At 47.1% G+C, this 63,687-nt stretch overlaps 1 protein-coding gene across 3 annotated transcripts; it reads left to right on the top strand.

The window, feature by feature from the left end:
• Nucleotides 1–37,894: 37,894 nt before the first annotated feature.
• On the top strand, nt 37,895–49,573 carry LOC119954034 (prostaglandin E2 receptor EP2 subtype-like). 3 transcript variants are annotated; one of them, XM_038778817.1, is made up of 3 exons: nt 37,895–37,979; nt 38,855–39,680; nt 47,758–49,573. In XM_038778817.1, exons 1-3 carry the CDS (start codon nt 37,960–37,962, stop codon nt 47,986–47,988), a joined length of 1,077 nt encoding a protein of 358 aa, XP_038634745.1. In that variant the 5' UTR covers nt 37,895–37,959; the 3' UTR covers nt 47,989–49,573. The 3 variants fall into 3 exon arrangements, with proteins under 3 accessions (XP_038634745.1, XP_038634737.1, XP_038634753.1); XM_038778825.1 differs by lacking the exon at nt 37,895–37,979 and adding an exon at nt 38,653–38,762; XM_038778809.1 differs by lacking the exon at nt 37,895–37,979 and having other exon boundaries at nt 38,651–39,680.
• Nucleotides 49,574–63,687: the final 14,114 nt, after the last annotated feature.

Below are 63,687 nucleotides of genomic sequence, written 5' to 3' on the forward strand. Positions count from 1 at the left end.
GAGTAGCAATGGAAGGGTGCTTTTCTGATTGGAAGGCTGTGACTAGTGGTGGTCCGCAGGGATCAGTGCTGCGACCTTTGCTGTTCATAATATATATAAATGATTTGGAGGAAAATGTAACTGGTCTGATTAGTAAGTTTGCAGACAACACAAAGGTTGGTGGAATTGCGGATAGCGATGAGGACTGTCAGAGGGTACAGCAGGATTTTGATTGTTTGGAGACTTGGGCGGAGAGATGGCAGATGGAGTTAATCTGGACAAATGTGATGTAATGCATTTGAGAAGGTCTAATACAGGTAGGGAATATACAGAGAATGGTAGAACCCACAAGAGTTTTGACAGTCAGAGAGATCTAGGTGTACAGGTCCACAGGTCACTGAAAGGGCCAACACAGGTGGAGAAGGTAGTCAAGAAGGCACACGGCATGCTTGCCTTCATTGGCCGGTGCATTGAGTATAAGAATTGGCAAGTCATGTTGCAGCTGTATAGAACCTTAGTTAGGCCACACTTGGAGTATAGTGTTCAATTCCAGAAGGATGTGGAGGCTTTGAAGAGGGTGCTGAAGAGATTTACCAGGATGTTGCCTGGTATGGAGGGCATTAAGTATGAGGACAGTTGAATAAACTTGGTTTACTCTCACTGGAACGAAGGAGGTTGAAGGGCAACGTGATCGAGGTCTACAAAATTATGAGGGGCATAGATAGAGTGGATAGTCAGAGACTTTTTCCCAGGGAAGAGGGGTCAATTACTAGGGGGCATAGGTTTAAGGTGCGAGGGGCAAGGTTTAGAGGAGATGTACAAGGCAAGTTTTTTACACAGAGGGTAGTGGGTGCCTGGAACTCGCTGCCGGAGGAGGTGGTGGAAGCAGGGGCGATAGTGACTTTTAAGGGCCACCTTGACAAATAGGATGGGAATAGAGGGACACGGACCCCGGAAGTGTAGAAGATTTTAGTTTAGACGGGCAACATGGTTGCCACAGGCTTGTAGTGCCAAAGGGTCTGTTCCTGTGCTGTACTTTTCTTTGTTCTTTGTTCTTCATGAATTACCTCCATTCAAATCTGACAAAGGCCTTCTCTGCATCTAGGGAGATGATTACTCCTGTTGTCGCCACCCCGGGTGGGGTCATAATCACTGTTTGTTGTCTGCCTTTGACAAAGCTGGTCTGATTTTACGTGACTACCTCTGGCATGAAACTCTCCAGTCGTCTCACTAGGGCCTTCGACAGGACTTTGGCATCAGTGTTCAGGAGTGAGATGGGTCTGTATGACCCGCACTTGGTCGGGTCTTTGTCTGTTTAGAGATCAGCGATATCGAGGCCTGTGCCAGCGTGGGCAGCAGGGTCCCTGTCGATAGCGAGTCATTGAATATCTCCCGCAGGTGCGGGGCCAGTGCTGCCATGAATTTTTTGTAGAAGTCCACCAGGAATCCGTCGGGACCAGGTGCCTTCCCCAGCTGCGTGGAGTTGATGCTCTCCATAACTTCCCCCAGTTCTAGTGGTGCTTGTGGTCCCAGCCTCCTTTTCTCCCCCACAGCTGGTATGTCCAGTCCATCAAGAAAACGCCTCTTCTTCGAATCCCCCTCTAAGGGCTTGGAGCTGTACAGCTCCCGGTAGAAGGTCACAAAGGTCTAACTGATTTTAAGATGCTGTGACTAGTTTACTGTTCCTGTCCTTTACCTGAGCTATTTACCTGGTGGCTGCCTGCCTTCTCAGCTGGTAAGCCAGTAGGCGGCTGGCCTTGTTTCCATGTTCTTAGAAGGTCCCCTGTGTCTGGCGGAGTTGGTGCACTGCTTTCCCAGTGGAGAGCAGATCAAATTTCAATTGTAACTTTTTCCTCTCTGCCAGTAGTCCATGGTCGGGGCCTTGGAGTACCGCCAATGCACATCCAATATGGAGTTGATCAGCTGTTGCCTAGTCGCTCTCTCCTTCCTGTCCCTGAGTGCCTGTATGTTATTATTTCCCCCCTTATCACCACCTTCAACGCCTCCCAGAATGGGGAGCGAAGAGGGCTGTGTCCAGCCTCCATGGGGGGGCATTGGGCCCAGCCTGTCTCCAACCTCGCATCCATGTAGTGTGGTACGTGGTCGAAGATCACTGCTGCGGAGTCTTCCGCCCCTACCACCCCTGGAAGCACCAATTTACCCACTACAAAGACATTGATACGGTATATACTTCTTGAACTTGGGAAGAGAGATACACCGAAACAAGAAGGGAGGCAGGGAGAGAATCAAACGTGAGGAGGGTAGGGGACCCCATACCACTGTTACCTCCTCCCCTTTACCCTTCTTCCCTACTTCTCCTGATTTGTTGTTCCCCCCCCTTCTTCCAGGTGTTCCCTCCCCTTCGGGAGCTGCGCCATTGCACCCCAACCCCCCTCCCCGATATTTCCATGCACTAGCATACTCGCCAGCATGGTGGCTCCCCCTTGGGAGCACCTCCCCCTACCCTCCACCCATTTTTCTCTCTCCCCGCCTCTCTTCTTGTTTTGGTGTCCCTCAGATGGTTGAACCTCCATAGGTCCACCCCCGCATCTGCTCCATTAAGGCGTTCAGTTCCTTTGCCATAGGCGATTATTTCCCTGATTTGGAGCTGGATTTGTCCGTGCTTGGGTCCTGCACACAGTTGAAGTCTCCCCCATGATGAGTTGGTGGGAATCTAGGTCAGGGATTTCTGACATGGTCTTTTTGATGAAGTCAGCGTCATCCCAATTGGGGGCATATACATTCACAAGTACCATCGATGCCCCTTCCAGGACATCACTGACCATTACGTACCGTTTCCCCCCTCCCCTCCCGGGTCCTTCACTGTATTTGTCACTGTAAAGGTCATCTTTTTACTAAACAGTAGAGCCACCCCCCTCGCCCTTGTCCCAATTGCATGCTTTGTATGATAGATAGAACAGTACAGCACAGAACAGGCCCTTCGGCCCTCAATGTTGTGCCGAGCCATGATCACCCTATACCCGTAACCCAACAACACCCCCCTTAACCTTACTTTTTTTATTAGGACACTACGGGCAATTTAGCATGGCCAATCCACCTAACCCGCACATCTTTGGACTGTGGGAGGAAACCGGAGCACCCGGAGGAAACCAACGCACACAGGGGGAGGACGTGCAGACTCCACACAGACAGTGACCCAGCCGGGAATCGAACCTGGGACCCTGGAGCTGTGAAGCATTTATGCTAACCACCATGCTACCCTGCTGCCCTATGTATGTCTGTCCTATACAGTTTTTTCTTACCCTCAGTCGGCCCTTTTCCCTCAGGTGTATCCTGGAGGAAGACTATGTCGGCCCCCAGGCTTTTCAGACGTGCAAAGACTCTGGATCTTTTCAGTGGACTGTTAAGCCCCCGCACATTCCAGGTGACTTATTCCCCCCATCCTGCAGCATCAGCCATACTTACCACTCAGCTGTGTTCCTATATTCCGGGGTTTCCCTTTGGTTACGGCCATCCAAGATGGCCACCATTGGCTTCTTTGTTCCGGCAGTCTCCATGTGCGGCCTGCTGTAACCAGAATTCTACCCTCCACCTCCTTCCCTTCCCGCACATTGTCCATGATTCTCCCTTGAGCCCATCTGCCCTTGCCGCCACCCCCTACCCCATACCCCTGTTGCCTTCTCCCCCTTGCCTGCTCTCCCTTTACCCTCCTCCCTCCTTCCCCCGATTTGTTCTTTTGTTCCCCGCTTCTGCCAGGTGCTCCCTCCCTATCGGGAGCTGTGCCACTGACCCTAGCCCCTTACTTCAGTGCACTAGCGTACTCGCAGAGTGCTGGTTCCCCCTTGGGATCTGCTCCTCCTACCCTCCACCCATTTTGTTCTCTCCCTGTCTCCCTTATCGTTTCAGTGTACCTCTGCCTTCTGCACCTTGTCCTTGAATAAGGCCGCCTTGGCCCCACTGAGCTCAGCCCAGCACTCGGCCAGGTCAGCCCCAATGTCCTGATAGATGCGGATCGGGACTTACCCATTGCCAGGCGAGCTGGTTCCATGGGGGCCTATGTTCCTCCATGCCGGGCCCCTGTAGGGCTCCGCCATATTGCCTGGGGGCCGGCGCGGCGACGGGAACCCACACGCATGTGCGGAATCACGACGGCCATGGTACACATTCACAGAATCACGCAGGCCGTAGCGCGCATGCTCGAACTTGCGCCGACCGTAGCGTGCATGCACAAACTAGTGCCGACCGTAGTGCCCATGTGCGGACTCGTGCTGGCTGGAGCTGAGGGGACCACTCCGGCGCCGACCTAGCCCCCAAGGAAGGGGAGCATACCGGACAATTGAGGACCGTTGATGCCGGAGTGGTTCACGCTGCTTTTCACGCTGGCGTCAGAACTTGCCCGCGGGATTGGAGAATCCCAGCCCTGTTGTTTTTGGAGCTCCTGTGTAAGGAGTTTCATCCACTATCCTGTCCATGAGTGGATCGGCGTTTGCATTGGCGAACCCTCTTGGTCTGCCATATTCTGCTTCGCTCCACGCCTCTGAGGTCTGGATCTTCCTCTCCTGACTCTTGCTGGTCTTATTGTTTTTCCAGGTATATGTCTGGTTTGAGGGCATTCCCTCAGGTGGGTGTTAATTTAGGGTAAGGGTGAGAGGTGGGGGGTGGGGGAGGTTTGTTGTTTCGCTGTCCGATTTACGGGTTAAAAGGTTCCAATTTGAAGTTCCCAAGGGAGAGCCAGTTTTGCAGACTGTTCAGCACATCGCCACCACCGGAAGTCGTACGCAGGCCATTTTTATCAAATCGGCACCCTAGATAGTTCACTTTGCCTGCCTGGAAGGTGCATTTTTCTCGTTTGAAACGGACACCTGCATCAGAAAGTCATCTCAAAACCACCTGCAGGTTTGTTCGGTGCTTTTTATCCATGGCTCCTGTGATTAATTTGCTGTCTAAGTATACTGCCATGTTAGGTAGCCCCTGGAGAATGTCCTCCATCACGCATTAAAAAACGGCATATGTTGATGAGACTCTAAAGGGAAGGCATGTATATTCGTATAAACCCTAATGGGTGTTAATCGTCACATATTTTCTGGACGACTCATCTTGGATGTTGCAGCTGTTTCCGATTAATCGATTCATCAAAATGCAGAAGCCTTAAGAATTCAAAGTGTTAGTTCACTGGCAACAAGTTGCTGCTTGAAGATCCACACCCTAGGAGAAGCTGCTGTTTGGAGATCCTCACTGTCATGTTCTGTAGACTGGTCGAAGTGAACGATCAATTACACAGAACATGTAGTTTGAAATAATTTATTGTGGAAGAACTGCTTGTAAGATAACTAGGATAACTAAAATAATAGGGCAGCACAGTAGTACAGTAGTTAGCACAGTTGCTTCACAGCGTCAGGGTCCCAGGTTTGATTCCCGGCTGGGGTCACTATCTGTGCGGAGCCTGCACGTTCTCCCCGTGTCTGCGTGGGATTCCTCTGGGTGCTCCGGTTTCCTCCCACAGTCTAATTATGTGAAGGTTAGGTGGATAGGCCATGATAAATTTCCCTTTGTGTCCAAAGAGGTCAGGTGAGGTTACTGGGTTATGGGGATAGGGTGGAGACATGGGCTTAAGTAGGGTGCTCTTTCCAAGGGCCGGTGCAGACTCAATGGGCTGAATGGCCTCCTTCTGCATTGTAAATTCTATGATTATAAACAAGTAACACCAGACAACTATTGTGGAACTACTGCAAATATGCAACAACCCCCTCCCGATCACATAGTGACGTGATGGGTTTACAATGCCACCTAGTGGTTGGAGGTCGTGCAGAACATTGTCTATAAACTTACATCATGCATATCACCACATCCTATTTCCTTTGTAAAAGAAAATTATTTACAAGCATTAAATTACTTTTTACATTTCATCATGACATGCATAACTGTATACATGTTCAGATACCTTTTGTTTTACTTTACAGTCTGTTACAAGTTCAGTCTTTCTGGCTTGCATCTTATTCTTGTGGATCTTCCCAGAAGACCATAAGTCAGAGGAGCAGAATTAGGCCACTCAGCCCAGTGAGTCTGCTCTGCCATTCAATCATGGCTGAAATTTTCTCATCCCCATTCTCCTGCCTTCTTCCCATAACCCCTGATCCCTTTATTAATCAAGAACCTACCTATTTCTGTCTTCAAGACGGCCTACACAGCCTTCTGAGGCACATGTTCACCACTCTCTGGCTGAAGAAATTCCTCCTCATCTCTGTTTTAAAGGATCATCCCTTTAGTCTGAGATGGTGTCCTCTGCTAGTTTTTCTTATAAATAGAAACATCCTCTCCGCGTCCACTCTATCCAGGCCTCGCAGTATCCCGTAAGTTTCAATAAGATCCCCCCTCATCCTTCCAAACACCAAAGAGTACAGACCCAGAGTCCTCAACCGTTCCTCATACGACAAGTTCTTCATTCCAGGGATCATTCTTGTGAACCTCCTCTGGACCCTTTCCAAGGCCAGCTTATCCTTCCTTAGATACGGGACCCAAAACTGCTCACAATACTCCAAATGGAGTCTGACCAGAGCCTTATACAGCCGCAGAAGTATATCTTGGTCTTGTATTCTAGCCCTCTTGACATGAATGCTAACATTGCATTTGCCTTCTTAACTGCAGACTGAACCTGCACATTAACCTTAAGAGAATCGTGAACAAGGACTCCCAAGTCCCTCTGTATTTCTGATTTCCTGAGCATTTCCCCATCTAGAAAATAATCTATGCCTAAATTCCTCCTTCCAAAGTGCATAACCTCACACTTTTCCACATTGTATTTCATTTGCCACTTCATTGGCCACTCTCCTAGCCTGTCCAAATCCTTCTGCAGTCCCCTGCTTCCTCAATACTACCTGTCCCTCTATAGATCTTTGTATCATCTGCAAACTTAGCAACATTGCCTTCCGTTCCTTCTTCCAGATCATTTATGTATATTGTGAAAAGTTGTGGTCCCAGCACAGAACCCTGAGGTACACCACTAGTCACCGGCTGCCATCCTGAAAAAGACTCCTTTATCCCCAGTCTCTGCCTTCTGCCAGTCAGCCAATCCTCTATGCATGCCAGGCTCTTACCCTCAACACCATGGGCTCTTAACTTATTTAACATTCTCCTGTGCGGCACCTTGTCAAAGGCCTTCTGGAAATCTAAATAAATCAGGTCCACTGGTTCTCCTTTGACTAACCTCTGTTTTTGTAAATCCACCACTCTGTCATAGAATTCCCCCTATACCAAAAAGGGCCGATATTCCAAATGGTGAACAGGGATTCTCACTCCCTGACTCCGATGCAGGCTTCAGTGGGTGCTATTCAGGTCAAACTATATTTTCAAGTTATTCCCCGGTATAACCCATACCTTCACCGAAGAATTTTACCTACTTACCCCTTAATAGCATCGATGTCCTGGGTCCTGCGTTATTAAGGAAGTGAAGTAAGCTAATAACCACTTTTTCAGGTTAAGTTATTTTATTATTATACTTTTTTTTCTTTCAGTTGCAAACACTTTCTTTACAGAAAGGAAAAAACGATTAGTGATTCTGGATGCTGCTGGTTTGTTGTAGGGGCCTTCAGACTCTCTCTTGTAGTTCTCCTCCCCTTCTCTCCTGTTGCTGTTTCTCTGTTTTCTCTGTTCTCTGTGTTCTGTCCTCCCCATTGCTGCTGGTTTGTTGTAGGGACCTTCAGACTCTCTCTCTCTCTCTCTCTTTTAGTTCTCCTCCCCTTCTCTCCTGTTGCTGTTTCTCTCTCTCTCTCTTTTAATTCTCCTCCCCTTCTCTCCTGTTGCTGTTTCTCTCTCTCTCTCTTTTAATTCTCCTCCTCATTCTTGCTGGCGTTGATCTTCGATCCTTCCACCTCCTTGAGGGGAGCGGAGCTCCCCCGGGCCGCGCCCCAGCCGCCAGCTGTTGCTGCTTCGCGTTCTGCTGTTCTCTGCTCTTGCCTCGCGCGTGGGGGGAGGAGCGAGGGGAGCCCGCGCTTAGTGATTTTTGGCGGGAGAGATCGGGACCTCCGATAGGGGATGGGCTATGGGGCTTAAAGGAGCATGGTGGGACACAACCAGGCCAATGGATCCCCCTCTATTCAGTACATCACAGTGCTTCAACACAGCACAAAGAAATCTATGCAAACTCTCTTTTTCTTTTTCCCTTTCTCCTGCTGCAGGTTGTAATAACAATTCTGACAGACTGAAATTGACTGCATTTTTGACAGAAGAGCTGGCCACAGTTTCTGCTCTTTTCAGCTGCCACCAACCTCTTGTGGGATCTTTCCCTGCACTCTCCCAGACCAGATATTGGCAGACTTCTATGTTTCAAATGACACATTCTGTATTTTCCAGAACACCCCGTCTTGACATTTGAAACATTACTATAATTTGGTTTATTTTCCCCCATCCAATTGTACTAACATACATCCCCGATCTTTGTCATTTGTATGCATATCACAGACCAGTGTCAATAAGAGTCTTGTTTTTCCGTTCCAGTCCAATTACCGTGAACCATAGCCATAGCCGCTCAGGAAAGTAACACAATAGCTTTCCGTGTGTTCCACTACCTCCAAAGCATTTTACTTCCTTGGGATAGCAGCACCGTAGAAGCTTCCTCATGTCCCTTAGAACCAGCACACAACTCAGTTCATCAGTAACCAAACAGGTCTTTTGTCCATCACTGGCTGTTACGTGTCCCATTTTTCCGTCGTCCAAATTGTTTTCCATTTCTGATGGGAATGGGGTAATTGTGATATCATGTACTACCCACTGATCCCTTTGTTTCATTACTTTAAAAGGTTCAATTGATCCTGCTTGTATTCCTAACTTCCCCATTAATGTCTAACATTGTCGTAAATCATGTAAGTCTGCCAACCTCTGGTTTACATGAGAGAATATCTTTCTGACAAAGTGTATATTTTCCATTACAGCATTTGCAAAACCACATTGAACCGTCTTTTTTTCAAACAGATTCTCCTTATTGTTAAATACATAGTAAAAATTTTAAGTCTTATCTTAACACATTACTCATTACTTAACCACACAAATAGACTGTGTGTTACAACTTTACATATTTTCAACTGTTAACAAAATTTAATATCAATATCGAAACATTCCTTCTTGGCTTTGGGAACAATAATTATTACATACTAAATATGGCATATAAACAACATCAATATTATTTGTAATGTACTATATAGTTAAATCAAGAAAACACACTAAACTACCCCTCTATTAAAACATTCACCCAGTTTAGAAATGCGGATCAAGTTCTTTAACGACACACATACCCCCCTTATCATATATATATAACAGTCCCTATCAATTTACATGAATTGGTTTTTTTTTAAATAACGATTACAGCTCTTCAATGCAATATTGTTTTGCTGCATTGGTAACAATTTTCCCGCCGTGGTATCAAGCTACAAATATTCTTAAACTATTGTCATTTATCATATTGGGGTTCCTCGTCAGTCGCTGCTATCTGCCGAGACCCTTAATAATTCCACCGCGTAGTACATACCCCATGGAGACCGCAGATCACCCATCAGCTAATGTCCAGTTAGAGATGTCTGACCGGAGGTTTCACTGTCCAGTTATAATTTGATATTTTGATTTGTTTCTAACCCGTAAAGTTTTCCTCCGGGTTCTGTCATTTAATTCCCTCAAATATGTAGCCAATTGTATCATTAGTTCCCCCCCCCCCCCCCCCCCCCCCCCCAATCCTGTCTAAAAGATTCCTCTCTGGAGTGTAGTTCTCTTCCTTCTTGTGAACTGGTTCGTTATTTATTTTTTCCATCTGAAAATCAAATGAACAGATCAAGGGTGGAGAGGGCCCTATTCTTTAATTTGTACTTTCTATTTTCATTTGGATTATCCCAGAAGTGCCCTCTCCAGGACTTCCGGATTTCTTTTGCCACCATTTCTTTTTGAACTGGTTTATTTTCCATATCCTTGATGTACATCATACAATTAAGGCCTGTTAAGCCTCCTCCTTCTGCCATTGCACCCCTGAGTGAGAAATTGTGATACAATTTCTTTTGCTCCAGATACCATGCTTCTCTAATTCAACTGTATGTGTACCCAGAATCTGAACAATCTTGTCTTTACATTTTACAGCTTCACAGATTATTTTCCCTGCAGTCTCAGTGGGTAGCTTCACCCAAATTTCCTCTGTATTATCAATTGGTTTTAATATCTTTATTTTCTAAAGCTCCTTCTTCAAGGTATTTAGCATTCTAAACATCATTATTTCTGCATATGACTTTGTGTGATGACTTTGTGTGATCACCAGGCACTAGGACCCTGCGGAGCCATGCAGCTTCAATTTCAACGCAGCAATTTCAAAGTCTGCAAAGCAGCTGACTCCTGCCTGCTGTTTATAACTTCCAATTTATGTGAAAATCGGCTTTACAAAATACAACATTTTTTTTTAAATACAAACATTAAAGGAAATTCACAATTCCTTATTAGACACACACACACATTTATCCACTGAGATCTTGGACCTCTATTCTGTAGGGTTTTAGTTATTCTTAACAAAATTTTGAGACCCCTCCATGCGGTTAAGTTTCACTTCTGCAGGAGTTTTTTTTTGCCTCTGTTAAGCTTTTCTACTCTTGTTTCATTGTTTCAACTCTCTTGACCATGTTTCAGAGCAAGAGGATCATTCTCATTGCCATTTTTCGGAATTCAAGTTCTGTTCCTGGTTGTCCCTTTCAGTTGCAATCTGAAATTAAGGATAAGTACCCTTTCTGGGCCCGATCCAAGGCTGACTAAGGCACTATCTTCCTGTTTTAGTTAAGGGTCGATTGGTTATTGGTCTCTGAATTATGGGCGTCCCCATTTTCCAGAAAATTTTCCGCACAATCTGCCTTACTCTAAGGATGATTTATTTTTTGGCCTCCTTTTACCAGTAATGGATGCAAGATTTTTAGTGCTGTCACCAAGATGTCTTGCAGACTTTCACTCAGGGTCAGCATCTTCTAGTCTGCTGATTCACACCCAACCTGAGTTTCAGTCCCCTCGATCCACAGAATATCCTTTCCAGACTAAACTCGGCAGGTAAAGTCTGACTCGCACATAGACCAGAAACTTCTAATATTCTAGCCTTTGTGCCGGTTAGAAACTACTAATATTCCAACCGTTTCTTGGGAACTAGAAACTTCTAATATTCTAGCCCCTACTCTAGCCCCCATTCTGTTTACCTAGAAACTTCTAATATTCTGGGCCTCCACGCTGGATGCCATGGAGAAAGCAAAAAAACAGGCTGGGCGTAATTATGGGCTTCTGCCCCACGTTGGGTGCCATGTTTTTGTAAATCCACCACTCTGTCTTAGAATTCCCCCTATACCAAAAAGGGCCGATATTCCAAATGGTGAACAGGGATTCTCACTCCATGACTCCGATGCAGGCTTCGATGGGTGCTATTCAGGTCAAACTATATTTTCAAGTTATTCCCCGGTATAACCCATACCTTCACCGAAGAATTTTACCTACTTACCCCTTAATAGCATCGATGTCCTGGGTCCTGCGTTATTAAGGAAGTGAAGTAAGCTAATAACCACTTTTTCAGGTTAAGTTATTTTATTATTATACTTTTTTTTCTTTAAGTTGCAAACACTTTCTTTACAGAAAGGAAAAAACGATTAGTGATTCTGGATGCTGCTGGTTTGTTGTAGGGACCTTCAGACTCTCTCTCTCTTGTAGTTCTCCTCCCCTTCTCTCCTGTTGCTGTTTCTCTGTTTTCTCTATTCTCTGTGTTCTGTCCTCCCCATTGCTGCTGGTTTGTTGTAGGGACCTTCAGACTCTCTCTCTCTCTCTCTCTCTTTTAGTTCTCCTCCCCTTCTCTCCTGTTGCTGTTTCTCTCTCTCTCTCTTTTAATTCTCCTCCCCTTCTCTCCTGTTGCTGTTTCTCGCTCTCTCTCTTTTAATTCTCCTCCTCATTCTTGCTGGCGTTGATCTTCGAGCCTTCCACCTCCTTGAGGGGAGCGGAGCTCCCCCGGGCCACGCCCCGGCTGCCAGGTGTTGCTGCTTCGCGTTCTGCTGCTCTCTGCTCTTGCCTCGTGCGTGGGGGGAGGAGCGAGGGGAGCCCGCGCTTGGTGATTTTTGGCGGGAGAGATCGGGACCTCCGATAGGGGATGGGCTATGGGGCTTAAAGGAGCATGGTGGGACACAACCAGGCCAATGGATCCCCCTCTATTCAGTACATCACAGTGCTTCAACACAGCACAAAGAAATCTATGCAAACTCTCTTTTTCTTTTTCCCTTTCTCCTGCTGCAGGTTGTAATAACAATTCTGACAGACTGAAATTGACTGCATTTTTGACAGAAGAGCTGGCCACAGTTTCTGCTCTTTTCAGCTGCCACCAACCTCTTGTGGGATCTTTCCCTGCACTCTCCCAGACCAGATATTGGCAGACTTCTATGTTTCAAATGACACATTCTGTATTTTCCAGAACACCTCCTTGTTACCTCAAAGAACTCTAACAGATTTGTCAGACATGACCTCCCTTTGACAAAGCCATACTGACTCCGTCCTATTTGACCATGCATTTCCAAGTACTTCGCGATCTCATCTTTAGTAACACTCTAAAATCTTACCGATGACCGAAGTCAGGCTAACTGGCCTATAATTTCCCGTCTTCTGCCTCCCTCCCTTCTTAAACAGTGGTGTTACATCCCAACTTGGGTAACTGTCTGTGCGGAGTCTGCGCGCTCACCTGCGTGGGTTTCCACCAGGTGCTCCGGTTTCCTCTCACAAGTCCCAAAAGACGTGTTGTTCAGTAAATTGGACACTCTGAATTCTCCCTCTGTGTACCCGAACAGATGCCAGAATGTGGTGACGAGGGGCTTTTCACAATAACTTCACTGCAGTGTTAATGTAAGCCTACTTCTGACAATAACGATTAATATGGTTATTTATTATGACATTTAACTTTGGCGTGAAACTGATTTCCTAGCTCCTGCTGCATTGTCTACCCCCTGCCCACCAATAAACCTACCATGGTTGGGTGTGGGTGGGTGTGGGGGGGGGGGGGGATTCAATGCTATAATTCATACATTGTGTACAATGTTTGGGCATTAAAGTGTTAAAACATTAAAAGTATTCTGATTAGGATACATTAGCTGGAGGCTCTGGGATACAGGATGCAATAAGAAAAGTTTGCGAAATTCTGGGAAATTCCCTGGGAGCAATAAACTGTTGCTCTGACAAAGTGTGTACTTATTTAACCTAATTTAGTCAAACTGATACCATCCAGTTATTTTTGTGATTTGGATAAACATACTTCACTGCATTTCCATGACTGGGTCCACTCCTTAATTCAGATTTAAGGGTAATTTTTGCTATCCGATGTTAGTTTATTTTAAGACGCAGCTGGTACCATTGAAGTTCCATATAACTCTGGAGTTACTCATGTGGGAAAGAGGTACAGAATAGAACTTTGTATAAATAATGTGATAATGTGCTAACTCAGCTGGGACTTTTAAATAGCTATTTGCATTGCCCTGCCCCGTCATTCATCTGCCCTCGTTCCGAGGATTGACTGCATTGGGAACAAACTTTCTCCATTGATTTATATTCGGCACTACCTGTCTCATAGGGAGCCAGTCCAATATCGATTATTAGTTAAATGGAAGAGTTCACGATTAAATTTAAGTTAAATATTTTTAGCAAAGGAGAGGGGAAATGCAGAACAGGCATTTTACTGTAAAATAATCTACAATCATGATTAATTAAAAAAATTACACGACTAAACTGCTGATAGGACCTACTGTATTAAAAAATTACATTTTGGAATATCTGCTGTGCAAACCGTGCCATGTCATGTTTTTAAATTCAGAAAGGAAGCTGCTGAATTGACTTTAACTGCATAACATATATAAATATATCTACATATCTTTACCACCACAGCTGATGTTACTGCAGTGCAAGCCAGACCCTCGAGCGAAGTCTGTCTTGCTGATCATAAGCCTCTTTTTTTTATTAGAGTTTTAGAGAAAATGCAACAAATTTTGAGAACACAATTGGTACAGTACAGAACAAATAACTCAGCAGATGCAAGAACAGAGAACGGCAGGGTAAATTCATAACAGCAGTCCTTAAGATATAGTGCCTCTATTTATAGACTGGATCAGTCAGAAAATGGGGGGAAAAGTGCCTCTATTTATAGACCGGATCAGTCAGAAAATGGGAGAAAAAGAGGATAAGGCCAAATAAACATGATAGGGTAACATTTCAAGATGCAGACGCTTATGTAAGGCGAGATCACAACTTGCAATGTAGCTTATGGAAAACCTTGCAGGAGCAGGTCACACAAAGTGGGGCCTATAAATTTGAGGTGGTCCCACACTTTACGGAATAAATCAGGCTTCGAACAGAGTACAGGCATGAGGAATTCCATAGGGATACATTCTATGACTATTTTATACCAGTTTTGAATTGAAGGAAAGTTGCCACTGATCCAGGAGCGGAGGATATTTTTACAAGCTGCAAAAGTTAGGATGTTATAGAGCCTTTTTACATTAACATTAGTAATTCTCCTATCTGGAAGACCCAGAATTAAGAACAAATTATCAAATAGCCTCTTGAGCTCCTTAACTATACCAGACCAATAAGATTGAATCCTGACACAGGTCCATACACAGTATATATAATCTCTTTATATATATATATATAAAATCGACTACCAGGCACTTTAGGCACATCTGTAAAATAATAGGATCAAACCTGTGTCTCAAACATAATGTGATATGCGAGCAGTGCAGTATCTTGAACTGAGTCTCCTTCATTCTATTGCATATCTAGGTTTTATCAGCATAATCCCATAGATTATCACATGTCTCCTCATCAATATTATTTGCCAAGTCTCTTTCTCAAGGCTGCAAGGTCTAGCACATAATCGAGAACACATATTATCATAAAACTTGCTAATTAACTGTCTGGGTGCCGCAGAAATCAGAATTTTCTCCATCGGGGAAATAGAAGAGTCAAAATGCAAGGTTGTCTTGTTATGATTAAAGTCTCTACATTGCAAATATTTTTTAAAAGGAGTGTCTTGGGATGTCAAATTGTCGGTGTAGCCGACGACAAGGAAGCACCACTGACTATATCTCCCATCCTATAAACACCTGTATCTTTCCAAATACCAAATCCATGGTCCATAAGACCTTGTGCGAAGTCTGGCTACCCTGGATGGGAGAGAGAGGGAAAGTCAGTTTAAATCCCCTTTCTAATTGATGGACCAAAACAGTTGAAGATCTGGTAAAGGAATTGGAGGGGACCTGTGGTGCAGCAACAATTGTGAGAATGGCGGAGGGGGAAGGGTCGTCACCAATAGGAAAACCCCAGATGGAGCAGTTGATGGCCTTCCTCAAAGACGAATTTCATCAGCAAAGGAAAGAGATGCCTGGTGGCTGGTCAAAGGCCATTGCGGGAGCAGTAGCACCTCTGCGAGGGTCGATGGAGCGGGTAGAGAAGTGCCTTGAGACACAATGAGTGACAATACGCAAGGTGGAGAAAGTGGTGTGCGACCAGAGCGATCGGATCGTGTCCCTGGAGGAAGAGGTGGGGATCCTGGGGGATCTATGCAGGTCACTGTGAGTTAAGGTTGAAGAGCAGGAGAACAGGTCCAGGCAGCAGAACCTGCAAATTGTGGGTCTGCCAGAGGGTGTAGAGGATGCTGGCCAGGTTGGTGGAGGAGAGGGGGAATGGTCAAGCCCTAAAAGTGGATAGGGCCCACAGGTCTCTAAGGCACAAACCGAGAGCGGGAAGCTGCCATGGAGGTGATTATGCAGCTGCACAAGATCGTGGAAAAGGAGAAGATCCTGCGGTGGGCCAGAGAGAAGAGAGACTGTGAATGGGAGGGGAATCGTATCCAAATATACCAGGACATTAGTGCGGAGCTGGCAAAGAGGCATGTTGGGTTCAACAGGGCCAAGGCGGCGTTATACCAAAGGAAGATTCGGTTTGGGGTGCTGTACATGGCGAAATTGTGGGTCACATCTGAAGGCTGGAAGTATTATTTTGAGATGCCAGGAGAGGCCAATTACTTTATAAGGGACCATAAACAGGAGGACAACAGAGAGTTTATGCGAGATGGAAGGAGGGGGAGGGACAGGAAGGGACGTGGAGGGAGGAGGGGGGATCGTGACATGGCAAAGTTGGAGACTGAGCATGGTCATGGGCGGAGAAGTGGGCCACCTTAGATGGGCCCAATTTAGGGTGGTATTAAAGGAGGCAAAGCCAGAGGGGGGTGATGGGGAACGGCCAACGTGGAACGTCTGTGTGTTAAATGGGCCGATTAAGAGGTCTTGGGTTTTTACACACCTGAGACGTTTGAAGGTGGAGGTCGAGTCTCAAGTCAATAGGAAGGTTGAAGATGGCGAAGGAGTTGAGAGGGTTAATGGATCGTATTGGAATGGTTGATCCGTGCATGTTTAAGAACCTTTGGGGGAGGGAGTAATCCTTCTTCTCACACCTACATAAGGTGTATTTGAGAATTGAGTTCTTTGAAGTGAGTTGAGCGGTATTGATGGGGGTTGGTGGGGGCGGAGTATGCGGGAATCGTGATTTTGGATCATGCACGCATTGGCTGGAGGTGAGGCTTAGTTTGGGGAAGGTCAGAGGCTGGAATGGAGGCTGGATTCAGATCTTTTGCCAGGTAAAGGGCGGGATTCTCCATTGGCCGACACCGATATCGTAATCGGTGATCGGGTGGAGAATGGGCTCCGATACCGGAATCTGGGCCGGTTTGACGTCGGTCAACCATGCTCCACCCCCTTGAAATGGCGTAATCACATTGCACGCCACACTGCTGGAATGGCATTGGCACGTCATCTGCATGCCCTCCCGCGATGTTCCGCCCCCATGGGCCGAGTTCCCGACCGAGCGGGACATGTCTGGTCACAGCGATCGGGAACCTGGCGTGGAGGCTGCATCCAGCGCCGCCACGCTCAGTCTGGATCCGTGCTGCTGGCCAGGGGGGCTTTCGCATGGGCTGGGGGGACTGGTGGGGGGTGGCCAGGAGGTGGCTTGTGGGGTCACGGATGGTGGGTCGGGTCTGCGCATGGCTGGCACCATGTTGTACGGTGCAACCATTGCCGTTTTCAGCGAGGCAGCCAGGAGTTTCACCTGGCGTTGCTGCTCGCCCCTCGCTGGTCCAGGAATCGCTGAGGGCCGGCGCCCATTTTTTTCCTTGTGGAATTCCTGGAAATTCTCCCTTCCAGCCGGCACTTAGCCGCTGAAATGGAGAATCCAAGGGGTTTCGTGAAAAGATGAGGTTGCTGAATGGAGACTACGTGGAGCTGAATCAGAATGGGAAGGTGTCGGCGGCCACGTTCTGGGAGACGTTGATGGTGGTTGTCCGAGGGGAAATTACCTCATTCAAGGCGCACAGGGATAGGAGGAGGAGGAGGGAGGAGCATGGACAGTTGCTAGACGAGATAGTCGAGATGGACAGGAGATACTTAGGGGCTCCCACTAAGGAGTTGTTGGCAGAGAGGAAGAGATTTCGGGGGCAGTTCGATAGGTTGACAATGAGAAGGGCAGTGGGAACCATTACGGAGGGGTGCAATATGAATATGTAGAGACGGTGAGCCGTATGCTGGCTCACCAGCTGAGGACGCAGGCTGCGTCCAGGGAAATTCTAAGGGTGCGAACAGAGAAGGGGAGGTGGTGTCTGAGCCAGGGAGGATAAACCAGGTGTTCATGGGGTATTATGAGAAACTGTACAGGGCTGAGCTGGGTGGTGAGGAAGGGGATATGGGACAGTTTTTAGATGGGTTGGAGTTTCCAAGGTTGGAGGAAGAGAGGAGGCAGGAGTTGGAGGAGCCGCTGGGGCTGAGGGAGGTGATTGACGCTGTAATGAACTCCAATTGGCTTTATTGGTTGGCCAATTGGAGTATGAGCTCCCTCAATGATAGCTCATTGAGGGGGTCCATATAATCACCTGTGTAGGCTTTGTGAGCCAGTCTTAAGTTGACTGGACTGCTAGCAGCACTGTTTGTAGCTGCTCCTGTAATATCGTTATTGTAAATAAATATTGGTGTGGTGACGGAACTCCTGCCTCCCGTGGATTACTACAGACGCCATTCGGGGGATGAAATCAGGGAAGACTACAGGGCCGGATGGCTTTCCGGCGGAGTTTTATAAGGCGTCTGCGGCAGAGTTGGCATCGCATTTGTTGGGGATGTTTAATGAGGCGTTGGAGAAATTGGAGCTGCCAGAGACACTCACAACGGCATCGAACACGTTTATTTCAAATAAGGGGAAGGATGCGTTGGAGTTTGGGTCGCACCACGGTAGCATGGTGGTTAGCATCAATGCTTCACAGGTCCAGGGTCCCAGGTTCGATTCCCGGCTGGGTCACTGTCTGTGCGGAGTCTGCACGTCCTCCCCGTGTGTGCGTGGGTTTTCTCCGGGTGCTCCGGTTTCCTCCCACAGTCCAAAGATGTGCGGGTTAGGTGGATTGGCCAGGCTAAATTGCCCTTAGTGTCCTAAAAAATAATGTTAATGGGGGCTGTTGGGTTACTGGTATAGGGTGGATACGTGGGCTTGAGTAGGGTGATCATTGCTCGGCACAACATTGAGGGCCGAAGGGCCTGTTCTGTGCTGTACTGTTCTAATTCTAATTCTAATAGACCCATTTCATTGTTGACCACAGCCGTGAAAGTGCTGGCTATGTTGGGGACAGGGAAGATGGAGGGATATGTGACAGGGGTGATCGCTGAGGATCAAACAGGTTTTGTAAAGGGTAGGCAGCTCTCCAGTAACATCTGGAGGCTGTTGAATGCAGTTATGACTCCATCAGTGGGGTGGGTGCCAGAGGTTATTGTCTCTATGGATGCAGAGGCTTTTGATTGGGTGGAGTGGAGGTATTTATTTGAGATCTTGGTAGGTTTGACTTTGGCTCGAAGTTTGTGGCATGGGTGCATCTGTTGAATGTAGCCTCGGTGGCAAGTGTATGTACAAATGGGGTGAGTTCACGGAGTTTTGGTCTCCACAGGGGAACGAGACAAGGGTGTTCACTTTGACCATTGCTGTTCGCGCTGGGCGGGGGGGGGGGGGGGGGGGGGGGGGGGGTGAAAAGGGGAAAAATTTGCACTGTGAACTGTAGGGTGTGGATAATGCTTATTGGATTTATGGATTTATGTCTTTGTGTCTTATGACTTGTGATTATGTTTGGAATAAAATACACTTTTAAAGAAAGGAATCACATCTGATTAAATGGCTAGCAAAGAACGAAAACAGGTGGTGAATAAGAGGATGTCTGTAGTTCAAGCAAGGTGACTGAATTACAACAAAAAGATTCAGAGCTAAAGAAGTTATACCAGATATCCCCACGCCGACGTGAAACCGGTGGTGTTTTACGCCAGGAAAACTGATGCAAAACGGCCACCGATTTCCCATTTTGCTGGGGGCTAGCAGGGAGGCAGCGTAGATCACCCGGCTCTAGCATCGATACAGCCTGCAGAATTGCCGGGTCCGTGGCTGCGCATGCGCATGCAGCGGCCATGCTGTGCTTCATGGCAGACGTTGCTCGCGAACCCGGCCCGCAAAATAGTCCCCCCCTTCGGCCGGCTCGCGCGCCACGGACCACCCCACCACAGTGCCCCAGCCCCGAATATGTCCACCCCTGCCTGCGGATCGGCCCACAGCCTGAGTCCACAGCCGCCACACCGAGTTCCCGACAGGGTAAGACCATGAGAGACCCACGCCGTCGGGAACTCAGCCGGTCGGGGGCGGAGCATCACGGGGCGGGCCTCAGCCAACGTACGGAGGCCGAGGGGGGGGCGGAGGATCGCGAAAGCGACACCACCCCAGATTTTGGCATCATCGGGGATTCTCCACCCTGTCGCCGAACACGATTTTGGCGTCGGGGATCGGAGAATCCAGCCCCATGTACTGAAATGGAATCTGAGTGTATACCAGAATGTTATTACCTTAGAAATACTATAGTAATGTGAAAATGGAGACCGTTACATATTCAAGCAGATGAGAAATGGGCAGTGGTTCATCAAGTGGTGTGCAGCAAGGTGGCACAGTGGTTAGCACTGCTGCCTCACAGCGCCAAGGATCTGGGTTCAATTCAAACCTTGGGTAACTGCCTGTGTGGAGTTCGCACGTTCTCCCCGTGCCTGTGTGGGTTTCCTCTGGGTGCTCCGGTTTCCTCCCACAGTCCAAAGATTGTCATTGCTAAATTGCCCCTTCATGTCTAAAAGGTTAGGTGGGGTTACTGGGTTACGGGGTTAAGGTGGAGTCATGGGCCTAGATAGTGTGCTCTTTCAGAGGGTTGGTGCAGACTTGATGGGCCGAATGGCCTCCTTCTGCACTGTAGTGATTCTATGATTCTAACAGTGGGTTATAGAAATTACGTTTTGCAGATAACACATGAGGTTTCATTAGGGGGTCATTTAGGGGTGAGGAAGGCTCAAACAAAAGTACAAATACATTTTTATTGGCCTGGACTGCATCAGGATGCAGTTGAATTTTGCCATACATGTCACACACGTCAGGTAATAGGGAAACCTCAGGCGCTAATCAAGGCAGCACCTTTAATACCCATTCCCACATTCAAGGAACATTAAAAGTAAGATTTATTGTGCCTTATCAGATCGAAAGGATACTGAGTGAGGGAATCATTTGATAAGAACTCCAGGCAGAAGGAGGTCTCACAGAGCGTGTCCGGTAAAATGCTAAAAAGTAATTGATAGAGAAGGAAAGAAGGAAGAAGTGTTAGTCATTGAAACTCAGGGAAAAGAGATAAATGCAGACAATTCTGAAGTTGATATTCCTCAAATTAAATCAGGAAACATTCAAATATTGGGAGAAATAATTGAGTTACCTTCCAGAGTAAAATCAAAATGACCTGAAAAGAGTCATTACAGTCACATAGAGCTGAGTGGGGGGATAACTTGGAATGCACAAAAGAAATTAAGCAGGATATAGCTATCGTAAGTGCTGGTTCCCATTAAACAACACCCATGCGGGCAGCACGGAGGCCTAGTGGTTAGCGTAGTTGCCTCACGGCACTGAGGTCCCAGGTTCGATCCCGGCTCTGGGTCACTGTCCGTGAGGAGTTTGCACATTCTCCCCGTGTCTGCGTGGGTTTCACCCCCACAACCCAAAGATGTGCAGGGTAGGTGGATTGACCACGCTAAATTGCCCCTTAATTGGGAAAAAAAAAGTTGTGTACTCTTAAAAAAAAAAAAAAAATTCTTTAAATTTATACAGGTTCTCCCAAAATTTGAAGAGAAGGAAGTGGAAACATTCTTCAGAGCTCTTGAGAAAATAGCAACCCAGCTGGAGTGGCCAAAAGTAGACGTTACCCCTGCAGAGTAAATTGAGAATAAACTGGAAGTTTATGCTGTCTTGTCAGAGCAGGAGTCTAAGGATTATGAAACGGTAAAAAAAGGCTATTCTGGATGTATATGAATTGGTTTACGAAGCATATAGGCAAAAATGTTGGAATTTGAGGAGACAGCAGGGACAGACTTATGCAGAATTTTAAAGGGTTAAACTGAACAATCTTAATAGAAGGGTACGAGCATTGGGAGTTGAGACTATCTATAAGGCTCTGAGAGAGGTCATTCTCTTAGAGGAATTTAAGAATTCCTTACCTTCTATGATAAGAACTCATGTTGAAGACCAGAGGGTATAAACTGCTAGGCAAGCAACAATTATGGCTGATGGTTATGAGCTAATCCATGCATTTAAACCTTTGTTCCATCACCCCCTTAATTTTGAAAAGCAGAGTGGGAGAATGAGAGGATGACAGGGAGCTAAGGTATAGAATGGACGGCTGAGAAGGCCCCGAGATCTCCTTCTCAGACCAGAAAGGAAGGTACTGCAGGTGGAAGTGAGTCTTGGAAGCCTAGGTGTGTCATCATTGTAATAAGATGGACCATGTTCGTTCAGCATGTTGGAAGTTGCAAGGCCAGCTCATGGGACTTGTAAGAGTTCATAGGGTGGATTTCTGAAAAGTGAAAGAAAGTGGAGAATATTACGGCACAGACTGTAGCGTTAACTGGACTTAGGAGACCTGAGGTGAACACTGCTGTGGGAGCTGGTGTGAGGAATGAGGTAGATGAGAGATATGCCAGTTTTGTGACGATGGGGAAGATCACCCCGTTTTCCCTCAACTGATGTAGCCAAGCCTTAACAGTTTAAAGGACACAGGCTACTGCTTGTGCTGGAGAAGTATTTGGTTTTCCCTCCAGAGAGCTCAGTGAAAGCTGAGGTGTTAATGAATGGGATAGGTGGAAATTGTATCCCGGTTCTATTGTATAAAGTGCAATTGGAGTATGATTTATTGTCAGGTCCAGTAGTTGTCAGAGTGGTTAAGGAATTCCTAGTGGAAGGAGTGGACTTAATTCTGGGGAATGATTTAGCGGGAGTGAAGGTTGTAGCTTTACCCATGGTAACAGAGAGTCCAACGGAGGTACCACAGTTAGCCCCTAGCCCCTGGATTGGCCATGATAAATTGCCCTTAGTGTCCAAAATTGCCTTAGTGTTGGGTGGGGTTACTGGGTTATGGGATAGGGTGGAGGTGTTGACCTTGGGTAGGGTGCTCTTTTCAAGAGCCGGTGCAGACTCGATGGGCCAAATGGGGTTTTCACAGTAACTTCATTGTGTTAATGTTTGCCTACTTGCGACAATAATAAAGATTATTATTATTACATGTCAAATGACAGTGGTAGTGAACCAGTTCCTGAGCATTTTCAGACCAAAGGGGACCATAAGGATGAAGAGTCAGACAAGGGTCTGGACGTCGATTATGGTTCGATTATGGTTCTGATTATGATGTAATGGTAAATAGTTGATGCAAGAGTGTTGGCAGGGAGGAAGAGCTGGACTAGAGTCTTGGCTTTGATTTCAGGTCTGACTATGAAGTGATGATAAACAGTTGTTACAGAATAAACCCATCACAAATTTAACTTGAACAATTGGCAAATTATTCTTCCAAGGCTAAGAAAGGAGATAACAACCTGGAAGTAGAAAGTGACTCAGATTTTACTAAATGTACATCGTTACCGCCTCTTAGTAAACCCATCGCCATTCCCTTCAGGTGAATGAAGTTCCTAGAGCAGGCTTGCTCTGAAGGAAAGTATACCTGACAGCACGGCATCAGCTAGTCAGGAAGAGGACAGCAGGGAGTGTGAAGCGAAAAGCAGTGAGCAGCCGATTGACCCACGTCCTTTTAAATGTTTACAATGCCTCCTCTTTGAGGTAACACAACTAGATAGCAAGCGGGGGGAACTGAAGTAATTGGCAATCAATCCCTTTCTAGAGTTATGGGGACAGTGGATGGAGAACCCTGTAGTGGTTCCGTGTCCACAGATATGAGCAAACACCAAAAAGCTCATGGAGCCAATAATGAACCATACTCTGAATCTGAAAGTTGAGATGCAAAGTTTAAATCTGGAAAGTACCAATCATGTCAGTCTGTATTACTAATTGGAGAAAAACGGAGTGATTATCAAAACTCCGATGCAGAGGTGAAAGTTGTCACATAAGGCATGAGAGGATGGAACCCTCAGCTGCACTTGTTGCTGAAGGTGGCTATCTGAAGGCCGCAGGTGGATGTGAAGCTAGTAGGGTTAAACAGTGTCTATTGGTTAAAAGTGACCCCAATACCTTTCTCAGCGTTGCCAATCCTACTTGTAGCTTTGGTGTAGGCGATCCTGAAGATTTGATTAAACCTTCGATGGATAATCAGGAAATACTGATAGTATTACGTGGGGGACAAGAAGAGACAGATATTGTACAAGTACTGAAGGAGCATAGAGGGGGTTGTAGGGAAATCCCAGAGGACACTCTGTTAGTTACCCGTGGGATGGACTTTAGAAAGCTCGAGGCACTAAAGCCACATCCATCTCGACTAAAGCCACAGAGACTGGCTCAGTTAGGAACTGAGGAGCAATGCATGTTGGAGAAGCAAGCAAAACCATTGTGGTCCCTGGAACGCCAAGGAGTGTCTGGGCGATCAACGGCCATGTTGGAGGATGAATCGGTGCTGGCTTCTCTGGACATTTCCACACCATTACCCACTTGTGTGTATAGAGACGTTTAAAATATGGAACGCAAGATTATTTTGTTGTAATTTATTTTTGCAGCCATTCAATGGTAAAACTGTACATATTTCCTGAAAATGATATTGTGATGGCAAGTACTTTGTCATGTGTTTAAAAGCTATGTCACTACCAATGTCTAAACTAGGTATGTATTGGTGTTGTATGTCTTGCATATCGCATAATCAAACGTCTGTGTCCTGACATTTCATTCTTTTAGGGGGGAGGTGTGTAAAGGTCCTCCTATTTAAACTTGGGTTTCCCTTGTGTATTTCCTTTATTTTCTGTTATCCTTTGCCTTGATAATTTGTGTGCCTGGACAGTTGCTGCAATTTATGCCCCCCCCCCCCCCCCCCCCCAGGCCAATGTGCTAATTGGTTTGGTCTACTGATGATGTATTATGATGGACTTGGCTGGCAGCTAATCGGCTACATTAATTCCCTGGGACTCGGCTGTGCCTCAATGCTGATTTGTGCTGGTTCCAGTATGTTATGGAAACACACAGGCAGGCTCCATCTTGCAGAGTTTTTAAGTTTAATTTCTGATCAAGGGGCTGGGGAGCTAGATCTGATCTCTCTCATCTGATCACCTCTGATTAAAGACCTTTCTACATCTGCACAGCCTGTGAGCTGTTGGCAAGTAGTATGTTTTTGTTCTGATTTAGTAACTTGGAAGCGAGAGCTCTGAATTCTCTCACCTGGTGGATTCTTTCTGAAGATCCAGGACAAAGACCTTTCTCTCTGCAGCCAGTTTAATCTGCAGGAGGATCCAGCCCAGAACTACCTGCAGGTAGAGGGGGTTGTTTGGAAACCCTTTTAAAATTCTCATGTGGAGAACTCTGGACTCATCTCAGTAAGGATGATAATTAATCTAATGGGAGCAAGTTAGAATTGAACAGACCCTGAAGGGGATCGTCTGTGTGAGAGCCATCAATAAAAGTGAAAGTGACTCCCTAGAGGAAGTCCTACAACCTAAGAGTTCTAATTGAAGGTTCCGGCCAGACGTTCCAAGATGGTTTCAGCACTCCACATCTTGGGATGATAGCCAGCTATGAAGACTGCAACATCAGCAACAAAGACACTCATCTCTCTTATCTTTCAATCCCCATTATTTTGACCCTTCCCTCTGTGCATCTGTCTTATGTGTGTTTGGGTAGAGAGTGGGATGGCAAAAGGGGGGTGGATAATTAGATTAGCAGGCCATTATTCTAGTATCACTATTACATGTTGATCTGTTCTTGTTATAAATAAACAATTATTGTGTTTTTGCTTACCAATCTGGTGCCTATAAGTCATTGGAGCAGTCAAGGGTCAAAGATCTCAGAAACTATATACAAATTATTGGTTCATTCGCTTATGTTGGGACTCCAGAGTCTGTGGGGCTGGAATTGACCACGCATGTAGCTCAGGGTGCCGTAACACTGTTCAATCTTCCTTATATGATACTTTTCTTTCCCGATTGTCTCCACTCTCATCTTCCATCAGTCGCAGTAGTGTGGATCTACCAGGACCACCTTTAGCTTCGCACCATGTGACCCAAGGCGTTCAATTACTTGGAAGTGAGAGAAACAGCAGAAGCATGCTTTAGATCACTTCAGAGTTCAGCTCGCCTCCCACTCTCCAGCTCATTTGCTTTGCTTTTGTGTGCCTCGTGGCTTCCATGAACTTCCTCTGGTCGGTACTGCTTTCATGTCAAGGGTCGTCAGGTCACATGGACTTTTCATTCAAACACATAACTCTTATTATCCAAAAAATTTTAATTGAACCCTTTACAAGTGATACAATATGGTAGCACGGTGGTTAGCACTGTTGCTTCACAGCGCCAGGGACCCGGGTTCGATTCCCAGCTTGGGTCACTGTCTGTGCGGAGTCTGCACGTTCTCCCTGTGTCTGCGTCAGTTTCCTCTGGGTGCTCCGGTTTCCTCCCACAAGTCCCCAAAGACATGCTTGTTAGGTGAATTGGACATTCTGAATTCTCCCTCAATGTACCCAAACAGGCGCCAGAGTGTGGCGATTAGGGGACTTTCACAGTAACCTCATTGCAGCATTAATGTAAGCCTACTTGTGACACTAATAAAGATTATTCTTATTATTACATTTTAAAATCCTCTTCAAGCCTCTTTCAAAGCAACTGACGATTCCCCGACCATTTTAAATGACAATTTCCCCTACTGGTAAAGGGAAAAGGCCCATCACGTGTTACAACTTCTGGGTAAACAGTGTTATTTTTTTCTTTTTTTTTGTAATTTAGAGTACCCAATTATTTTTTCCAGTTAAGGGGCAATTTAGCGTGGCCAATCCACCTACCCTGCACAGCTTTGGGTTGTGGGGGTGAGACCCACACAGACACGGGGAGAACGTGCAAACTCCACACGGACAGTGACCCAGAGCCAGGATCGAACCCGGGTACGCAGCGCCGTATAAACTGTGTCATTTTTAATTATGTCGATTAAACATTGGACTGGTGGGATTGAGTTGGATAAATTCGTTTTTACTCTAGATTTGGTGTTGGCCTTTATACTTGGAATGGACTGAGGGTAACATCCATAAAGTTGGACTGAAAATTTCCTTTGTGGTTGAAAACAATTGACACATTTATTTCTCAGTTAAGATCTCCCGTGCAATGCCTTCCTTGGCCTCTTCTGTACTGTACTGTTCTATGTTCCTCCACTGCCAGCTGCTATTGTTGTTTTCTTTGCTGCTGCCCCTCACCCTCCAGCTCCAAAGGCAGCCTTGCCAAGCAACCCATGGCTAAATTTAAACTGTTCTGAAAGCCAAACACAGTTAATTATTGAAATGAGACAGACAATTGGCCAAAGAAAACAAAAGTTAATGAGCTGCCAGAAGAACAAACCAGCAACTACGAAAACAAAATACTGTGGTTGCTGGAAACGTGAAATTTTAAAAGACCCGCAGAAGATGCTGGAAATCCTCAGGTGAGTCTGGCGGCCTCAGGGGAGAGAAAACGGAGTTAGTGGTTCAGGTCTTCGAATGTTCATCAGGACTGAGAAAAGTTAGGAATGATTTGAGCCGGTGAGAGGGAGAAGAGTGGACAGAAGGGAAGATTTGCCAGACGGTGCAGGGCTGGACAGATTAAATTACAACATGTTTCATGGTATGAAAGCTAAAAGGAGTGGCGATGAGAACAAGAAAAATAAATGAAAGATGTATCGAGATGAGATGTGAATGGCAGGATAGCAAGCATCCAATCACAAGGGGGTTAAGAAAAAGCAAGGGAAGACCGAACAAGCAAAGATAATTAAACAAAATGGGGCAGAGGTTATGATCTAAAATTTGTACTCAATGTTGAGTCCAAAAAGCTGTCAAGTGCCCAGTCAAAAGAGGAGGTGCTGTTCTCTCTGTTTTCTTTGAGTTTCATTGGGGAACTGTAATGGGTCAAGGATGGAAAGTGCAGAGTGGGAGCAAGGTGGAGAATTAAAATAGTAAGCGACAGGAAGCTCAGGGTCATGGTTGCAGACAGAACTATGGCCAGTTACCAAGTTTGCATTTGGTTTCCCCAATGTAGCGGATGCCACATTGCGAGCAGCGAACCTAGTAAGCTAAATTGATTGAAATACAAGTAAGTCACTATTGCACATGGAAGTAGGTATTTGGGATTTTGGACAGTAAGGAAGGAGGTAAAAGGGCTGGAGTTGCATCTCCTGTGAGTGCTTCCATTAAAAATTGTCATTGGATAGGGAGAGGTGCTGGGTGTCTGAATGCTGAAAGAGGAGGGCAGGGGAAGATACGTTTGCTGGTGGCATCTTGGATGGGATAGCAGAAATGGCAGAGGATGATCCATTTAATACAGAGGCTGGTGGTGTGGAGGGCAATGATAAGGGAAACACCATCATGGTTCTAGGAAGGAGGGAAAGGGGTGAGAGAATAAATGTGTGAAATTGAATGGACACGGTCAAGGGCAACAGCGGTCATATTGGAAGCACTAATATCTGAACAGTTTCTGTTCTGTGGAGCAGGCTCAAGGGGCCAAATGGCCTACTTCTACTCCTATTTCGAATGTTTGTATGAACAGATGTGACAGTGTTACAAACCCTGTGGGAAAACCGTAAATTAAAACAAATTTACCATGACCCCCACATGGAGAAATTACCAACAACATTCACTTTTTGTAACTTGTCCTTTTAAGTCATGTAAATTAAACATTAATTGAAAAGCACATGATGCCTCATATAGTAAATTTCACTTTAAATAGTCAATACAACAAAGATGCTTCTTACACACCCACAAGCATTGTCCTTTATGGCATTATGTAACTTCACAGTTCTACAATATACTGCTTTTTATTCACACAGGGTAGGTAGGTTCGGAGTCCCATCTGACAACAGCTTTCACCCGCTGGGTTTTATGTGTAAAATTATCAAAATCAAGGCACACTTTTCCAAACCCCCTTTCCCTCAGGTCATTATAGTCCTGGAGGTGAAACGCTCCGGTGTTCCTTTGCAACTGACCGATCAATAACACTCCAGTTCATTTCTGGAAAACACCCAGCTCCCTAGCACACCGAGCTATTCTTACAACCTTCCAGGTTTTAGGCCTTTGTAGCCCAAGGGCATCGTGCTTCCGAGAACTCCTGTATCTGTGTGCTGATTGACATCTTCCTCCAGCTCTCCTTTGAGTCTGATCACATGGCTGTTGTGTGTTGAATTCCTTCTTTTTGGTAATGCTTTCAAATGAAGGGGTCACGTTGATCGGTATTTCTGATTATTCAAGAAAATTATAACTGATTCCTTTATGATTGATGCGACTGCTTAAAGGTCATTTTCATTCTTAAAACCAGTTACAGATTCCAAAGCAATTACAAATTTTCCTCACTGCCCGGCTTCAGGGCCCAAGGTCATCACACTGGTGCAAGGAAGCTGGGAGAATGGAACAGTGTTGAAACGTTAACTCTGTTTCTCTCCAGCACAGTGGCGCAGTGGATCGCACTGCTGCCTCACGGCGCTGAGGCCCCAGGTTCGATCCCGGCTCTGGGTCACTGTCCGTGTAGAGTTTGCACATTCTCCTCATGTTGTGTGGGTTTCGCCCCCAAAAGATGTGCAGGGTAGGTGGATTGGCCACGCTAAATTGCCCCTTAATTGGAAAAAATGAATTGGGTACTCTAAATTATTTTCTTTTAAATGAATAACTGTTTCTCTCTCCAGATGCTGCCAGGCCTGTTGAGTATTTTCAGCATTAATTTCAGTTTTCCAGCATCTGTAGTATTTCGTTTTTGCGATATGTTGGGTGGTATCTCACTTCTTTCCATTTTAGTTGTTACATTATCCTCTTGCCTGTTGCCATTTCTTTGTTAGGTCTTGTGAAAATTGAAGTGAGGTATCTACTGGGACCTCTGCCATTTCAGTATCATCACCTGTGAGTTTATTCTGCTTATCCGTTAGTAGCCCAAGCCTATTTTAATTCTCCCTTTGCAACTTAAATCTGAAGGACTGCTTTGCGAGACCATTCGCATTTTCTTTCATATTGTAATTTCATATTATCCCTTGGCTTTCCTGATTGTCTTTGTACATCTTTCCTAACACATCAGATTCTTTCTTCTCATCCTCCCCTTTATTCTTCATGCATTATGTGAATATTGTTTTATCAAACACCATTTTCCTCAATGTACTTTATTTTTGGTTTGTTTATTCTTATAGTATTAGTGAATGTAATAACTCTCACGAGACGACGGTGATGACCCAACAACGCTGTTGTTCTACTTCTTTACTACCCTTAGCTCCATCCTCATACTTTTATTACCAAGCTCGTACTTTGGTCTTCATATTTCGTTTGTTCGTAGCATTGTTGGTAAGGCCAGCATTTATTGCTTATCCTTAATTGTTCTTGAGAGGGTGGTAGTGAGGCACATTTTTAAACCACTGTAATCTCTGTGGTGTAGTTACAGCCACTGCGCTAATAGGGTGGGGGTACCAGGATAAGGAACGGTGCAATATTTCCAAGTCGGGGTGGTGTGTGATTTGGAGGAGAACTTGCAATTCATAGTTTTTCCATGTGCCACCACAGCTCGTGAGTATGTAAGATTCGGTCAAAGAGGCTTTTGTGAATTGATGCAGCACATTTTGTAGCTGGTACCCATGGAACCCACTGTGAACTGGTAATGGGGGGAATGCATGTTTAACGTCTGGAATGGGTGTCAGTCAAGCTGGCTGATTTGTCCTGGATGGTGTCAAGCTTCCAGAGCACGTAGGAGATGCTCTCATCCAGGTAAGTGCAACATAGTCCACCACATTCCTCACTTGTGCATCTTCATGATTGAAAGATTTTTTGGTCAATTACCCATTTCAGAAAACCAACATTTGATTTGCTCTTGCACCATTCACAATAATTATATGACTGGTCCAGTCCAGAGTGCAGGTGTCCAGAGGTGGGGTTCTGGCAAGCTGTAGGGGACTGGGGTGCAAGGGGTTTGGCAGGCTCGGGGCTGCAGGGGAATCTGGGGGGAGTAGTGAGTGGGGGGGGGAGTAGTGAGTGGGGGGGGGGGAACAGAGTGTCCCCCTGGGTCTGGGGTGTCCAGACATGCCATTGCCGCAGCCTGCATGGCAGCCATCCAGCTGTGCACCACACTGACCATGTGCCGTGGCCCGTAGAGCATCTCTGCTCCCCCCCCCCCCCCCCCCCCCACAAAAGGACGCCACCGCCGGCGGGACATTACATGGTCCACCCAAGGAGGACGCCCACACAGGAGAGTGCAGGACAGGGGCCGCAGAGCATACCGCAGGTGTGCGTAGCGGCAGTCACCAGTAGCCCTGCCAGCAGGTATGGGAGCGGGAGTCAGAAGCCACCAATGAGGTTGGGGTGCAGCGCGGAGAGCAACTTGTCAGCGGGAACCGCCAGGGGTGGGAGTGAAGATGGAGGGAGGGGGGGCGTGTATGGGCAGGGGCTGCAATGCTGTCCAGTGCCACTGTGCAGCCATGTGGACCTGGTTAGGCATGGGTGTAACCACCATGCTAACATGTCTACCCTTCAACCCCCACAGAGCCAATGGAGATCCGGCCACCCAACAGGCCGAGTAGGAGCTGAGAAGGCATCAGGCCCCATTTTTGCCGGCAGCATCTGTCGTTCGAGGACCTGACGGATCAGATTTGCCGTTGAAGACTCCGGTGGACCAGGGAGATGTACGATATATCTGCCGCATCATGGCGCACCTGGAACCATAGGGGAATGGAAGAGGACACTCGCTCCCGGTGGTCGTTGAGGATCCCTCAGACCACAGTGTGCAGGTGGATCCGCGCTGTAACGGAATCCCTGTATGCCCAGATGGCGCAGTCCATCAGCCTGAATATGGACTGAGCCTACCAGGTTTCCTGGGCAACGGGGTTCGCCGCCATTGCCGAGATGTCCCAGGTCCAGGGGGTAATCAACGGGACGCCTGTCCCCCTATGAGCACTGCAGCATGAGGGGGTGCACATTACAAACGGCAAGGGGTACCACTGCATGAACGTGCAGTTGGTATGTGACCACGAGATATGCATCATGTACGTCTGCGCCCAATACCCAGGCAGCGTGCATGACACCTTCATCCTGGTGCCCAGTACCCAAAACCTTCGAGGCGCTCCCCCGGGTGAAGGGTTTGTTATTGGGTGACAGGGGTTAACCACTGCGCTCGTGGCTGATGATGCCTATCCAAACGCCACTGACCAACGTAGAAACCCATACAACGATGCTCATCCAGCGGCCAGGATCATGAAATAATGGTGCACTGGAGTGCTCAAGATGCAGTTCAGGTGCCTGGGCTGCTCTGGAGGGGTCCTCCAGTATAGCCCCAGGAGAGTCTCGCACATGTTAGTGGCCTGCTGCCACCATAACACTGTGGGAGAGGGGGAAGAAGGCCTGATCACGTCTGATGAGGAGTATGTGGAGGAGGGCCAGGATGGGCAGGGATGGGGCCACGACAGGCACACGAGGATGCATAACAGGAGTCTCATTGCCCACAGGTAGGGGGCCTGGCCAGCGGAAGTTCAAACGACCCATCCCACCCCGCGCTCTCCCAACAAGCCACCCCTCTCCTGTCCTTCCCTCCCTGCCCCACCCACCCACCCACCCCTCTCCTTGCTTCCTATCTACTTCACCACAGGGTGCTGGCCCTGAATTGGCAGTATCAGCGAGTCTGGTCCATGGGCTGGAGGATGATGAGTCTGGTACCAGGGGCACGGTGGTGGTGACTAACCTTGGCCACCCTGAGGACATTGTGCAACTTCTTTCTGCACTGCTGGCCGGTCATGGCGGTGGGGCCCATGGCTCTGTCACCTGCGTACAGGCCCAGTTGACGCCACAGGTGGCAGCCTCCTTCCCTGGGGAACAGGGTGTTCCGCCTCCCCTTCACGGCACCCAACAGGGTTTCCACCTCGGCATATAAGTGTGAGGTTATTCACTTTGGAAGCAAAACAGGAAGGCAGATTACTACCTGAATGGTTGTAAATTGGGAGGGTAGTGTGCAGCAGGACTTGGGTGTCCTTGTGCACCATTCGCTGAAGGTAAGCATGCAGCTGCAGCAGGCGGTAAAGAAGGCTAATGGTATGTTGGCCTTCATTGCAAGAGATTTCGAGTATAGAAGCAGGGATGTGTTGCTGCAATTGTACAGTACCTTGGTGAGGCCACACTTGGAGTATTGTGTACAGTTTTGGTCTCCTTCTCTGAGGAAGGATGTTCTTGCTCTCGAGGGAGTGCAGCGAAGGTTTATCAGACTGATTCCAGGGATGGCGGAACTGTCCTATGAAGAGAGATTGACTAGGTTGGGATTGTTCTCGCTGGAGTTCAGAAGAATGAGGGGGGATCGCCTAGAGACTTATAAAATTCTAACAGGACTAGACAGGGTAAATGCAGGGAAGATGTTACCAATGATAGGTGTGTCCAGAACCAGGGGTCACAGCCTGAGGATTCAGGATAAACCATTTCGGACGGAGATAAGGAGACACTTTTTCACACAAAGAGTGGTGAGCCTGTGGAATTCATTAGCATAGGAAGTAGTTGATGCTAAATCATTGAATATATTCAAGAGCCGGCTAGATATAGCACTTGGGGAGAATGGGATCAAAGGCTATGGGGAGAAAGCAGGTTTAGGCTATTGAGTTGGATGATCAGCCATGATGGTGATGAATGGCGGAGCAGGCTGGAAGGGCCAAAAGCTGCTCCTATCTTCTATGTATCTAAATAGAGTTAACCTCTCGAGATGCTGCTAGATATGCTGAGCTTTTCTTGCATTTTCTATTTTTATTTCAGAGAATATTAGGTCAGGTGATGAAAAACTTGGTTAAAGAGATAGATTTTGAAGCAGTGCCTTAAAGGAGAAAAGTGAAAAATTACATATTCCTCAAAACCTTTGGTTGATAAAAATGTGTTAATCTCAGATTTATAGTTAAGAATTGATCCAGCACCTACCACCATTTGTGGAAGAGAATCCTGAATTTTTGCCACTTATTGTGTGTATAGGCTTCCCTAGTTTTACTCCTAAAAGGTGTGCAGCGGGACCTTGATGCCCTTGTGCACCAGTCGCTGAAGGTAAGCATGCAGGTGCAGCAGGCGGTAAAGAAGGCTAATGGTATGTTGGCCTTCATTGCGAGAGGTTTTGAGTACAGAAACAGAAATGTGTTGCTGCAATTATACAGGGTCTTGGGGAGGCCACACCGAGAATATTGTGTGCAGTTCTGGTCTCCTTTTCTGAGGAATGATGTTCTTGCTCTCGAGGGAGTGCAGCAAAGGTTTACCAGACTGATTCCAGCGATAGCGGGACAGTCATATGAGGAGAGATTGACTAGGTTGGGATTGTTCTCGCTGGAGTTCAGAAGAATGAGGAGGAGGGGGGAGGGGAATCTCATAGAGACTTTTAAAATTCTAACATGACTAAACAGGGTAGATGCAGGGAAGATGTTCCCGATGATGGGTGTGTCCAGGGGTCACAGTCTGAGGATTCAGGGTAAACCATTTTGGAGAGAGATGAGGAGACATTACTTCACCCAAAGAGTGGTGAACCTGTAGAATTCATTACCACAGGAAGTAGTTGATACTAAAACATTGAATATATTCAAGAGGCGGCTAGATATAGCACTTGGGTAGAGTTTGATCAAAGGCTACAGGGAGAATGCATGATTAGGCTATTAAGTTGGATGATGAGGCATGATCGTGATGAATGGCGGAGCAGGCTCGAAGGGCCAAAAGGCCTCCTCCTGCTCCTATCTTCTATGTATCAGCGAACCTCGTTGCCACTCTTCTGGGTGGCAACCCCTTGGCTGGAACAAGAGTGGGTGGGGAACGTTTATATAGGGCTACAGCTTCTCAGGCTCTCGAGTGCCAATTCTGACCCTGGCGAATCACACGCCAACGTTCATTGGAATTGCACCAAGTGGCACCGGGTCTAGGCCATTAGGATGTCCTGAATCGCTCCGGGACCGCCACTGCTTTCGGGCCCATAGAACTCACGCAATTCAGTCCTGGCATTAGCATTTAGTCTCTGACATGGAGAATTACGGCCACGATTCTTCACTGCAATAGGGCAGTTTTAAAAAATCACGTTTGTTCTTATATGGAAAAAATATGCCTGAGCAGGAGGAGCGAATCTAAATATAAAGCAGTCAATCTGGATTCGATTTCCCTATGTTTTGCTTTCTGGAGACCCATCAGGAGAACATGAGTTGGGTCGAGGTGCGAGATTCAAGGCGATGTCGAGACAGAGAGCAGTGGTGAGATGGTTCTGATGAGAGCAAAGAGGGCACTGGAGGATGCGGTGCAGGGTAAATGTTCTCCACAGATCTTTTTTTTAATATCAACTTTTTATTGAGGTATTTTTGATATTGTGACAACAACAAAAGAAACAATATACATGAAACCATAAACATAGTGCAAAAGCCATTTACCTCTCGTACAGGTCCCTCCCTTATTGGCCCCTTCTCTAATCTAAACTATTCCCCCCTCCCCCCGTCTGCTGACGATTAATTTTCTGCAAAGAAGTCGACGAACGGTTGCCACCTCCGGGCGAACCCCAAGAGTGACCCTCTCAAGGCGAACTTGATTTTCTCCAGACAGAGAAAGCTAGCCATGTCCGATAGCCAGGTCTCTGACTTTGGGGGCTTTGAGACCCTCCAAGCTAATAGTATCCGTCTCCGGGCTACCAGAGAAGCAAAGGCCAGAACATCTGCCTTTCTCCTCCAGGATTCCCGGGTCTTCTGACATCCCGAAAATCGCGACCTCTGGACTCAGCGCCACCCTTATTTTTAACACCATGGACATGACGTCCACAAACCCCTGCCAAAATCCCCTAGGCTTTGGACATGTCCAAAACATGTGGACATGGTTCGCCGGTCCTCCCGCACATTTTGCACACCTGTTTTCCACCCCAAAGAATCTGCTCATCCGGGCCACTGTCATGTGAGCCCGGTGAACAACCTTAAATTGTGTCAGGCTGAGCCTGGCACATGTTGTGGACGTGTTGACTCTACTCAACGCGTCTGCCCATAGACCGTCCTCTATCTCACCTCCCAGCTCCTCCTACTTGCGCTTCAGCTCCTCGGTCTGCGTCTCCTCCGACCCCATAAGCTCCTTATAAACGTCTGAGACGCTCCCTTCTCCTCCCCACCCTCTGGAAACTACCCTGTCCTGAATCCCCCTTAGCGATAGGAGCGGGAATGTTGGCACCTGTCTACGAAGGAAGTCCCGCACCTGCAGATACCTGAATTTGTTTCCCCTCGCCAACCCAAACTTTTCCTCCAACACCCTCATACTCGGAAAGCTCCCCTCTATGAACATATCCCCCATCTTCTCAATCCCCGCTCTCCGCCATAACTGGAACCCCCCCGCCTATACTCCCTGGGGCAAACCGGTGATTATCACAGATTAGGGTCCAGACCGATCCCACTGCTCCCACATGCCACCTCCACTGGCCCCAAACTTTCAGGGCCGCCACCACCACTGGACTGGTGAGTACCATGCCGGCAGGAACGGCAGAGGCGCAGTTACCAACGCCCCCAAACTGGTGCCCTTACATGAAGTCGCCTCCATACGCACCCATGCCGACCCCTTCCCCACCACCCACTGCCTGATCATGGCTATATTCGCCGCCCAGTAATAGTTGCTAAAATTTGGCAGCGCCAGCCTGTCCTCTCCCAACTCCGCTCAAGCATTACCTTCTATACTTGCAGGGTCTTGCCCGCCCATACAAAGCCCGTGATTACTCTGTTGACCCGCTGAAAAAAGGACCGCTTAATGAAGATGGGGAGGCACTGAAATACAAATAGGAATCTCGGGAGGACCGTCATCTTCACTGTTTGCACCCTCCCAGCCAGAGACACCGGAAGCGCGTCCCATCTCCAAAAATCGTCCTTCATTTGGTCTACCAGCCGGGCCAGATTCAATTTATGCAGCCGGTCCCATTCCCGCGCCACTTGGATGCCTAGGTACCTAAAGCCTCCCTTTACTAACCTAAACGGCAGCTCTCCCAGTCGCATCTCCTGTCCCCTCGTCTGGACCACAAACATCTCACTCTTTCCCATATTAAGCTTATAACCCGAAAACTGGCCAAGTTCTCCTAGAATCCTCATGATTTCTTGCATCCCCTCTATTGGGTCGGAAACGGACAGAAGCAGGTCATCCGCATAGAGCAAAACCCTGTGCTCTACCCACCCCCCTCCCCCCAGACCAGTCCTCTCTAGCCCCTCGAGGCTCTCAGAGCAATTGCAAGCGGCTCTATAGCCAGCGCAAACAATAGTGGGGAGAGGGGGCATCCCTGTCTCGTCCCCAGGTGCAGTCTAAAATAGTCCGATGTTGTGTTCTCCATAGCTCTTGATTCTCATTTGCAAATAATCTCTGAGAGCTAAAATGAGAGCAGGGGATGGTGGTGACCTTCTAAATGCCTATTTCTCTCGAGAAGAGGCCTGCTTGCGGAGGTCTGGAGACAGTCAGCTGACTGCCACCAGGGCGAATGGACGGCGGCTGGAGGAAAAGAAGCATGTCACTCGGACTCTGACCCAGGCTTCCCAGCCCCAGGAGCAGGTGGAAGAAGCGGAAAGTTCCTCTCTTGAGCCAACCCCTCCCCACAATCACAGCTTTGCAAGAGGGGCACGAAAACTCAGAAGGCTGAGAGAAGAAGTGCTTCACCGTGCATGAGGGCAGAGCTGCTGGAGATTCAGAATGTAAAGCTACGGTGAAATTGTGGCACAGAATCAGGTGACTTTTTTTTATTCTGCTTTTAAAATAGCATCAAAGTGGGACACATGTAAACTTGTGTTGCCCCAAAGGCCTCCCAGAAAGGCAGCAATGATTCCTCATTATTGCAGCAAGAGTGCCAGTGGCAGCACTGTGGAGCATCAGGGGCAGTCACCCCCACATACTTCCAAGTCTTGGAGAGACACCGTCAGCGACCTGTACACCACGACTGATAGCAAGTAATGAATCTTGAATGATTTTCAGAGCATCGCCTAAAGTGCTTGTACAAGTCGATAGATAATTATCTGAACCTTTCATAAAGTGGGCTCAACCGAGACAAGGAAAAAAATAGCAGATGACAACTGTTTTACGGGGACAATGATGACTGTCTTGCAACAGATGTTTTCAACTGGTCTCTGGCTGCCCAGATCAGAGGTTAGATCCCCCGGTATAGTCATGTTGACATAATTGCTGTTACTACAGAGAGGTTTTCACAGCAGACGCCACGCATTACATTCATTCTACACATGGAAAAAAGTGGGGGGGGGGGGGGGGGGGGGTTCCGTTTTCAGGTATGTGGTCACGACACCGAATCGTGTGTCACCCTGCCCCGTATTGACGATTTGCTGCCAGAAGAGGTTGTGTTTACTTCACCGAAAGCGGTTTGCTGCACACATCCTGTCCCCTCCCACACATGCAGCCGCTTCTCCAACCATTCGCTATCCTGGCCCACTCCACAAACTCCGCAGACTTGGCCAAGTTGGCAAGACTCGAGAGGGCAAAGTGAAAATCGAGGGAGCATGGAGGACGGGCAATCAGGGTGAGAAAAGAGGGGAGGGGAGAGAGGGGGAGAGGAGGAGTTGGAGGGGGAGAAAGGAGGGAAGGAAAGGGAGAGAGAGGGGGGGAGGGGACGGGGCGGGGGGAGGGAGAGAGTAAGGAGGGGGGAGGGAGAGGGTAGGGAGGGGGAGAGAGGGGAGGAGATGTGAGGGAGAGATGGGAGGGAGGGTTGGAGAGGGGAGAGATGGGAGGGGGAGAGATGGGAGGGGGGAGATGGGAGGGAGGGGGGAGATGGGAGGGAGGGGAGAGATGGGAGCAAAGGGGGAGAGAGGTGAGGTAGATGGGAGAGAGGGGAGGTAGATGGGAGAGAGGAGAGGTAGATGGGAGAGAGGGGAGGGAGGGATGGGAGAGAGGGGAGGGAGGGATGGGAGAGAGGGGAGGGAGGGAGGGGGGAGAGGGGAGGGAGGGATGGGAGAGAGGGGAGGGAGGGATGGGGAGAGAGGGGAAGGAGTGGGGAGAGATGGGGCGAAGGGAAGGGAAAGATGGGGGTGGAGAGGGGAGGGAGAGATGGGAGAGAGGGGAGGGAGGGATGGGGGAGAGAGGGGAAGGAGTGGGGAGAGATGGGGCGAAGGGAAGGGAAAGATGGGGGGGAGAGGGGAGGGAGAGAAGGGACGGAGGAGACGGGTGAGCACGACGTGCTGTTAGGGTGACAGAGGGAGGGTGTTTTGAAGTTGGAGGGGTTTGGGTGATGGCCAATCTGACGTTAGTCTCAGCCCCCAGACTGGGGCAGGGAGGTGGAATATGTCAAAGCCACATGTGGCACCAGGTATGGAGCTCTCTACCTCCATGTCTCTGAGACATGCCGCACTGTTGTGAGGTGGGCATTAACCAGGTGTGTGTGTGTGTGTGTGTTTGCAGATCAGGAACGGTGGCAATGATCGGGAAAGACTCCTTCGGGATGGAGAATGGGAGCTGTGAGAAATCTGCAAACATCACGGTGGGGGCCGGGCCAGCAGTCAGCGCCGTCATGTTCGCCACCGGGGTGGTGGGCAACGTGCTGGCGCTGGTGGTGCTGGCGGCGCACCGGCGGGACAGCCGCAACAAGGCGTCGCTCTTCCACATCCTAGTGAGCGGCCTGATCGTCTGCGACCTGCTGGGCACCCTGCTCGTCAGCCCCATGGTGCTGGCCGCCTACAGCACGGGCCGCTCGCTCCGGGACCTCGGCTTGTGCCACTGCTGCGCCTTTGCCATGGCCTTCTTCGGCCTCACCTCCATGCTCATCCTGCTGGCCATGGCGCTAGAGCGCTGCCTGTCCATCGGCTGCCCTTACCTGTACCGGCGCCACGCCAGCAAGCGCTGCGGCCTGCTGGCCATCCCCGCCTTCTGCGCCTTCAGCGGCCTCTTCTGCTGCCTGCCGCTGATGGGCGTCGGCCAGGTCGCCCAGTACTGCCCGGGGACCTGGTGCTTCATCCGCATGGGGGGCCAGCCGCTCAGCCTGCAGCACCGCCTCTACTCGCTGTCCTACGCCGTCCTCCTCAAGCTGCTGATCGTCTCCACCCTGCTGTGCAACGTGTCGGTCATCGTCAACCTCTGCCGCATGTACCAGAAGCAAAGGACGCGGCGGTGCTCCCGCTCCGTGCACGCCGGCGGCGACCAGCGGCCTCCCCCCGCCGAGGAGGTGGATCACCTCATTCTCCTGGCCATCGTCACCATCACTTTCGTCGCCTGCTCCGTGCCCGTCACGGTGAGTTGTCAGCTCTCTGTCCGCAATCCGTGCAGCCTCTTAACATCTGACCCTGTTTGTTTTGCAAGGAGATAACGGGGCGAACGAAAGGAAGATGTTTATTGCGGGGGGGGGGGGGTTCGTTCAAACGTACCTTCCCAAAAGTTCACTTTCAGAATTGTATGATCCATAAAGAGGGGGGGGGGGGGCAAAGTCAGCAGTGCTGAGTTGGTCAGCGCGAGTTTTAGATTCCACCCACTGGTGCTGAGAGTTTCAGACCAGCTTACGATAGCAATCCAGAGCGCGCACAAAAGCTTGACTATCCCCAGTATTGGATCATAGAATCCCTACAGAGCAGAAGGAGGCCATTCCGCCCATCGAGTCTGCACTGACCCCTCTGAAAGTGCAGCCACCAACCCTGTAACGCACCCAACCCGCACATCTTTCGGACACCAAGGGGCAATTTAGCAGGGCCAGTCCACCTAACCTGCATATCTCTGCGTTGTGGGAGGAAACAGGAGCAACCGGAGAAAACCCACGCAGACACGGGGAGAAAGTGCAAACTTCACATAGACAGTCACCCGAAGCCAGAATTGAGCCCAGGTCCCTGGCGCTGTGAGGCAGCAGTGCTAACCACTGTTTCACCGTGCTGCCCCATATAGGTTAATAAAATCTAGAGGATTCATAACATTTAAGGGGTAGAAGAAAATAATCATAATGCCAATGACAAAGAACTTTAGCTATAATCATAAGCTAGTGTATTTTACCGTCACCTGTTAACAGCATGTCAGATAATTAATAATTCATTTATCACTAGAATTTTACATGTCCCATTAGATTTGTTCAACCTGACATTCTCTCTGATTCTCAGTTAGTTACGGGTACTTATATTGATTTAGAATTTCAGTTGATTTGGTTGAGTTAAAATTATGAGGAGTCTTAACCTGCATTAATAAACTATACAATATCTAGGTGTCACAGTTAATTATTGCTAAATTATATCAGATGTATTTCTGATGCCACCATTATGATCCCCAGAAACCTGTAACTTTTAAAAAGAGATTCAAATTTCCAGTTGGTAGCTGAAAGAATAACACACCATTTCACATTTTAAAACTTTTACTGGAACAAATTACAAAGCTTTATTGACTAAACGCGAGTTTCTTTTTGGAGGCAACTTATTCTTTAAACTACAGAAAGGAACATGCCCTTTTAACACTTATCGCCATTGCGCACTCCACGGAATTACAGTCCCTATCGCAGGTAAAGGTAAAGTTGCCATAGTCCCATAGGTTGCTTTCCCCTTTGAGGGGGGAAAGCTGACTAGTGGGAATTTAACCTGAGGATCACCACACCTCAGGCAAGGGGCAATGCCTTCAGCTGGTATGGGAATTGAACCCATGCTGCTGGCCTTGCTCTGCATCACAAGCCAGTGGTCTAGTCAACTGGAGCTAAACTGGCCCCTATAGCAAGCAGTCGCTATAGCAAACACTCCACAGTTGCTCCCAGCTTCCAATGGGTTCCTGCACCTCATTTCCTGATAGTAGCTTCAAGCAACTGTCTCCAGACGCTTTCCTCAGATTTTGGAATGTCTTAAATCTGTCACCAGCAGTAAAACATGTTCTGATGATTGTCTCAAGACAAATTTCCCAGAATCCTTAGGTAGCTGCAGGCTGTATCCCTTGTGGGCGACATGGTGGCACAGCGGTTAGCACTGCTGCATCATAGCTCCAGGGACCCGGGTTCAATTCCAGCCTCGGGTGATTGTCTGTATGGAGTTTGCACTTTCTCCCCGTGTCTGCGAGGGTTTCCTCCCATAGTTCAAAGATGTGCAGGTTAGGTGGATTGGCTATGCTAAATTGCCCCGTAGTATGCAAAAGGCTCGGTGGGGTTACTGGGTTGCGGGGATAGGGTGGAGGCATGGGCTTGAGTAGGGTACCCTTTCGGTGGGTCGGTTCAGACTCGATGGGCTGAATGTCCTCCTTCTGCACTGTAGGGGCTGGTTTAGCACAGGGCTAAATCGCTGGCTTTGAAAGCAGACCAAGGCAGGCCAGCAGCACGGTTCAATTCCTGTACCAGCCTCCCCGAACAGGTGCCGGAATGTGGCGACTAGGGGCTTTTCACAGTAACTTAATTTGAAGCCTACTTGTGACAATAAGTGATTTTCATTTCATTTCATAAACTCTATGTGTAGAGACCATCTCCCTCCGGCATTTGGTAGCTCAAAACCAAAGCAGCCGTTTATCCCTGCTGTTCCACATAAAAGTACTGCCTGGCAAAGGATATTCATTGATTTGTAGGAAAGCCTGTTCACTGATCTCAAAAATCCCTTCCTCTGCACCCTTTCCCATGGCAATGTTAAACATATTGGCCTTGTCTCCAGGTAGAATTGCTAATGAGCTATCCTCGACCCTTAACGCTCTTCCATCTTCGAAACAAACGGGCAGTTTACAGCACAACTCTACAGCTTTTAACACCTTTCTGGGACTGGTGATTGAGTGTCCCCTGTTAGCCCACCGGCTGCTGCCACTGTCTTCAACTTGCACCTTCTTTCCCTATGTTTTCCTTTGATCTCTAACAAACAAACCACCAGGCTTGCTGTTAGGCAGACTTCAGAACAGATCATATGACCCCATTCATTTTACCCCAACATTTTAAATACAGTCCCAAGCATAGTAACCTTGTAAACCTCATAAGTGTAATACTGTCAATACGACATAACTATAGATACCTTTAAAATGATTAAAAATTTAAGGGTGAAAATGTTAAGCTTCCTGAATAGATTTGTATTTACGTTATTTCTTCATAATTTACATGGTATTTTCCTGTCCTTGATCCACATGAGGTCAGAAGGATCATTGTCAATCATACAATTAATTATGAAGTTGCCAATGTATGTATAGTGTTCCCTTGACATCATAGGAACATGAGTAGATCCTTCAGCCCTTCGAGCCTGATGCGCCATTTAACCATCTACCCTCACTATTCCCGTATTCCTTAATGTCATCGTTATCTAGAAATCCATCAACCTCTGCTTTAAGCATACTCCACTTCATCTAATATCATAAGAACTAGGAGCAGGAGTAGGCAGTTCAGCCCTCGAGCCTGCTCCGCCATTCAATACGATCAGGGCTGATCTCATCTCAGCCTCAACTCCATTTTCCTGCCCGTTCTCCATAACCCTAAAAATCTGACTATCCCCTCCTTAAATTACCCAATGTCCCCACATCCACCGCACTCTGGGTCGTGAATTCTACAGATTCACCACTCTGTGAGAGAATAATTTTTCCTCGTCTCTGTTTTAAATCTGTTGCCCCTTATCCTAAAACTATGACCTCTCGTTCTAGATTGCCACACATGAGGAAGCATCCGCTCTGCAGCTAGAATTCTCTGGCCATTGGGATTCCCTGTTCCCGCTGGTAGCGCAACCCGTGCACGGATTTCCCGGTGGTGTGGGGTGACTTCAATGGGAAATCCCATTGACAAGCAGCGGGAGTAGAGAATCACACCGCCAAACAACAGTGCACCGCCAAGAAACACGCGGTTGGGGGAACCAGAGAATCCAGCCCGTGTTCACTTAGTCAATACCTTTTATCATCTTAAATACCTTAATTAGACCTCCCCTTCTAAACACAAGAGAGTACAGGCCTAAATTGCTCAATCTCTCGTCATAAGACAAACCCCTCATCTCTGGAATCAACCTAATGAACCTCCTGTAATGCAACTACATCCCTCCTCAAATAAGGGAACCAAGACTGCACACAATGCTCCAGGTACAATCTCACCAATGTCTTGTACAGTTGCAGCAACATTTTCTTACTTTTATAGTCTATTCCTTCAGCTATAAATGCCAAAATTCAATTTGCCTTCTTTATTACCTGCTGTACCTGAATACACGTTTTCTGCGATTCATGCATGAGGACACCCAGATCCTTCTGCATTGAAGCACTCTAACGTTTCTCTCCATTTCGATAATAAGTTACCTTTCCATTTTTCTAAGCAAAATGGATAATCTCACAGTTCTCCATTGTAAAATCCATCTGCCAAATTTTGGCCCACTCAGCTAACCTATCTATACCTATTTGTAAATTTCTTATTTCCTCATTGCAACTTAATATCCCACCTATTTTAGTGCAATCTGCAAATTTGGCCATAGCACCTTCTATCCCTGCATGCAAGTCATTAATATAGATTGTAAATAGTTGGGGCCCGAGGAACGAACCCTGTGGCACCACACTAGTTACACCTTGCCAACCAGAAAAAGACCCATTAACCCAACTCTCTACCTTCTGTCTGTTAGCCAGTCTTCTATCCAAGCTAATAAATTACCCCGTGCCGCACATGATCTTACCTTGTGTATTAACCTATTATGCGGCACCTTATCAAATGCCTTCTGGAAGTCCAAATGTACTACATCTAGAGGTCCCCATTATCCACTTGGCTTGTTACATCTACAAAAAGCTCTAGCAAATTAGTCAAACACGATTTACCCTTCATAAAACCATGCTGAGTGATGGATTGCTTCTTGACTTTCCAAGTGTCCTGTTATTACTTCCTTAATAATGGATTCTAACAATTTCCCAATGACAGATGTTAAACTAACTGGTCTATAGTTTCTTACTTTCTGCTTCCCTCCCTTTTTGAATAAAGGTGTTGTATTAACATTTTTCCAATCAACTGGAACCTTTCCCGCATCATAGAATTTTGATATATTATAACCAATGGATCCACTATCTCCGCTGCCACTTCCTTTAAGACCCTATAATGTAGGCCATCAGGCCCTGGGGGACTTGTCTGCTTTCAATTCCAATCATTTGTTTAGTACTTTATCCCTATTGATGATGATTGTATAATTCCTCCCTTTCTATTACTTCTACATTACCTACTACTATTGGGATGGTACTAGTGCCCCCACCGTGAAAACTGAGGCAAGATATTGATTTAGTATCTCCGCCATTTCTGTTTCCCATTATTAACTCACCAGTCTCATCCACCAAGGGAACAACATTCACTTTAGCTACTCTCTTCCCTTTTATATACTGAGATAAACTTTTGTTATCCTTTTTTATATTTTGCACTAGTTTTCTTTCATAATTTACCTTTGCTCTTTTTATTACATTTTTAATAACCCTTTGTGATCTTTAAAAGTTTCCCAATCTTCCAACCATAGTTTTTGTCTTTATGTTATCTATAACTTCCTTGCTTCACCATTGATGCTTTCCCCCCCTCCCCACTTGCAATCTTTCATCCTCTCTGTTGGGAGAAATTGAATATCTCCTTAAACAACAGCCACTGCTCATCAACCTTTCAGTCTTCCTGCCTAGTCCACGAGGACCAAATCTGTCCTCATGCCTAGGTAATTACCTTTGTTGAACTCCAGAACACTAGTATCTGACTCCAGTTTCTCACTCTCAAACTGAATATGAAATTCTAACATAATATGATCACTCTTCCCAAGATGATCCTTAATTATGAGGTCATTGATTAATCCCGCCTCATTACTCAATATCAGAACCAGAATAGCCTGCTCCCTGGTTGGTTTCACAACATATTGTTCTAGGAAACAATTTCTAATACATTCAATAAACTTCTTTGAGGCTACCCTTGCCAATTTGATTAATTTAGTCTATATGGATATTAGAATCACCCATTATTTCCCCAGTATTTCCTGGTTTATACTGTGCCCTACTACTGAACTACCGTTTGAGGACCAATAGATTACTCCCATCGACAGCCCTAGTTGTATGATTTGCCAGGACTCTGGTCCCAGTATGATTTAAGTCAGTGGTTCTCAACCGGGGTCCACATGGACCCTGGGGGTCCATGTAACATTACTGGGGGTCCACACAAAAAAATACCGAATTGGGGGTCCAGGGTGATATTTTAGTGGTCCATAGAGCAATTCTACTTCAGAACAATTGTTATTACTGAGAATTAATTTTTTACAGTAATCTACGCCATATTAAAATACTAAAAGTAGAAATATTCATGTAGCTATGAATTGTTTATGGCAATCAGGTAGAAGAAAAACTTTACATTTGACAGTGTCGTAAATTTAAAGTTACCTAGAACAAACGGAGGTGAAAATCACCCATCGTTTCTCCTTGACAAGTTTAATGAATGATTTAACACAGTAATCACTAGAAACTGTGTATATTTGATATGAATTGGTTATTTTTAGAGTAATTTAATTCAATTTAGTCAGTAAAAAGTTTTTTTCATTACTTTTCATATTAGAATATGTTTGGCAACGTACGAAAATACCGCTGATCCGTTTCCAACCCTCACAGTAAGGTAGATGGACTTTAGTCATCGGACAAAATATAAGGATTAGGAATGGCTATGGGGGTCCACAAAAAAAAATTAAGAGGAAAAGGGGTCCATGGGTTAAAAAGGTTGAGAACTCCTGATTTAAGTGAACGGCATTTGATCGGAACAGCTTCCTTCCCAAGTATTGGTGCCAATTTGCCATGAATTAAAACCCATTTCTCACACACCAACTTTTGAGCCACACATTTACTTTTCTAATCTTATTGACCCTGTTCAAGTCCCTGAAACAGGTTTTGTAAAAAAAAATATTAAAAAAAAATAAATTTAGAGTATCCAATTATTTCTTTTTCCAATTAAGGGGCAATTTAGCCTGGCCAATCCACCTACCCTGCACATCTTTGGGTTGTGGGGGCGAAACCCATGCAAACCCGGGGAGAATGTGCAAACACAGACAGTGACCCAGGGCCAGGATTGAACCCGGGTCCTCAGTGTCGCAGTCCCAGTGCTAACCACCGCGCCACATGCCACCCCCGTTTTATAAATTTGAATGTGAGACACAGTGGCAAATTTTGCCCATTCTTGCTGGCCCTCAGGCTGTTTGAATCATTGTTTAAAATAAATACCAGGCAAATTACTTAATTGAAAAGTGTAAAAGTGGTATTCTTGGCTATTTTTCTGTTTCATCTACTATTCATCAAAATGCAACATCTAAATGTAACAAAATTGCTGCCAGTTGGTAAGTTGTCTTTTAAATCCACAGCGTAAGAAAATATTTTAATAAAAAAGACAAAAAAAATCACTTATATTTTCTTTAAATGATTTGTACTTCAGAGTCCATAAAGAATGGTTTTGAAACTCCAATATGATAAATCTGATGCGTGTTCTGCCACGTGCGGGGCAAGTGGTACTTTGAAAGGCCTGGTAGATGTGTTGTTGGAAGGCTTGTCCGTTCTCTCTGACGCCTCAACCTGGGTGAGACGGTGTCACTGTGGTCAGCACTCCTGCCTCACAACGCCATGGATCTGGTTTCGATTCCAACCTACGTGGAGTTTGCACATTCTCCTCGTGTCTGCATGGGTTTCCTCCGGGTGCTCCGGTTTCCTCCCACAGTCCAAAGGTGTGCAGGTTAGGTCAATTGGCCCTTTGCTAAATTGCCGCTTAGTGCCCAAAGATTAGTTGGGGTTACAGGAATAGGGCAGGGGATTTGTCCTAGGTGGGGTGCTCTTTCAGAGGGTTGGTGCGGAATTGGTGGGATAAATGGCCTCCTTTGCACTGTATTCTATGGCCATTCAATGAACGTGGCCTGTGTGTGTGCTTGACAAAGTTTCCCAATGTGTTTGGTGCCTTCCTGAATGAACCTTTTTTCATTTTGGTCAGTCACAAACCAGGGGCTCCCATGAGTCTGCAAGTATATTTGACCACTTTTGGGCAGCCGTAAAGTGTTTCCAGCTGCCCTGCTGGACGCCTCCTGCCGTGTCCAGTGGCTGTGGTCTTGGAAGTCTGGTATCAGGCAAATCGGCTGTCTTTCCTTTGAAAAGAGAAGGCACAGTGACCTAATACAGCTCTAAATGCATGAAGAACAAAACTCAAATCCATCAATATAAGATAGTAACTAAGGAATTAAGCAGAGAGTTTAGAAGAAACCTCTTTACCCAGACAGTGCTGAGAATGTGGAACTCACTACTACATGGAAAAGCATTGAAGCTAAGTAACCAACACGAGGCAGAAGGAGTTAAACGGGGAAGAAAGAAAGGAGGATAATAGAAGGCATAATTCTCTGTTGTATATTTTATGTAATTCTGTGTTTTTGTTTATTTATGTATTCTAGGTTCGTGCATACATCGGGGCAATCTATGAAGAACAGTCGCAAAACCATGATGCTGACCTTCAGGCTCTCCGATGCATGTCATTTAATCCAATAATTGACCCGTGGGTTTTTATTATTCTAAATACATCAAAGGTTAAAAAGACCATGTCCAGGATATTGTGCTTAAGATTGAAACATTCAAACAAGAGTCACTTTGGAGCAGACAGTCCTGATACTTTTAACTGTGTTTGAACATGTTTCTGAAATCTAGCGATCACCAATCAACCTGTTGCACAAAAAGGTGCACACTGTGGCACACGACAAGAGATTGCACAGCAATCTGCTTCCTTACTGTTACACTGAACAGCAGGACAGTTCACAACCATCGGCAAGGGAAACAGCAGTACTGAAGACTTAGTCCTGATGACCATACTGACACTGACTGCCAAACATTATATTTATGTCTCTGATTTTTCACATATTTGGAAAAGTACTGTGATGTTCATAATTTTAATTTCAGAATTAAAATTCTGCAAAGATAATGTCAATTAATATTTTTATACACATTTTACATTTCTCAGCCCTTTATCTTTCAGTTTGCTTCCAGTTAATATATAGAGGTGTGTTTTGCTACGTCTATTATATAAGGGTTTTAAAGTTAAAATCTGTAACACAGGCCAAACTTTGCAACCAAAGTAAAAATAATTATTTATTCTTTGTTTTTATTAAACCATCCCTACATTAAGACTGACGACTGTTACCTATTACCAAGCTGCTGGTTGAATTGGGATTATAGGATGATATGAAAAATGAAAATCGCTTATTGTCACGAGTAGGCTTCAATGAAGTTACTGTGAAAAGCCCCTAGTCGCCACATTCCAACGCCTGTTCGGGGAGGCTGGTACGGGAATTGAACCGTGCTGCTGGCCTTCCTGGGTCTGCTTTACAAGCCAGCGATTTAGCCCAGTGTGCTAAACCAGGGCAGTATGATTCATAATTAGTTAATGGATGTTTTGTCTCTCTGCGCTGGGACAGATTCACATGACAGTCCCAAATGGAGGGCAACTGAACAGTTGATAATTCTCTACCAAAGTCCGGTATTGGATGTAGCTGGAAAATGAAGTTGGATACATCAATTAGAATTCAAGTGTTTGGCAAAAAATTCTCTTCTAATCTACTGAAAGTACATTTTATATCTGGCATAGATTCCTTATTTGAATAATAACCTTTATTATTATTGTCACAAGTAGGCTTACATTGACACCGCAATGAAGTTACTGTGAATCATGTAGTTAAAACCCCTTCTTTCACTCAGTCAAAAATTGACTTATATTGTGTATTTTTTAAGTTAAAAAGTTGTTGGTCTTGGTTTGTTTTTTACAGATGTCCAGCGGGATAATAAAACATCTACATGTTTGCTTTTGAAACATGCAGAGTTGATTTGGAACGTTGTATGTGGTATGACATGGTCATCCAAAAATATGCAGGAATTTTGACTCAATTTCCATTGGTGATCTTGCAGCTGAATTTTACACAGTAAAACATCAAGCTCATTTATAGATCAGTTGCTTCTGAGACCAGTCTGGTTCTGAAACCAGCTGATGGAGTAAGCCCTGATATGTGTATCTCATAAAAAGTTTCAAATGCATTAATTAAAGCTATTACAAACTGAACTTGCATACTACTAGTACATCACATTATGAATGATGCAGGTCTATCAACATGAGTCTGAAGTTTCATTAATATACAACTTGCATAGTGAATGTACATTTCTGTTTTTGATTGTACACTGCATAATGGAACCTTTCTAATGCGTTATAAACAACTTTTCTATAAATATGCAGGCCCTTGTATTTTTTATTTGCCCCTCACAGGGGATTTCATGCCTGAAGTGGTGTTGGGGGGGCTGCAGAAAGGGAGGGAAATGTTTAGTCACGGTGCTTTGGCCATCATAGCAGTAGACAGACCCGATGAACCAAGTTGATCTTTTTCTGCCCATAAATCACACATTAATGCAGCATTGGAAAGAAAGTTCAGTTGACACAGTAAAGATTTCGAACATACTGCAACAACAGAAAGGAACCACTCATAGGGTTCCTGCTGCAAGCATTACAGAATCTGTAAATGACCTGGAAAAGTCATGGAACGTTTTAGAGAAGGCCCATAGTAATTGAATAGTCACGGGGCACGATCCTCCGGCTTCCTTACACCCGTGCTCAAGCGTAACGAGGCCGGTGAATAGCGGGAGAGACCAAAAAACGGGACCGCGCCAGACAGCAGTTTGCGATGCAACCAGCCTGCTCCCGTAGGCTAATTTGGAATCTCGCCGTAGCGTGGCGAGAAACTAATTCTCACCACTTAATCCCCCTTTCCATAAAATCAACGAGAGCGATCCGTCATCCAACAGCCTCCTGTCATTTACCGGCCTCCAAAGCAAGTGGTCACGCTGGCACCGATTAATACTCCTTTTAACAAACGTGAACCTGGCAGAACGGCTTCTGTGGGGAGCTGAGGAGGGGAGGAGCCATCTTTGCTCACAGACAAAGAGACCGGGGATGCTGGGCTTGCCACCCCAGCGCTTGGCGGGGGTGGGGAACCCTTCGCAGGGGTTCGCCAATGTGGGAGGGTGAGGGGGATGCACTGGGGCGGCAATCGCTCGCGGCACCACCATGCCGACCCTTGTATCCCAACCGCATTCCGGGGGCAACCCTTGTCCTGCCAGTCAAATGCTGAGGCCTCTGGCCGCGTCGCTGAAGGCAGTCGCTAATAGGGAATTGGCAATCGTGGTTAAGTGAGCACTTGACACATGCCAAGTAGGTTCCCATGGATAGACGGGCCGTGTAGCATGTGGGAGTCATTGCCTAGCATTCCGATCGCACCTTGATGCCTGGACACTGTGTGGGAGTCAACACCACACACGCAGCAGCCAACATCCGAACACCAAGGGGATGGGACACAACTCACAGGACACGTCCACGGCCAGAGGGTGGGTAGGTGCCACAGGGAGGAGGGTTGTTGCCAGGAGAGACAGTGACAGAGGCATCATAATGTTTGTGCAAAGAATTGTTTAATGTGCTGTACAATACCCCATTCCTGATAGTGCTGACCCCACAACCCTCCCCTACCTAACCCCTCCCTCTACCCCAGTATCCTCAGTGATGCGCAATGTGCCTGGCCCTCCTAGCTCTGCTACTACGTCTTGTTGTTTCCCCTGGGTGCACATCTAAGGTGGAGACAGCCATCTGCTTACCATGTCCCGCGGCCTTCGATGTCCCTGGTGGGCATCCTCAGGGGTCGGAGGGCCCCGGCTCACTTGTCGACGGCACGTACACAGCCGTATCGCCCTGTACCGTGTGCTGATCCCGAGACACAGCCTCATCAGAGGGGTGGAACTTGGGAGTGCTGGTGGGTACCGTCGCCGCCCAATGGGACGGGGCCTAGTTGGCACAGCGCCCCCACCTCACCATAGGACACTGGGGTTCACCTTGGGACGGAGGGGTAGCGTTTCGGGCCCCAGCTACCCCTGCATCATCTCGCTCTGGTGGTTCCCCATAGTCCGCACTTTCACATCGATGCCCTCGGCGATGCTCCACGGTGACTGGGACACATCTCCCAGTGACGGGGACATGCTCTGCAGTGCCTCAGCCCTGCCCACCTGCGACTGGGACAAGCTCCGCAGTACCTCGGCCATTCCCATCTGAGAACCCCATCAACGTCGGCCTAGTACTGGGTGACATCCATCAATGAAGCAAACATACTGCCGAGAGCCTCAGCCAAGTCCGTCACCGACTGTGCGACGCCTTGGACGCCTTCACTCATGGTGCCGATGTTGTGCACCAGGCTCTCCACTGCGGTCGCCACCCTAGCTCACAGTGTTGGCCTTGGTGCCACTCATTACCGGCGCCAACTCCTGCGCCCATAGCCTCTGAGACTCCTCCAATCGGCGATGGATCTGCTGGAGTGACACTGACACGTCCCTCTGAATGTTCAGGTTGGTCCCTATCGTCCCCATCAGCCCAGGGGTAACTCATCCAGAGACTCAGCATCAGGCTGTGGTCCAGGGATCCAGCAGACCTCCAACTGCTAACTCGCCTGGGAGTTCCTGCCTCCACCTGATGTGCATCAGCAGCAGTATGGTGCTCACCAGATTGTGCCCCAGGAGCCTGACCACTAACATGTCCCACCCAGGTGTGTGTGTCTGCGCTGGTGGAGGGTGGGGATGACAGCTGTGCCACGACTATAACAGTTGCATCCTTGGAGCTCTCCTTCGAGGTGTTCTCCCCGGAGTCAGGAGAGGGGGCCGCCCGGGATGGGTCAGCTGCTGGACATGCAGGAGAATGGGCATGTGCTCAGTGGGAGGCATGGGTCAGTCAGTAAGGCAATAACAACTCACGTTTTGACAGGTCCTCCACTTGGAGTCTGGTGGTCCCTCACCTCTGCAACGTCCGCCAGCCTCCGGGTTGGTGACCGCCCTGTCCTCGGCCACACCAGTCACCTCCAGGGCCCGCTCCTCGAAGGGGGTGAGGATTCTCAGGTCCGACACTCCACCGCCAGTCTCGGCCCTCTCCCGCCGATTATGGGAGAGCTTTTCCTGAAGGGACACAGAGACAGCATTACTTGCCATATGCGTAGTTCACAATTGTGGGGGTGGGTGTGAAGGGAGGGTTGGGGTGGAGGGAGGGTTGAATGGGTGGGTGTGAAGGGAGGGTTGGGGTGGAAGGAGTGATGAAGGGGGGGTTTGAAGGGAGGGTTGGGGGTCATTTGGGGGGAATACTCCCTTGGCGGGGCGGGATGTTGGTGTCTACTCATTCGTGCTGCCCGGTAGGTCGTTGACCTTCTTCCAAAACTGGAGGCCAGTCCACCTGGTCACACTCCCCGAGCTGACAGCTGCTGCCGCCTCGTCCCAGGCAGCACTGGCTGCCTTGTGTCCCCCCCACCCCGGGACCCTCGGGGGAACAAGGCATACCTCCTGGCCTCCACCATGTCCAGGAGCCTCCCCAGGTCAGCATCCTCAAATCTTGGGGCAGGTCTTCTCGGCGCCATTGTTGCGAGCTGGCTGGGGTTTGGCTGAGCAAGTGCAGCTTAAGTGCTGCTCGACTTTGTTAGCGGGGGGCTGGCGAGCGCGTTTCTGGCGAATCAGCTGGCGCGCCGGCATTGGGGACGAGAAGCCCGTGAGGCCTCATTAAGTGGAGCAATTAATGTTGAATAGCATTGCCGGCCTCACTGGGCCGAGTGCCGGGAAGCTTGCAGCAATTCCCGCTCGCTACAACACCTAGAAATGTTTCTGGAGAATCGCACCCATGGAATTTTATGAAGACTGGGATAAGACTCTTGTGACTTTAGGCAGAATCCCAACCCTTCGCAATGTTTTTCCAACATCCACTTCTTCCTGTCTGGAATCCAGTACAGATTTTCCTTTCTCCTCCTACTTGATCCCACCCGTTACCGTGGCAGATTGGCTGCTTTGGACACTTCCTGAGCCACAGCAACCATTGGCTGAATAATAAGTATAATAATCTTTATAGTCACAAGTAGGTTTACACCAACACTGCAATGAAGTTACAGTGAAAATCCCCTAATCGCCACATTACAGTGCCTGTTCGAGAGAGAATTCGAAATGTCCAAATCACCTAACAGCATGTCTTGGAACTTGTGTGAGGAAACCGGAGAACCCGGAGGAAACCCATGCTGACACAGGGAGAAGGTGCAGACTCCAATCAGACAGTGACCCAAGCCAGAAATCGAACCTGGTTCCCTGGCGCTGTGAAGCAACAGTGCTACCCCCTGAGCTATAGTACCGAAGATATGTGCCCCAGAACCAGCCATGCCCCTAGGCAAGCTGTCCTAGTTCAGCTACAACACTGGTATCTATCCCGCAATGTGGAAAATTGCCACGGTGTGCCCTGTCAACAAAAAACGGAACAAATCCAGCCCAGCTAATTACCCCCTCAGTCTACTCTCAATCATCAGCAAAGTGATGGAAGGGGGTCATTGACAGTGCTGTCAAGCGGCACTTACACAGCAATAACCTGCTCGATGACCCTCAGTTTGGATTCTGTCAGCCACTCTGATCCTAATCTCATGACAGTCTTGGTCCAAATGGAGATAAAAGAGCTGAACTCAACAGGTGAGGTGAGAGTGACTGCTCTTGACATGAAGGGAGCATATGGCCAAGTCTGACATCAAGGAGGCCGAGCAAAATTGAAGTCAATGGAATCTGAGGGAAACTCTCCACTTGTTGGTGTCATATCTAGCACAAAGGCAGATGTTTGTGGTTCTTGGAGGTCAATGATCTCAATCCCAGGGCATTGCTAGAGGAGTTTATCAGGGTAGTGTCCTAGGTCCAACCATCTTCAGCTCCTTCATTAATGATCTTTCTTCCATCGTAAGGCCAGAAGTGCTGATGTTTGGTATTGATTGCACAATGTTCAGCACCATTAGATACTGAAGCAGTCCTTGTCCACATGCAGCAATACTTGGCCTACTCTTAGGCTTGGGTTGATAAGTGGCAAGTAACATTCATGCCAGACAAATGTAATGGCCAAATCCAACAAGAGGGAATCCAACCATCTCCTCCTGATATTCAACGGCATTAGCATCGCTGAAATTCCACATCGAACAGAAAATGAACTGGACCAACCATATGAACACTGTGGCTTTAAACTGGGAAGTCTGTGGCAAGTAACTCATTTCCTGACTACCCTAAGTCTGCCCATTGTCTACAAGGTAAAGTCAGGAGTGTGATGGAATACTCTCCACTTGCCTGGATGAGTGCAGATCCAACAACACTCAAGAAGCTGAACACTATCCAGGACAAAGCAGTCCGCTTGGTGGCACCCCCTCCACCACCGAAGCACAGTGGCAGCCGTATGTACCATCTACAAAACGCACTGCAGTAACTCACCATGACTACTTCAACAGCACCTTCCAAACCCATGACCTCTAATGCCTCGAAGATCAAGGACAACAGCTGCATGGGAACACCACCACCTGGAAGTTCGCCTCCAACTACACACCAATCTGACTTGGAATTTTATCGCTGTTCCTTTGGGTCAAAATCCTGGAATTACCTACCTGATAGCATTGTGGATGGTCCTACAATATATGGACTGCAGAGATTCAAGATGGTGACTGACCACCACCTTCTCAATTAAGCCATAAATGCAGGCCTAGCCTATGAGACCCACATCGAAAGAATATGTTAACAAAAAAAGTTCTGGGCATCATATTTTAGAAAGGACGAGAAAGCATGTTAGAGGGTGCAGAAAATTTTCATTTTTTAAAATAAATTTAGTGTACTCAATTCATTTTTTTTCCAATTAAGGGCCAATTTAGCGTGGCGAATTCATCTACCTTTTGAGTTGTGGGTGTGAGACCCACGCAGACATGGGGAGAGTGTGCAAACTCCACACAGGCAGTAACGGGTCCTCAGCGCTGTGAGGCAGTGTGCTAACCATTGCGCCACCATGCCACCAACAGAAAAGTTTCATGAGGGATAAGGAGCTTCAGTTTCTTGAACCGTTTGGAGAAGTTGGGGTCGTTCTCCTCGGAGAAGAAGCCATTAAGAGGCAATTTGACAGAGGTGCTCAAAATCACGAAAAGTCGCGACAGATTAGGTGGGGAGAAATTGTTCCCATTTGTAAAAGGATCGGAAATCAGAGAATACCAATAAAAGGTGATTGGCAAAAGAATCAACAGCAACATGGGGAAGAACATTTTATGCACCGAGAGATTGGGATCTGGAAGGTGCTACTTGACAGTGTGGTGGAGGTAGTTTGAATTGAGGCATTCAGAAGAGAATTGGCTAATTATCTGAAGAGAAACAATTTGAAGTGCTCCAGATGTGGGTGTAGGTTGGTTGCTCTTGCAATGAGCTGGAGCAATCATGTTGGGCCAAATGGCCTCATTCTATGCTTACAAACTTCCTATGGTTCTATGTTTCTATGTCAAGAATCAATTGAATAATCCTTAGTCATACGACTTCTCAATCTCCAGACCATGCTCAGCATAATGGGAAACAAATGAATGTTTTTAAAGCAATTTGTCTCAGGGGTACTGTATAAAAATGAATCTTTGTTCTTTCTGTTCATCATTTCATCTGGCTGTCCTTTGGATTGGTTAGGATGGTTCAAACAGCACTTTCATTTCATTTTGGAATTGCTTATACCCATCTAATATTCTAATTGATGGAAAATAGTCACGTAATTTCCTCACAGTTGTTATTATCCAATATGAGTCATTTTTCTGTGTCAAATGGTTTTGTAACCTTTTAACCCTTGTTAAAGCTTCTGTAATATATAATTCATTGCAGAAAGTAACTGAAATGTTTAGTCGGCATGATTATAAACAGCTTCAAATGTGAATGACTCATTTAACTACGTATTTCTTTCAGGCTTAAAGACTAGTGCAAGACCAAGATGAAGTTTTATTTGCATAGAACATCTGTCAATCCATTGTTCTTAATCTCACCCGTCACCCTCAAACATCTATTATGAAGGACTATGACGACGTTAATCAGGAGAAACTGTTTCCACTGTCAGAAGGGTTGGTAATCAGAGGACTAATATTTAATTTAATTGTCCAAAGAACCAGAGGGGAGATTAGGAGACTGCTTCAAGTTGTTATGATCTGGAACGCAGCACCTGGGCTTTATGATATTGTAAAATGGTGATGCATTCAATTCTGCAGCAGTGACAGCCCTTCCTTTGGAAAGGACAAAGCCGTGGGAACGTCTAAAGGGGACAAGTTTAGAAAATAAAACAGCATGAAAATCAGCTGAAAGTCAGAAGAAAATAGAAGTTTCCCTCAGGTGTCAGCCTGGAATCACCTCTGAATCAGAAGAATCAGAATCAAGGCGCGTGCCAGAGATTTAAGAACAAATCCATGCTTTTGTGCAGTACTCTTGTGACAATGTAAATTTAAGGCATAATCACAAAATGGCATTAACGGCAGAACATGTAGGTGCTAAAATGCCACTCTGCGCAGAGTTGGGCTTTCTGTACCACACTGTTGGCATAAACCAGGCCTGTGGAGATGTTCACTGACTAACCTGAAAGCTTTCAACCCATTTGAAGAATTAGGGAGTGCTGCCAATTCAGTTTTGCCCGTGTGAAAGGAGCAAGTCCTGTCATGAAAGTGGCATTTTTGGATCTTTTGGTTCCCTTGGGATGCCCAGATTGTAAACCTTGAGCCGGACATCAGCTGCATTTTTGCAATGCAAACCCTGTGCCCTGAATTGCCATCCCCGTGCCCAATTTGTGCCTGCACTCCCGGTGCGTGCACAGAAAAGCAATTTCAGCCTCTTAAACCTCATTTGAATTTTAGTTGGAATGTAATTATGTGGTTTATGAATTGATTACGTAGGTAAATATTCCTTTCTGAGCAAAGGATGTTTACTCCTACCCTTCTGTGTGGTTTCAACAGAGCCCAACAAGTGGCTCTGTGTTTCCTTTATTAGTGATGAGGATCTTCTGAGGAAAAAGTGCAAGCGTCAAGAGTGAAAATAGCAGAAAGGTTGAGATAAATGAAAACCTATTGGTTAGTTGATGCTAAATTCGAATTTTATAAATAAATGGAAGTGAAAAGTGAGTGAGGGACCATGTTCCATAGGACTATACGTATTTATTGTAGAATATAGGACTGGACTCTGTCAGAGCTGGAAGCTGCATTAACAATTTCAAAGAAAAATATCCGCACACTATTTCCAACAGTTAATTTATTAGAATCCCACTCTGTCTGAATTTCCCCAAGATTGTGAAATCACTGTGCCGCACGGTGGTTAGCACTACTGCCTCACAGAACCAGAGACCCAAGTTCAATTCCGGCCTCAGGTGACTGTCTGTGTGCATTTGCACTTTCTCCCCGCCCCTGCGTGGGTTTCCGCCGGGTGCTCTAGTTTCCTCCCACAGTCGTGACACGGTAGTACAGTGGTTAGCACTGTTGCTTCACAGCTCCAGTGCCCCAGGTTCGATTCCCGGCTTGGGTCACTGTCTGTGTGAAGTCTGCACGTTCTCCCTCTGTCTCCGTGGGTTTCCTCCGGGTGATCCGGTTTCCTCCCACAGTCGAAAGATGTGCAGGTTAGGTCGATTGGCAATGCTGAATTGCCCCGAGTATCCAAAAAGGTTAGGTGGGGTTATATGGGGTTAGAGTGGAGGTGTGGGTTTAAGTAGGGTGCCCTTTCCAAGGGCCGGTGCAGACTCGATGGGCTGAATGGCCTCCTTCTGCAGTGTAAATTCTCTGATTCTATGAGTCCAAAGAAGTGCAGGTTAGGTGGGTTGGCCATGCTAAATTGCTCCTTAGTGAACAAAAGATTAAATGGAGTTACGGGGATAGGTTGGAGGTTCTTTTGGCGGATTGGTGCAGATTCGATGGGTTGAATGGCCTCCTTCTGCACTGAAGGAATTCTATGTGATTCTATGGGATTTACTGTTGATCTGACTGGCAGTTTGCCAGCAAAACATATACAAAATAGCATGAGTTCATTTGAGTTGTCTGCCCTTTGAATGCTTTGGTTTTCATTTAATGATCATGTTAATTGCAAAGTGGTTGGATTTCATGAATACATCATTGACTTTACTTAGAAACCCAGGGCTTCCATCTCTAAGTTATTGATATAAAACACACAGGGGAATTTAACATGTGCATTTAATCTTGAAATATTATTAGCATTTACTCCAAACAATTGTAGTTACCATGCCTTCAATCACTTCCTCATTCTTCGAAATGGTCTCCGCTTCAATCACGACTTCAGTTATAAATTCTTGCATGCCATTGCGCTCGGCGTTAAAAGATTTCACACACACACACAGACCATCAGGGTTTATAAAGTTTCAGTTCGCTGGTACTTCAATTTCAGAACAGTTCATCTGGAATGAATTCCACAAGGAGAAAATGTTTATCGTGGATCCTGATGGAAGGTTGTGGACAATGATGGCAGCCAGAGCACCAGTTCAATGTGCAGAAGACTATTATGCATTAGATATACTGACATTTAATGAGGATGTTTCGCTGAGGTTCTAGCAGGACTTCTCCTGACCCCTTGCCATTACTTTGAAAAATTGATGGAGCCCGAAAAGAAACAGCATAAATGGCAAAAAAAATGACTCTTGATCCAGAGCTTACACCTAAATTAGGAAATCAGGAATAGATCTCAGTCTAAACTGCCCTAAAATTCATCCGAAACAGTTAGTGTTTAGACATTTCATTGAGCACCTGCCGAAAGATCACTTCTGTCAAGTTGTTGCGGTTGGCTCTCTCCAAACTGTCCATGGCAAAGCCACTCTTCAGGATAAACAGATTATTATAATATTCTTGGATGGCTTGTAATGAAAGGCTTCCCTGATCAGCTCACACTGTAACATCCCAATGGTCTACATCACTAGGGCCTGGATAGCTGTCCGTGCTTCCTTGTCATTTTCAGCAGGTTTATTCTCTGTGTACCACTGAAGGTCAATAAACCCCGGTTTTGAAGGATAAATATGTCAGCCCTATAGTCATTCACTCAGTTTTCTTACGTTTTGAAATAACAAAAGCATAATCCTCTTTTATAAACTTTATTGTAAATCTTTTTATGCACCCTCACCAGTCTGTTTGTGCAGACAGGTTGGGCCAAAGGGCTCTATCTATTTTATAATGCAATGAACACAACTACGCAGGTGGAAGTTTTGTGGTGCAGTGGGTCCCGTCCCAGCCTCTGAGCCAGAAGCTCTGAGTTCAAGTCCCACTCCAGGGCTTGATGGCCAAGGAAGGTGCATTCGTAAAGTAGCCAAAGAGGTTGAGGATCAACTTGTAAATCTTTCCAACGTACGCCAATGACAGGCGATATGAGCCGGAGAGATTTATGGTCGGCCTTGCAATGGAAAGGATGTTGGAGCCGCCACCATTCACTATCCATAGCTCCAGGCTACGACACGCATGTTTCCACAGCATGTTGCCAATTCACCTCTTATGTTCCGAGCCACACCCTGCAAGAACAACTCACTGACTCCCATTCCCCCACCATTTCCCCATTGACCTGCAATTTGTTTCTCTTAAGATAATTATCCAATTCTTTTCTGAAGGCCCAGGAAGGGGAATAACAGATGGTCATTATCAAGGATGGCAATGAACAATGTTGGATCTTTTCGCCATTCGTAATGGTGTCAGGCTGTCTGGGAAGGAAGACAGAATCATACAGAATTATTGCAGTGGGCATTTTTACCTTGGGAAGGCCATTATGCTTAGTCGGGGAAGATGACTGATACCCACATTCTTAATAATGGGGAGCTGGTGATAAATATTAGGAGACCGCATCTACATGTCTTTGCTAGATTACTACCTTTGGGATTCTGTTTGTAGCTTCTTTCCTGTTTTTTCAGAACAGAGATCTGGCTGGCGGGCAAGATGCCCTCAAGGGACCCTTCACTTCATGAATTCTCCTTCATAACTGCCTGCCAGTCATCCATTTACTCTCTCCCTTAAGCTGCAAGGTGACCACATCTAGAAACATGGTATTCTAATGAGCCTAATGTGTTGCCCGTTATAGGGGACGTCAGGTCCCACCCATTTGTGCTTGCACCCAGGTGATCCACTATGCCCTGATGCATAACAAAAAAAAAATTACCCACTCAATTTTTGGCAATGTCAGATCAGCAGGTGTGTCTAAAATATTCAGGTGACTTAAGCGGAAGCTTCTCTTCCTTACACAGTTATCAACTCTTGAGTTTATTTATCACATTAATTTATTTGTGACTTCTATTATTGTTTAGGGCCGGCTTATCCAACTCATAGTTCACAGGCTGCACTGCCATTTGACCCATCGAGTCTGCACCAACCCTTGGAAAGAACACTCTACTTAAGCCCACGCCTCCACCCTATTCGCATAACCCAGTAACCCCACCTAACTTGTGGACATTAAGGGACAATTTAGCATTGCCAATCCACCTTACCTGCACATCTTTCGACTGTGGAAGGAAACCGGAGCACTCACGCAGTCACAGGGAGGAAGTGCAAATTCCACAGTCAGTCACCCAAGGCAGTAACTGAAACTGCAACTATGAGGCAGCAGCGCTAACCACTGTGCCACCATGCCGCCACATTCAGGGGAGAGAGAATGTGAGGGAGAGAGAGTATGAGATGAGAAAGCGACAGAGAGAGTGCGGGGGTGGGGGGGGGGGGGGGGGAGAAAGAGAGAGAGAGAGAGAGAGAGAGAGTCACTGAAGAGAGAATCTGTGAGTGGGGGAGGAGAGAATGTGAGGGAGAGAGAGTGTGAGGGGGAAAGTGTGTGGGGGAGAGAGAGTGTGTGAGAGAAAGAATGTGAGGGGGGAAAGAGGGAGAGTGCCTGGAGGAAAGAGAGTGAATCAGGAGAGAGTGTGTGAGTGGGGAGGAGAGAGAGTGTGAGGAGGAAAGAGAGTGTAGCAGGAGAAGGAGAATTTGAGGGGGGAGGGAGAGAGTGTGAAAGGAAGAGAGAATGTGTGGGGGGGAGGGAGAGAGCTTTCGAAGGGGAGAGAGAGAGAATGTGCATGTGAAAGGGAGGGAGAGAGTGTGAGAGGAAGGGAAAGAGTGTGAGAGGGAGGGAGAGAGAGAGTGTGCGGAGGAGAGTGTGCGAAGGGGAGAGAAGTAGAGGGCGCAATTCAGCAGATTTGAGTTAAAGTCAGCTGAATGGCACGTTTTTCAGCGAAGGAGAGGTCCAGTGCGCTGGGCGGAGCGGGTTGGATGACACGCTATTGGCCTGGCGGAAGGCTGGGAGCCTGTGGGGGGCGGAGAGGGGATCGAGCACCACGGGCGTGCTCGGGAGGGGACTGGCCCGCGATCGGTGTCCACCGATCATCGGGCCGGCGTCTCTAAGAGACGCACTCTTTCCCCTCTGCCGCCCTGCAAGATCAAGCCGCCACATCTTGCCGGGCAGCGGAGGGGAAAGCGCCAACCGCGCATGCGTGGGTTGGAGCCGGCCAACCTGCGCATGCGCGGCTGACATCACTTAGGCGCCGCCGGTCGCGTCATTCCCAGCGTTCTGCCTTGACGCAAGTGTCAAGGCCCGGCGGCCGAGTTTCTCCCAACGCCGCTCTCGCCCCTGGGAGGGGGGGCAGAATAGGGGATGAGGAGCGGCCTCCGACGCCGGAGTGAAACACTCCGGGTTTCACTCCGGCGTCGGCCGTTGCAGAGAATCGCGCCCTTAGAGTCTGATTCACCATTGTGCGTCAATTCACGCTGGATGCAACAGGGTTGCTGAATCACACCCACAGTGTGAAAGGGAGGGAGAGAGTCTGCGGGAGATAGTGTGTGTGTAAGTTTGGCTGACGCCCAGTCTCAGGGTTCTTCTTCACCCTCACTCCCACACACTATCGTGCACTCTCCTCCTCTCTTACAGTGGGTGCGGGTGACTGAGTAACCACCCTGAGACTGGGCATGAACCACACGCACGAAAGATCACCCCATCACCCTCTGATACTCATCTTTATTATTATGCATTTTATATCAATTAATTACTTTGATAATATTTATTTTTGCTCGGCAAGTTGTTTCTATTCATATTTCAGTTTAGTTTTGAAATTATGTTTAATGTTGTGCCAGAATTTATCTTTCTTGAGTGTGAAAAACATTGAAATGTGCCAATCCCTCCGCAGAGGGTGGACAAGCCTGGTTTACAGTTTGCAATGTTATACTGAATCCAAAGTTTCCAATGATCCCCACGTCAGACATTGCTCAAATCAGCACTCAAAGTAAATCTTCACATTTTGTTTATTTTGTCAACCAGAGATAAATCTCCCACAGTATGTTTAAATAGTCATACTGAACTGTAACCATTTCCTTACTTGCAGCAGTTGATATTAGTTTATAAGGAATATGATCGGATTTTGCAATACAGTGTGGACAATGAGTAATACGATGTTGCTGAAAGATGTTAATCTGCTAACTATAAGGTATTACCATGAGAACGGAAAGTGTAATTTGTGCTCGAAACCAGAAGCCAATATGACATATTTGTCTCATGTTTGGAAGTTTCTGAAAGAGCTCGGAGCAGAACTTTCGTATCCTCCTTTATAGATTCATAAAATTTACAGTGCAGAAGGAGGCCATTCAGCCCATCCAGTTAGCACCGGCCCTTAGAAAGAGCACGCTATTTAGCCCATGACCCGACCCTATACACATAATTCAGTAACCACACCGAACCTTTTGGACACTAAGGGCAATTTATCATGGCCAATCCATCGAACCTGCACATCTTTGGACTGCGGAAGGAAACCAGAGAACCTGGGGGAAACCCACGCAGACACGTGGAGAACATGCAAACACCATACAGTCAGTCACCCGAGGTGGGAATTGAACATGGGTCACTGGAGCTGTGAGGCAGCAATGCTAACCACTATGCTGCCCAAACGGTGGAGATTGGTGGGGGCGCTGAGGGGGGGGGGGGGGGGGGGGGGGGGCGAGGTGGGGTGCACTGCAGCGGGAGCTGGAAAGCCAGTGTTAATGATGACGATGATGGAAATGCGTTCCTGCTTACCATGGCTGCCACTCCTACCGGGGGCAGGCACATTTTTGCAACCTGTAATGGGATGTAGATGGAGGCTAGACCAGAATTGTGAATGGGGAGATTGCAGGTGTGAATTGGCACTGCAAGTGAGCAGGTGTGAATGGGCATAGGGAGTGTGCAGGTGTGAATGGGCATGGCGAGTGAGCGGGTATGAATGGGCGTGGGGAGTGAGCAGGTGTGAATGGGCATGGGGAGTGTGCAGGTGTGAATAGGCATGGGGAGTGTGCAGGTGTGAATGGGCATGGGGAGTGAGCAGGTGTGAATGGGCATGGGGAGCAGGCAGCTGTGAATGGGCATGGGGAGTGAGAAGGTGTGAATGGGCATGGGGAGTGAGCAGCTGTGAATGGGCATGGGGAGTGTGCAGGTGTGAATGGGCATGGGGAGTGAGAAGGTGAGAATGGGCATTGGAAGTGAGCAGGTGTGAATGGGCATAGGGA

Source organism: Scyliorhinus canicula, chromosome 2 (assembly GCF_902713615.1).
Source record: "Scyliorhinus canicula chromosome 2, sScyCan1.1, whole genome shotgun sequence".
In the NCBI taxonomy this organism is placed as follows: domain Eukaryota; kingdom Metazoa; phylum Chordata; class Chondrichthyes; order Carcharhiniformes; family Scyliorhinidae; genus Scyliorhinus; species Scyliorhinus canicula.

Coding starts and splice junctions, on each gene's coding strand:
- LOC119954034 (XM_038778809.1), top strand. CDS start 38,796: ATGCCGCACTGTTGTGAGGTGGGCATTAACCAGGTGTGTGTGTGTGTG. Junction 39,681..47,757: donor CCTGCTCCGTGCCCGTCACG/GTGAGTTGTCAG, acceptor TATGTATTCTAG/GTTCGTGCATACATCGGGGC.